Genomic DNA, 72,089 nt, shown 5'->3' with positions numbered 1-72,089 from the left:
ACACTCCACAATTTGTTGCTTCTCAGCAGCCGACACATCCTTTTTCTTTCCCATTTTGGCAGAAAATGTAGGCTGCTTAATAATGTGAGACAGCCTTCTTAAGTAGTCTTGCCTTTCATTGGACACACCTGCCAAACTAATTAGCACAGGTGTCTGCAATTGCTTACAGTGATATAAAGAGCCCTGACACACATCACCATCAATGAGTTTAACTGACAAACAAACAAATTCTTCCCTTATCACTCCTAAACACTTTTTGCATAATAATTTGGAACACAGTGTACATGTGCTTTTCCACAAAACACCAGTGGTTCACGTAGTGAATCTTACAGTTCTAACTTGCCAACCGTGGTCTGTATGGAGTTGTTCAATAAAGGGCCCAAAATTAAGATAACATAGATGGGAGAGGTCTCTATGAATAGGAATTTCTAAGTAATTGATACCCTGTGAGGGCCAGGCAAAGGGAAAGTTGGACTGGATGGAATCCTATATGGATTTGGGGAGGGAGACATCGAGGGCCTCAGACTTCGCTGCATTGATTTTAAAATTTGACCATGTAACAAAGTGATCTATTTCAGCCATAACAGCATGGATGGATATATGTGATTGAGTGATATATACTAGTACATCATCAGCAAACAGAGAGCACTTGTACTCGGTGCCTCCCACCTCAATCCACCTAATATTGGGGTTATGGCGAATTGATGAGAGCAGGTGCTCCGTCACTAGGATGTATAAGAGAGGGGACAGAGGACATCCCTGCCTTGTCCCATTGGTGATTGTGAAAGGTGATGAAAATGTTCTGATGCACCCCCTGGGCCTTGGGACACCCGGACCCTTTTTGGTGGATGCTGGTGGTTGTAGTCTTCGTGGCGGCGACCCGGTTCCGTGGCTCAGGGTGGTCAAACCAGTGGCGGAACTATTTATGTGGTTTTGATGTTTAAATGTCCGACTACGCCACCCGTGGATTGCGGTCAGAGTGAACCGCCGCTGCAGGGCAGACCGCTGAAGCTGGTGTTGTGGGTGCAGCAGAGCGTAGCATAACTCCCCACGTGAGGAGTATAGCCTCAGGGCAGTGTATGCGGAGGATGGAGGTGATGGTGCAGGGCAGCAGCAGTAACGACACGGAGTCAGTGATGCAGTCCAGGGCCTTTACTCACAGTTCTTATTATCCAGACCACGTCTGCAGGTAACGGCTGCCCACGTCATACTGTGCTCACCAGGTGAGGGGCTCAGACAACTCCCAGATAACTTTGGAGCGCTTCACAGGACCCCCTTTGTGTGTCCTTTGTCTGGCCTTTCTTACCAACCCTTCTGTCCGGCTGCCTCGGGCCTCCTCTTGGTAAACTTGGCGCCAGTTTCCCTGACCCTATGTGCTGCCCTCCTAGCGGGTGTAGCGAGGGGCTGCGCCACATAAAATGTCACAGCCTCCGGTTTCTAGCTGAGGGTCGTTTCCTGCCTCCACTAGTTTCGGGCAACTCCCAGATAACTTTGGAGCGCTTCACAGGACCCCCTTTGTGTGTCCTTTGTCTGGCCTTTCTTACCAACCCTTCTGTCCGGCTGCCTCGGGCCTCCTCTTGGTAAACTTGGCGCCAGTTTCCCTGACCCTATGTGCTGCCCTCCTAGCGGGTGTAGCGAGGGGCTGCGCCACATAAAATGTCACAGCCTCCGGTTTCTAGCTGAGGGTCGTTTCCTGCCTCCACTAGTTTCGGGGACTGGTCTCCCCCTTTGGCCTGACCCCTCCCTGCAGGTGGATTCGGGCGTGCGGTGACGACTCGCCCGTCCGCACCCCTGGGATCCCTTCGTTCCTCGTTCCTGGAGCCTTCTCCGCTCCTCTTCCTTCCTTCTCCCTCTTCCAGGCCTGGGCCTCTGTTACTAGGCCCGCCTCCGGAGCAGAGCTCATGCAGAGCCCCTGCTCCCTGCCACTTCTGCTCAGACTTCTCTGCACTGAACTAAGATGGTGCCCACCTTTTATACTCCCTTCTCAATGCACCCAGGAACTGCTTCCTCCCTGCTCCTGCACTACAGGGTTCCCCTTCCTCAGTGTTCCCTCCCCCCACTCCAGCCAGGGACAGGGACTGTCGTGCCCATCTCAGGGGCATATTGGTCGCCCTGCCCCACGGCAATGTGGTGTAATGCATGCAGGTGTCGGGTCCTGATCCACACTCCATCCTTACCTGAGAGTGAGATATCACACCTCTGGGTGAGGTGCAATACCTCTGTAGCAACCGAGCCCTCAGGGTGCTACAGTTCCATTTATCTTCAGCCTAGGTGACGTATTGCGATACAGGGCCGTGATTTGGGCTATAAAAGGGTCCCCTAGACCCCTACCCCAAGCTTTTTAAGAGAATCATATATGGCGTGCCAGGAGACTCTATGGAATGCTTTCTCAGCATCCAACGAGAGTATCTAATTACAAATTTTTAACCGCATCTAGCCCAGGAAATACTTTGTGCCTAGTAGCAGTGTCTGCTAGTCAGCGGATTATCCCACCTGTTAAGCAAGCTACACCACCTGTAGTTTGGACACTTAATTTTTTCAAAGGAAATGCTTCGGGACCACGGGATACTCAGTGAAGAGCATCAGGAGGCACCCCAAGGCATAGGGGCTGGGACTGGCAGTAGGATGCCTTGCGGTGGACAGCCGAGCTCGATCCTTATAAAAGCTTTTTAACTGCAGCAGCTTTAGTGGACGCTACTGGAGCTGGAATTACGCGGCTGCTGGCATGAGACTTGCCCTCCAATAGATCCTTGTAAATGGATTTAAAGTGTATTCATTCAAATTAGAGAGACAATTTAAATTAAAAAGCTTAGAGCTGCCTCCACCACAGGGGGGCTCGCTCGACCCACCAGCAGACAGGCACCAGTATTGGGAGAGGGGGGCTGGCCGTCAGGGTTCACCGCGGCTCTGGCACAAACCCGGCGACACGGAGTTGGCACGGGCAGGAGCGGACTGAACATGTCGGCTTCTCACTTTTTGGATTTTAGAAGGGCATGACATGCCTATATCTGTGTCTCCCCCTCCTTTTACTCCTCCACCTCTTTTCTTTTCTCATGACTATATGTACTTGTCACTTTTCCATGTGTTAGTTGTGTCTTCTGAGCAGTTTGTCAGCTTTTGGACACCTTTGAAGGTGTTTTCTATGTGTTTCTATGTGTTTTTGTTTGCCTGCCATTGGTTTTAACGGTGTTCGAAGGTGTTCGACGAACAGTTCGACGAACAGTTCGGCGAACACACGGGTGTTCGACGAACCGAACCGAACTCGAACACTACGGGGGTGGCTCAACACTAGTTGCTACTTGAGAGTGCGCAACGACAGGTGCAGGGCAGGAGGCATCTTCGCATGCACCATGGACAGGGGATTAGCTTACATGCACAACAGCGGAAGAAGCAATGGTGCCAACTGCAGATACTGTTTCTGGACCTTGGGGTTCGGCCCACAAAGTTGGGTGCTTTGCTGCCATGTGCCTGATCATGCTGGTGGTGGTCAGGCTGGTTGTTTTGCCACCCCTGCTGATGCTGGCCTGGCAGGTGGTGCAAATGTCCTTTTTGGGGTTATCGGCACAGTCTTTAAAAAACAACCAGACTCGGGAAGACCTAACAGTTGTACTGGCAACTTCCTTCGTGTTGGTGTTACGGGGAACGGTTGCCTGCCTTCTGTCTGCGGCCACCACACTGCTTCTTCCTGCCTGTTTGGGTGCTATGCCTCCCTCCCCCTGTGTGCTGCTGTCCTCGCTCTGCATGTCCTCCTGCCAGGTTGGGTCAGTTACTATATCATCCACCACCTCGTCTTCCACTTCCGCACCCTTCTCCTCCTCCTGACTTTCTGCCAATTGTGTCTCATCATCGTCCACCTCTTGTAACACTTTCCCACCGTCGCCTTCGTGTGACCGTGGCTGCTCAAATATTTGGGCATTGCTACACGCGATCTCCTCTTGCCCTGTTTCAAGTGGACCGGGCGAGTGGCCCGAATGTATAAATGGAAAAGTGAACAGCTCTTCAGAGTGTCCAAGTGTGGGATCAGTTGTCTCCGGGCACTCGGCATGGTGGGAGGACGGAGGATCAGGGTGAGCAATATGTGGTCCAGACTCACGGCTACTGAGACTTGACCGTGTGGAAGACAGGGTGGTGGCTAAGTGATTGGAAGCATTATCCGCTATCCAACCAACAACCTTTTGACACTGCTCTGGGTTCAATAGTGGTGTGCTGCGGTCCCTGAGGAATTGGGACAGGAAGGTCAGGCGAGAAGATGTGGGTGTTTGTTGTGGCACAATTTCAGCTTGCTCACAGCCTTGTCCTCGGCCTCTGCATGCACCATCACCATCACGTCCAGTTCCCCGTCCCTTGCCACGTGCCTTGCCCATTTTAAATGGAGGACAGTATCTTCCATGCTCACTACAAATGACTGAGTTTGGAGCTAACTTATATGTGATCCGTGTGATGGAGAAAACACAGTTTTAAATACCTGGCCTGTAGGTAAGTAGTTTGAACAGCAAACTGGTGTTAATTGCTTCACTGACACACTAAAGGAAATTTTTAATGGAGGCCAGAAATGGCAGTATTTTCTGACAACGTATATGTGATCCGTGTGACGGAGAAAACAGAGTTTTAAATATCTGGCCTGTAAGTAAGTAGTTTGAACAGCAAACTGGTGTGAATTGCTTCACTGACACACTTAACGAAATTTTTAATGGAGGCCAGAAATGGCAGTATTTTCTGACAACGTACATGTGATCCGTGTGATTGAGAAAACAGAGTTTTAAATACCTGACCTGTAGGTAAGTAGTTTCAACAGCAAACTGGTGTGAATTGCTTCACTGACACACTAAAGGAAATTTTTAATGGAGGCCAGAAATGGCAGTATTTTCTGACAACGTACATGTGATCCGTTTGACGGAGAAAACACAGTTTTAAATAGCTGGATTTCTAGCGCTGTAATATGGAAAGGACCTGGCTGTATTCTGCAGTGCCAACAAACAATAGCGCAGAAAAACGGTGTTCTCTGGATTGCTTTTTAAGCAAATAATGAGGATTAAGATCCAAAAAAAAGTATTTTTTGTATAGAAATATCTAACAACAGCAGAAGGCAGAATTGGAATGGAGCCTCTTGTGCTATATGCACTGCAGTCTGCTATATACACTGCCTGCCTATATACACTGCCTGCCTGATATCTCTGCAGATGGATTAGTCCTCAAAAGGACTGTTTGTTAAGATGGATATGTGTAATGTACGGTTTTTCTCCCTACACTACCTAATGCACAAGCAAATCTCTCCCTGATTCAGCAGCACCTCTCCCTACTCTGCCTGATTCCGGAGTGACTGTGACGAACATGGCGGCGCTAGGTCTGATATAGACCTGATGACGCTGTGCGGCCAGCCAATCACTGTAATGCCACAACCAACATGGCTACGGTATTACAGTGAGTGGCAGGCAATCCCTGCATGTTGATTGGTGCTCTAAAGAGTGCCAAACACGCAGGGAGGGGAATCGAGCTCCCACTGAGCAACCCTGAAATACTCGGCGAGCACCGAGCATCTTGAGCAGTGAGATGCTCGGGCGAGCACCGAGCAGTAGCGAGCATGCTCGTTCATCACTAATCACTATGTCTTTCTTGATTAGTGGAATCGTTGATCTTATTGACTTCAGTTTGTATTTTATGTATACCACCCACTTGCTTATTGATTTTAAGTTTTGAATTGTGCGATAGTCGCCCCCTTTTTTTTTAAATTTAATATAGATTTGAATAATATCTCAGATGCCAATATGTTTCTGGTACTGGTATCACCACTCCTGACCTCATCAGCTGTCTTACGTCTTTCAGTAGTCTTTTTGAGATCTGAGGAGACTGGGTAGTTGTGAGGTGGAATCTTTCCTGAGGGATCTGCACAAACTCTATCCTGTATCCTTCCGCTATTGTTTTGATTATCCATGGGTTTTTGGATACTTCCGTCCAGGCACTGTGAAAGTATTGGAGTCTTCCTCCCACTTTCTTGGAGTCATTGTCTTCTCAAGCTACTTGTTGGATTGGAAAAGGTATTTCTTCCTTTGCCTCCCTTTGGGTTGCTCCATCTACCCGTTTTCCCTTTACCTGTGTAATCTGATCTCTAATGGGAATGACGCCTCCGAGAGGATGATACGTTTTTAGGTTTCTCTTCTGGATATCCTTTCTTGTCGTCTGAGGCCTTTTCTAGTATGTCGTCCAGCACTGGACCAAATACTTAGACTGGAAGAGGGAATGGAACACAGCTTGTTTTTGAAGTGACAATCCCCCCCCCCCGATCATGTCTTAAGCCATATAGCTCGCCCTACGGTGTTAGAGAGTGCCCCATTCCTTGCGGAAAATTAAATTGATTCTGATGAGGCATCAACCATAAATTCTGTCGCCATTTTGAGTAAAGGAATGGATTCCAGAATATCTTCTCTGTATGTCCTCTATCCATAATTTTATGGATCTTGCCACCTAAGTAGCTTCTTCTTCTGTTAGCATTAATTAATGCGGCAGAAGTCTCCCAAGTTCTCTTGAGGAGACCATCTGCTTTCCTATCCATAGGGTATTTTAACAATGATGAGTCCTCAAATGGAATAGACATTTTTTGCCCACTCTGGCTATAGACATATCAATTTTAGAGATTTCTTTCCAGAACTTTATCTTCTCTAGCTCGAACGGTAGATGTGATTTGAAACTTCTCGGTATATCCAGCTTCTTTTCTATGTCTTCGCACTCTTCTAAAATCATTTATTAACAGGGAATACCCTGTTCATGCAGCTACTCAACCCTCTAAACATCTCATCCTGTACTGAGGGGGTTGATGTGTATCCTCTATTTTCATTGTATTCCTCAAAGCTGATAAGAGCATATCAGTATCTTCCCAGAAAAAAATATATCTTTTTCTCTTCTGGAAGAGTTGGAATAAACCCTTCTCCTTTTTGTTCAGGGTCAGTGTAATATGACAATTCCTCCTCTTCTGAACCAGATTTCGTGTCCCATCGTGGCCTTTTTTGCCTAGCATCCATCTGGGAAGAGTGTGGGGAAACTAGCTCCGTGATGGAATTCAGGACCTCTTCTCTTATCAAGGCCCTCATGTCGGTCATGAAGGAGGAATGTTCCTCCTTAACCACCTTAGTAATACATTCCGGGCATAACTGTTTCCCATATGTATCAGGCAGTTTCGTGTTGCATGTGGCACATCTTTTCCCCTTTTTCTTAGGTACTGAAGGTGTCATAGATCTCTTACGAATATCCTTGTCCTTGTCCTGTAAGGGACAAAGGTTTGTATAATATAATATACTTTTTAGTGAATGAGTGTGTGAGAAAAAAGCCCCGATAACTCACTTGTACCATTGGGTCAGCAGGGGTATCAAAATGGGCAGGCCAGTGGATTGTACCTCCATAGCTGGCTATCTAATGCACTAACCTCTGCTACCCTCTGGAAATACTTTAAATAGTATTATCTCACCTATATTCCATCTGAATCATCAAAAGGCATTTCTGCTTTAATTAGGACTTGGCGCCTTTTTTTCAAATCCTGGAAGTGCAATCCATGTCTGAACGAAGACCTATAGAATAAAGGAAGGAGTCCCTAAAAGAACTAAGGACTGGAACAAAATGGGACACCTCCTGAACAGAGAAAGTTGTTGCAGAACACAAAAAGACAAACTGATAAAAATATACTAGAGGTCCCAGAAGGACCAAGCGAACTGACAGAGCTAGCCACCAAAGCACCTGGCTAGCAAGACAGTCAAACAACACTGAAGTCCAGCACAGCCAAAAGGGCGGAGCTGGAATATAAAAGCAGATAGTCACGTGACCGCAAAACACAATGTGGAAAAAATGAACAGGAGGGTTCTAACAGTACCCCCACTTTTATGAGGATCCTCCAGATCCTCCAGGCCCAGGCCTATCCGGAAACCTCTTGTGGAGAGCGCTAACAAGCCTAGGAGCAGAGAAATCATCCGTCCTTACCCAGGAGTTATCTTCGGGACTGAAATCCTTCCAGGAGAAATCTCATATTCGCCGTCTTCCACCACAGGAGGAACTGTGACAGTGGCATCCCTATCTGATACATCAGCCTTTTTCAACAAGGAAACATGAAACACAGGATTAGTCTTCCAGGAAGTAGGGACATCCAACCTAACCGCAGACAGATTAACAACCTGAAGCACTTTAAATGGACCCACAAACTTAGGACACAGTTTTCTAGAGGGAATCCTCAACCGCAGGTTCTTTGAGGACAACCAAACCATGTCACACACAGTAAACAAAACCTCCTTACCTTTCTTGTCAAAATACTTATTGGACTTCTCCTTAGCCTCTTGAAGGTTGCAACGTACATTAGTCCAAACTCTCTCCAAATCACCGGAAAAATTCTCCTCCTCCAGCACCGCCGACCCCAATTTGGAGAACAAACCAAAAGACAGATGTCTCCCAGTACAGCAAAAAAAAGGAGAACACCCAGCAGAGGAGGATGTATGATTGTTAAGAGCAAATTGCACGAGAGGCAGAAACTCAGACCACACCTCTTGATTGTCCGCCACAAAACAATTCAAAAACTGTTCTACATCCTGGTTCTTTTTTTCAGTCTGTCCATTAGACTCAGGATGATACCCAGATGAAAATGACAAATAGACTCCCAACGAGTCACAAAAAGCATGCCAAAAGCAGCCAAAAACTGAGGTCCTCTATCAGAAACAATATCTGTGGGAACGCCATGAATCTTGACAATCTCCTTAACAAACGCCTTAGCGAGTGTCTTGGCGCAGGGCAACTTAATGAATGGAACCAAATGACACATCTTACTAAAACGGTCCACGACCACCCACATGACAGTAAAACCTTCGGACACAGGCAGATCAGTAATAAAATCCATTGTGAGATGCTTCCAAGGCGCACTAGGAACCTCCAGAGGACAAAGCAACACCGCAGCAGGAGTATGTGAAGCCTTTGACCTAGCACACACCGTACATTGATTCACCCACTTGATGACTTCATTCTGCCATCCAGGCCACCAAAAACCGCGACTAAGTCTCTTAGTCTCAGAAATTCCTGGATGACCTGCCAACCAAGACTCATGACACTCCACAAACAAATCTCTCCTAAAGGTTCTATGCACGAACAACCTCCCATGGGGAGTGTTAGATGGAGCATCATCTTGAGCTTTAAGAATCCCATTCTCCAAAAACCGAGTCCAATGCCGGCACCACAACTCCTTTCTGTAAAATGCTCTCCTCCTCCTCTGCACCGACCGCAGGAGAAAAGCTGCGAGATAAAGCATCGGCTTTAACATTCTTAGTACCAGGGATATAGGTAACAGAAAAATTAAACCGAGAAAAAAAAAGTGCCCACCTAGCTTGACAGGCATTCAAGTGCTTGGCAGCATCCAGATAGATCAAATTCTTATGATCTGTGAAAATCTGAATAGGAAATCTAGCGCCTTCCAAAAAATGACGCCAATGTTCAAACGCAAGTTTAATAGCCAGGAACTCCCGATTTCCAACATCATAATTCAGTTCGGGTTCTGAAATTTTTTTCAAAAAGAAGGTACAAGGATGTACTCCATCACTGTTCTCCTGGTACAAAACTGCTCCGACCCCCACCGATGAAGCATCGACCTCGACCAAAAAAGGCTTGGTCTCATCAGGCTGCATAAGGATAGGGGCAGAACTGAACCTCTCTTTGAGATACTTAAACGCTTCAATGGCCTCAGTAGTCCACTGGATCTTATTCGCACCTTTCCTGGTGAGATCAGATAGAGGCTTAACAATTACAGAAAAATTCTTAATGAATTTTCTGTAATAATTGGCAAAACCCAAAAATCTCAGTATAGACTTCAAACCAATAGGCCTGGGCCATTCCTGCACAGCCTTTCACCAGGTCCATCTCACAGCCCTTGCTAGAGACAATGTAGCCCAAAAACTAATTTTCTGCACAGCGAACTCACATTTCTCCAGCTTAGCAAAGAGTGAATTATCACTCAATAACTGCAAAACTTCACGTACACTCTGCCAATGGGACTCTAGATCTGGTGAATAAATCAAAATGTCATGCAAATACACAACCACATTCTTACCAATCAAAGGTCTCAAGATGTCATTAATAAGGTTCTGAAAAAATGCAGGTGCATTTGTGTCACCCTGGCCTGGATGCCACAAATGTATAATAAAGCTGTGTCTGAGAGCAAGGGGGAGGTTCTCTGGTCAAGGACCATTAGCATGCAGTACCTCCTGTCCCAGGCCAGTAGGGGGAGCAGGTTGCCCCTATAAAAGCTGGAACTGGGGGCAGGGTTAGAGAGAACTGGACAACCTGTCTCTGAAGAAAGAGGTGTCCCAGAGCAGGGACAGACAGTTGTGTTGCAGCCTAAGAGGCTGTGTGGCAGTAGGAGAGCCATGAGCCAGGGACAAGAGGCGAAGCGAGCCTGTCCTGGCATATAGAGAAACTAATCTACCAGACTTTGGTGTCTGAGGCTGTGAGGATTCCAAGTCCTACAGCAAATAACCAGTCCGCAGGGGATTGTATGTTCCTTGGCCTAAGAAGCCCGGAGGTTCCGCCACAGCAGAAGGGACCAGCAAGGCCGTGCAAGGCCGGGAGTAGAAAGGGACCCAAGTTGCAAGCCATATGGGCGAGAAGACACGGCGAGCTCAGGAACGTGGGCTATTACACCACGAGGAGGGAAATAGCCAGAAGGAGCGCAGAGAGCATGGTAGGGCTACACCCTCACCCTGACCAGGGCCAGCTTCCCACTTGTTCTCAGACATCCAGGCCCCCTCCTAGCCGGGACTGTTTTTGGGTCGTCTCACCTGTGCTAATAAAGACCCTGAACTGTTTAAGAGGCCTCCGTTTCCTGGCTATTGTGGTCGGAATCATCCCCTCCATCATCCATCTATAAACTGCCCTGGGGCCATACTCCTCCCGTGGGGAGTTGTACTATTCAGTGCTGCACATTTACATCTGTCCCAGCGGACTGCACTGCAGCGGCGGTTAGCCCTGACAGCAATCCACGGGTGGCGTAGTCGGACATTGCAAAACATATAGAAGACTGCCACTGGTCTGATCACCCTGAGCCACGGACCGGGTTGCCACTACTACCCCCATCATTGCCCTGTTGCCCAGCTCCGAGTGCCCCACGGCCCAGGGGGCGAGTCAGCTTTGTCGTAGTCGTCAGGATTCTGACCAACCCGCCACAAACGGGTATTGCGTGCCTGAAAAAGACTGTACACGTACCTTAAAAAGAGGTTTCCCACCATCCGGAGCCATTTCCCGCCATTTTCAGCCGTCTCCCGCCATCTTTAGCAGTTTCCCGCCATCTTCAGCCGTTTTCCCGACATCGGACGCCATCTGCAGGACGCCGCGCGGGAAGAAGAGGGGCGTGGACGTCCAAACCGTGCGAGACCCGAAGCCCCGCCCTACACACCGACGCTGCGCAAGGTCCTGGAAGGAGTGAGAGCGACGCTGACGTCACCAGGACGCGACGCAAGGTCCTCGCCCGGAGCAGCACCAGCGGAGCCGCGGCCTACGGAAGAGGATCAACGGAAGGTAGGCCACGGTTGACTAGGGGGGAAGAAGATGTCGGACGCGGAGGTGCCCACTACCACCAGCGCAGCTGCAGCAACGGTGATGCCATTCTCCCTGCCTTACATCCCTGGAGCGGCCTGACTGCCCAAGTATTCAGGGGAGCCCCATGCACTAACTGACTTTAAGGAAAGGCTGTACAGTTTATTCCAAGTTTACCCCCTGACAGAGGAACAGAAGATTAGCATACTGACAGGGCAGTTAACTGGCGCAGCCCAGCGGGAGGTAAAGTCATGGCCCGCTGAGGAGAAAAGGACTGTAAAGGACATTCTGTCCCGGCTGCGGGGTACCTTTGATACACGTACCTCCGCTGAAATTAAAATGCGGTTCTACGGATGTAAGCAGCCGGCACAGGACAGCATCAGAGACTATGCCCTAAATTTGCAGGAAGCCTTGAGAGCCATCAAACAAGCTGACTCTGGCAGCGTGCAGGATACAGACAGGCTATTATTAGAACAGTTCATAGAAGGTCTGCTGTCTAGCGGCCACAGGACCCAGCTGCGCCTCATGTTCTTTCAGAACCCTGATCTGACCTTTGCCCAATTCAAGGACAGGGCCATAAGGGTACTCCATGAACCCGCAACAAGTGGCGCTATAAACCCCCGGCGCCCTGCTCTCACCTACCACCAGGAGGCGGCGCCCTCCTGTATGGACTCTGTGGGGGCTGATGCACAAGCCCTGAACCAAGCCCCGTCGAAAGATCTGCACCACCAAGTCCAGAAGCTGACCAGGAGCGTCGCGGCGTTGACCAGGACCGTCCAGGCGTTACAAGTGGACCCGTCAAGACCCATCGAGTTGGCTTCAAGTCCGGAGGATGTCCCGTGGCGTCGACAGAGGAGGACCCCATCGTTCCGAGGGAGGACCACCGACCGCTACACAGAGGATGGACAGCCCATTTGCCGTCGATGCTGCCAGCCCAGACACATTTCCAGGTACTGTAATTTAAACGGGTCCAACCTGGGGCAGAGGGCCAACCCCCAGGCATAAGATCACCAGGCCCTTACAATTGGCGTGATAAGTACATCGGGGGGCGCCCGGTTTTACCCGTGGTGCTGGACGGTATCCCTATGAGTGCCTTCCTGGATACTGGGTCGCAAGTAACTACTATCCCTTATGTACTTTTTAAGCAGTATTGGACTGATGCTGATATAACATGGTATCCAGACAATGACTTGAGCATCATTGCCAGTAATGGCTTGCCCGTGCCGCAGATGGGGTTCAAAGAGATGACCATTAAGATTGGTAAAGTGAACTGTCGGCACAGGGGGTGATTATTGTGGACATTGATCGTCGTGAAAGTCACCCTAAAATAACTGTGGGTACTAACGTGATTGAAAATTGTCTTTTAGAGATAATTGTAATTTTACAGCAGGTGGCGGTGAATGCTAGATCCAGCCAAAAGAGAGTCCTCAACAAAGAGATAAAGGCTCTGATGAGACGGCAGCAGGTAGAACTGTCTGGTGGTGAGATCGGTAGCGTAAGAATGAGTGACCCATTCCCCATTTCTATGCCTCCCAAAAGTGAAGTGATGATCTGGTGTCGGACTGCAATCGGGTTGAGAGGCAGAGACTACCAAGCCATGGTAGAACCCGTGTACTCAGACAGTAGGCCCACCATTTTGACAGCCCGGGGGGTGGTTGATGTCCGTCATGGGAGGGTGCCCGTTCGCATCCTCAACATTGGAGAGAAGGAGGTACACTTACCCAGGTACGCTACATTTGCCAAACTGTTTGCTGTTGAACAAAAAGCTATCAGGGCCGTGGAGCCTTTGCCTCCATCTCCTCAGGCGGAGGGTAATGGCTCCCAGAAACAAAAGGAGGACTGGTGCCAGAAACTCCACGTGGGTGCTGACTACACCCCTCTGCACCAAAAACAAGGAGTCTACCGGGTGGTTCAGGAGTACGAGAGAATTTTTAGTAAACACTCGCTAGACTTCGGCCGAATAAAGGGAGTGGAACACCACATCCCCACGGGGAGCCACCCACCAATAAAAGAGAGGCACAGACCTGTACCCCCTGCACATTATCAGAACGCAAAGGGCATGCTAAGAGAAATGAAAGAAGCTGGGGTCATTAGAGATAGCTGTAGCCCCTGGGCAGCCCCCTTGGTTCTGGTAAAAAAGAAAGACGGTACCATGAGAATGTGCGTGGACTATAGACAAATCAACCGTATCACCCATAAAGACGCGAATCCGTTACCTAGGATAGAGGAGTCCTTGGCCGCCCTAAAATCAGCTAACTTCTTCTCTACTTTGGACCTTACTAGCAGGTACTGGCAGGTTCCTGTGGCAGAGGCTGACAAAGAGAAGACCGCCTTCACCACCCCGATGGGATTGAGCGAATTCAACTGTATGCCCTTTGGGCTCTGCAACGCACCAGGGACCTTCCAGAGGCTGATGGAATGCTGTCAAGGGCACCGAAACTTCGAGACGGTCCTACTTTACCTGGACGATGTGATCGTCTATTCAAAGACCTACGAGGACCATCTAAAACACTTGGCAGAGGTGTTCGAAGCCCTGGCAGGCTATGGCCTGAAGGTGAAACCATCGAAGTGTCACCTGTTGAAACCGAAGGTCCAGTACCTAGGGCATGTGGTAAGTGCAGAAGGAGTAGCCTCCGACCCTGACAAGGTCACAGTAATTAAGAGCTGGCCAAGCCCCTCAAACATCAAAGAAGTGAGGCAGTTCCTCGGGTTGGTAGGCTACTACTGAAGGTTCATCCCCGGGTTCACCAAGATGGCAGCTCGAATGCAGGACCTCCTGATAGGTCAATCCAAATCCAGAAGTCAAAAGCCACCCTTCAGGTGGGACAAGCCGGAAGAGGAGTCCTTCCGCCAGTTGAAGATGGCCCTCACAGGGGATGAGATCCTGGCCTACCCCAATTATGGCCAGCCTTTTATCCTTCACACAGACGCCAGTAATGTGGGGCTGGGAGCCGTACTGTCACAAAACCAACAGGGCAGAGAAATGGTGATCGCGTATGCCAGCCGGAAGCTGAGGCCCACTGAGAGAAACCTGGAGAATTACAGCTCCTTCAAGCTAGAATTCTTGGCAGTGGTGTGGGCCGTCACAGAACGGTTTAAGCATTACCTGGCCTCCGCAAAGTTCACCGTGTACACGGACAACAACCCGTTGACACACCTGGACAATGCAAGACTAGGTGCCCTAGAGCAGCAGTGGATGGCGTGACTCTAGAATTATGATTTCACGATCAAGTACCGGGCAGGCAGAACCAATGCCAACGCTGACGCTCTATCAAGAATGCCTCACTTACCTGACGGAGGCGAAGACCGAGAAGAGCTGGAGGAGGTAGAACTCCCTGCGTTTCACCGGTATGGAGCCACCCAATACTCCCACCGCGTTAAGGAGGAAGACTTAACAACCATCATGATCAATCCCCTATCTCACCACAGCTGGGCCGAGACCCAAGATAGTGACCCTGCAATCCGCATGGTGAAAGACCTGCTGACCCGAGAAGACGCCCGTCTAGATCCGGATGCTCCAGAGGAAGCCAAGCAACTATGGAAAGAGAAGAGCAGGCTGTTCCTCTATGAAGGTAAGCTGTGCAGAAGACTCGTCAACCACCGGACGCACGAGCTGACCTAGCAAGTCATGGTCCCAAGACGAGATGCAGCTATGGTCCTGGAGGCTTACCATGACAGAGCGGGGCACTTCGGCTGGAAGAAACTGGAGTTCCTGCTAAGAGGACGGTTCTTCTGGATCGGCATGAGAGGGGCTGTAGAGAAGTGGTGCTGGGACTGTGGCCCTTGTAATCTAAGGAAAAAGGACCGCACCAGCCAGAAGACACCCTTGAGGCCCATCGTCACCCAGCAGCCTCTTGAGCTGGTAGCTCTGGACCACGTCAAATTGGCTCCAAGCCGGTCAGGATACATTTATGCCCTGACAATCGTGGACCACTATTCCCGATTTTTACTGGTGGTCCCCGTAAAAAACTTGACAGCTCAAACGGCGGCCAGAGCCTTCCAGCAATACTTCTGCCATCCACACGGGTATCCGGAACAGGTCCTGACAGACCAGGGTCCAGCGTTCGAGGCTGAAATCTTCCAAGAGTTCTGCAACCTCTATGGCTGTAAGAAGATTTGGACAACGCCTTACCACCCACAAACCAACGGGATGTGTGAGAAAATGAACAATATAGTCATTGATCTCCTGAAGACGTTGCCCCTGGAGGAACGCAGCCTGTGGCCAAAAAAACTGCCGGACCTGATAGACTTATACAACCATATCCCGGTGAATGCTACAAACTGCACTCCGGCTTACCTGATGTGAGCCAGACCAGGTAAGCTGCCCATAGACCTGGAGATGGGAGTCCTAACACCCGAGGACACCTCCCCAGATGCGGACTGGGATACGGAAAGGCGACTGCAGTACAAGAAGGTACAGGAGAGTGTGGAGAAGAGCCTGGCCCAGGTGAGAGAAAGGCAAGAAAGACTCTTCAACTAACACGCCCCTGCTGGTCCCCTAGAACCTGGTGAGCAGGTCCTGAAGTGAAAGAGAAGGCTACACAAGCTGGACGACCAGTGGGAAAGGGAACTCTACACCGTACTGCAGTCTGATCACGACAACCCGAAGGTCTGCGTGATCACCAAGGATGGAGGAGAGACCACTAGTACCGTCTCCAGAGACCACCTAAAAAGGTGCCCCGAGCAACTACAAAGTGCAGAAGAGGATCAAAGTGACCTTGAACCCACAGAGGACAAGGAAGAAATGATCAGCACCGTTCTCGGAGAGTTCCCTCAGTCCTGGACTCGGATAAACGATGCCATAGTGGTACCTGTCCTGCATTTCTTGCAACCAATTCAGCAACAATCTACACCAGAGCAGGAAGGTGAAGAAGAACAAGCGGCCCCAGAGGCAGAAGAGCCTGTACCAGCAGCCCAGGAGAATCAACCCTCTGCTGACAGTGAGCCTGCCATGCCTGCGGTAAGCCAAAGGACCCGCAGACAGCTGCCCGCCCTGCCTGTAAGTCTAGCCAGTGACTGCACCCCGAGCGTTAGTGAGAAAAACCAGGTTAGACCGCCACCAGACAGTGGGTTACGTAGGTCAACCCGAAGCACTAAGGGGCAAACACCCGCTCGCTGGAAAGTGTAGAGTGTAATAGCAAATGTAACTATCCTGTAAAATGTTGAATTATTTGAAACGTAATTGCATGACCAGTAACTACGCATTTTCTCAGTTTCTTTCAGTTAATGGACTAACAGGTTATGAACTGTGAGTAACCGGACTCCCCATTAAATATGTTTGGAGCTTAACCAGTGGAATGAACAAGGACTGTCAAGGACTTGGGGCTACGGCAGACCCCCCCCACCTGGTTAGAGCTCCCCATTGTTGTTGGTGAAATGGACACCCGGTCACAGACCACACTGTGACCTTAAGAACTCAACCTGTGCGTCGTTTGTTTCTACCTGCCTTATAATGTTTTTTTTTTTTTATGGTCATGCATGCTACTCTTGTTTCTTGTTTAGTCCCGGAGTACTAAATTTTACTAGGGGGGAATGTGTCACCCTGGCCTGGATGCCACAAATGTATAATAAAGCTGTGTCTGAGAGCAAGGGGAGGTTCTCTGGTCAAGGACCATTAGCATGCAGTACCTCCTGTCCCAGGCCAGTAGGGGGAGCAGGCTGCCCCTATAAAAGCTGGAACTGGGGGCAGGGTTAGAGAGAACTGGACAACCTGTCTCTGAAGAAAGAGGTGTCCCAGAGCAGGGACAGACAGTTGTGTTGCAGCCTAAGAGGCCATGTGGCAGTAGGAGAGCCATGAGCCAGGGACAAGAGGCGAAGCGAGCCTGTCCTGGCCGATAGAGAAACTAATCTACCAGACTTTGGTGTCTGAGGCTGTGAGGATTCCAAGTCCTACAGCAAATAACCAGTCCGCAGGGGATTGTATGTTCCTTGGCCTAAGAAGCCCGGAGGTTCCGCCACAGCAGAAGGGACCAGCAAGGCCGTACCAGGCCGGGAGTAGAAAGGGACCCAAGTTGCAAGCCATACGGGCGAGAAGACATGGCGAGCTCAGGAAAGTGGGCTATTAAACCACGAGGAGGGAAATAGCCAGAAGGAGCGCAGAGAGCACGGTAGGCCTACACCCTCACCCTGACCAGGGCCAGCTTCCCACTTATTCTCAGACATCCAGGCCCCCTCCTAGCGGGGACTGTTTTTGGGTCATCTCACCTGTTCTAATAAAGACCCTGAACTGTTTAAGAGGCCTCCGTTTCCTGGCTATTGTGGTCGGAATCATCCCCTCCATCATCCATCTATAAACTGCCCTGGGGCCATACTCCTCCCGTGGGGAGTTGTACTATTCAGTGCTGCACATTTACATCTGCCCCAGCGGACTGCACTGCAGCGGCGGTTAGCCCTGACAGCAATCCACGGGTGGCGTAGTCGGACATTGCAAAACATATAGAAGACTGCCACTGGTCTGATCACCCTGAGCCACGGACCGGGTTGCCACTACTACCCCCATCATTGCCCTGTTGCCCGGCTCCGAGTGCCCCACGGCCCAGGGGGCGAGTCACATTGGTAAGACCAAAAGGCATCACCAGATTCTCAAAATGACCTACCGGAGTGTTAAAAGCAGTTTTCCATTCATCACCCTCCTTCACTCGTAACAAATTGTATGCCCCCCGGAGATCAATTTTAGAGAACCACTTTGCCCCCACTAACTGGTTAAACAAGTCAGGAATTAACGGCAATGGGTAGGAATTGCGTACGTAATCTTATTAATTTCACGAAAATCCAGACATGGATGTAAACCCCTGTCCTTTATTTTAACAAAGAAAAATCCAACTGCCACAGGTGACTTAGAAGGTCTAATGTGACCAGCAGCCAGGCTAGTCTGTATGTACTCCTCCAAGGCCTTTCTTTCAGGGATAGTCAGATTAAACAAGCGACTCTTGGGAAGAGTAGCACCCGGAACAAACTCAATGGCGCAATCATAATCCCTATGAGGAGGTAAAACTTGCGACTCCTCCCCCGAAAAAACCCTCCAAAAATCTTGAATAGGTACCGGTAATTCCTCTTTTTCCACAGCCGCAATGCGACCATTACAATATTTATCATAGCACTTCGGACTCCAAGACTTAATCACATTAGCAGACCAGTCCAGTAAAGGATTGAGCAGTTTTAACCAAGGCAAACCTAGAACGACCGGAGAGGGTAAATTATTTAAGACAACCAAGTCCAAAATTTCTTGGTGAAGTCCATTGATGGTGAGGGGAAATGCAGCAACCTTGTGAGTAATACATTTCAAGGGAATGTTATCAATTGCAATCACAGAAATAGGTGATGACAAAGGTTTGGATTTCAATTTAAGTTTTTCCAAAAACCCTTTATCAATCACATTAAGTGTTGAACCACAATCCACAAATATCCAAAATTCAATCAATTTTCCTGCAAAGTAGTACTCCCTGAAAGAAATATTCCGGCAGAGCGTAAACAAGCAACACGGGCGTACCTGACCTCTTTTTTTTTTCTTTACTTAAACGAAGCTCACAATATTTAATCAAATGGTCAGCTTTACCACAATAAAGACACAATCCCTCGACAAACCTCCGATCTCTTTCCTGAGAGCGGAGTGCCATCGCCCCAATCTCCATCGGTTCTCCGCCGTCTGAGAAGATTTTCTGGGTACTAGGACCTGGCATTACAGGAGTCTTTACCTCATTCTGCCTGCACCTCAGCCTCCTATCCACACAAACAGCTAATTGCATGGCATCCTGCAGAGTCTCAGGTGCAGGGAATGCAATTAGCAAATCCTTAACCCTTTCACTCAGACCAGCAAGAAATAGACATTTCAGAGCAGGATCATTCCATTTAACTTCAGAAGCCCACCTTCTAAAGCGTGTGCAATAATTTTCAACATCACCTGACCCCTGATTCAAACGCCTGAGTTCTGCCTCAGCAGATGAGATTCGATCAGGATCGTCATATAATAGACCCATAGCAGAAAAAAAATCTTCTACCGACCTTAAGCATGAATCATTAGGTTGGAGATAAAAGGCCCACCCCTGTGGTTCATTGCACAAAAGTGACATAATAAAACCAATGCGCTGTGATTCATTCCCAGAGGACCTTGGTCTCAAACAAAAATATAACAAACAAGCATTTTTAAAGGGAAAAAAATCTTGCTGTTTACCATAAAAAACATCAGGCAGTCCTACCTTGGGTTCCACAAAATGCGCTCCAGAACAGCTACTCACGTGTTGCTGGAGCTCGGCCACCTCCAGAGACAATCCCTGCAAGCGTTGAGCCAAATCCTGGACGGAAACCATACTGATCCCCAAATTTCTTTCCTTTTAGTTTTTTGGGCTGGACTTGCTGTTATGATCTGCAACAAGTACTAAGGAAAGAAGGGGAAAGCTGTCCCTACAGTAAGACTAAGCTGAATCCCTACGATGTAGCGGGCTGCCTGTTCCTTGCGAACGGATCCGCTTTAGTTCTCGGCTAGTCTGAACGAAGACCTATAGAATAAAGGAAGGAGTCCCTAAAAGAACTAAGGACTGGAACAAAAATGGGACACCTCCTGAACAGAGAAAGTTGTTGCAGAACACAAAAAGACAAACTGACAAAAAGGTACTAGAGGTCCCAGAAGGACCAAGCGAACTGACAGAGATAGGCACCGAAGCACCTGGCTAGCAAAACAGTCAAACAACACTGAAGTCCAGCACAGCCAAAAGGGCAGAGCTGGAATATAAAGGCAGATGGTCACGTGATCGCAAAACACAAGATGGCAAAAACAAACAGGAGGGTTCTAACATCTACATCTTCTCGCTCGACCTTCCTGTCCCAATTAATTGGGGACTGCAGAACACCACTATTGAACACAGAGCAGTGTGAAAAGGTTATTGGTTGGATAGCAGATAATGCTTCCACTTAGCCACCACCACCACCATCCTGTCTTCCACACGGTCAAGTCTCAGTAGCCGTGAGTCTGGACCGCATATTCCTCACCCTGAACCTCCTTCATTCCACCATGCTGAGTGCCCAGAGACAACTGATCCCACACTTGGACACTCCGAAGAGCTGTTCACTTATCCATTCATAGATTTGGGCCTCTCGACCAGTACACTTGAAGCAGGGCAAGAGGAGATTGCATGTAGCGATGCCCAAATATTTGAGCAACCAAGGTCACATGAGGGCGATGGTGGGAAAGTGTCACAAGAGGTGGACAATGATGAGACACAATTGCGAGAAAGTCAGGAGGAGGACCAGGGAGCGGAAATGGAAGACGAGGTGGTGGATAAGGCAGGAGGACATGCAGAGCGAGGACAGCAGCACACAGGGGGAGGGAGGCAGAGCACCCCAACAGGCAGGAAGACGCAGTGTCGTGGCCACAGACAGCAGGCAAGCAACCATTCCCCGTAACACCAACATGAAGGAAGTTGACAGTACAACTGTTAGGTCTTCCCGAGTCTGGTTGTTTTTTAAAGACTCTGCAGATAACCCCAAAAAGGCCATTTGCACCACCTGCCAGGCCAGCATCAGCAGGGGTAGCAAAACTACCAGCCTGACCACCACCAGCATGATCAGTCACATGACAGCAAAGCACCCGACTTTGTGGGCCAAACCCTAGGGTGCAGGAACAGTGTCTGCGGGTGGAACCACTGCTTCTTCCGCTGTTGTGCATGCAAGCCAATCCCCTGTCCATGGTGCATGCAAAGATGCCTCCTGCCCTGCACCTGTCATTGCACACTCTCAAGTAGCAGAATCAGGAAGCACGTCCACGTCCTTGGCCCAGCGCAGCGTTCAGTTGTCCATACCCCTGTTCTTGGAATGCAAGCGAAAATACGCAGCCAACGCCCCACAGGCCACACTACTAAATTCCCACATTTCACGACTGCTTGCGCTCAAAATGTTGCCTCTTAGGCTCGTGGAGATGGAAGCATTCTGCAACCTGATGGCGGCGGCCATCCCTTGGTACTTGGTCCCCAGCCGCCACTATTTCTCCCAGTGCGCCGTCTCTGCATTACACAAGCACGTGTCCCAAAACATTTTCCCTACCCTTAACAACTCAGTTACCGGGAAAGTCCACTGAACCACGGACACGTGGACAAGTGCTTGTGGGCAGTGACGGTACATCTCCCTGACTGCACACTAGGTTAACATAATGGAAGCCGGGACCAAGTCAGACATTGGGACTGAACACACCCTCCCAATGCCAAGGATTGTGGTTCCTAGATCAATCAGGGTTGCCCCCCCAGACTACAGCTCATGCACCTCATCCGCCTCAGCCTCATCCTCTTCAGCCTCCATCTCCGAAATAACCATATCAATCACAAGCTGGAAGCACTGCAGCACTGCCTCGGCCAAGCGGCAACAGGCGGTGTTGAAGCTAATATGCTTAGGTGACAAACTGCACAATGCTGAAGAGTTGTGGACAGCTCTGAAAGAGCAGGCAGATCTGTGGCTCACACCGCTGAAGCTACAGCCAGGCATGGTCATGTGTGACAATGGCCGGAACCTGGTGGCGGCTCTGAGCCGAGGCGACCTCACACACGTACCACGCCTGGCCCATGTGCTTAAACTTGTAGTTCAGCGGTTTCTCAAATCTTACTCGGAGCTGCCGGATCTGCTTTTTAAAGTACGCCGCCTGTGTGACCATTTTAGAAAGTCACCTACAGCTTCCGCCGCCCTTGCCATGTTTCAGCAGCGTTTGCAGCTTCCGGCTCACAGACTGGTGTGTGATGTCCCCACGTGTAGGAACTCTATACTGCAGATGTAGGGAAGGATTTGTGAGCCATCCAGGGTGATTTCACACAGCCCAGCCTCATCTCAGGCCACCATGGATTAGGTGACAATGAGGAAGAGGAGGAGGAGGAAGAAGAACAGGAGCTAGTTTCATGCGCTATAGACGGTACTACCTGCACAACTGTCATACTGTATGTTCAGCGTGGATGGCCTGAGGACAGAGAGGAGGAGGAGAGCATGGTCAGTCATCCTCTTGGTGAGGACACGGAAGTCTTGCCTGTTAACAGTCTGGCACGCATGGCTGAGTTTATGTTACGCTGCCTTTCCCATGACCCTCGCGTTCTCAAAATTTGGGGTGGCAGTCACTACTGGTTGGTGACACTTCTAGACCCATGCTACAAGGAGAACTTTATATCTCTTATTCCTGAGGCGGACAGGTCTACAAAAATTGGCCAGTACCAGAAGGCCCTTGTTGTGAAACTATTAAAAAAATTCCCATCTGAAAACGCTGGTGGCAGATATAACAGTTTTTGGACAACCAAAGACTACAGGCGAGAGAGACACAACTCCAATCTAGTAGAGGCAGGGGAACACTGTCAAAGTTCTGGGAGAATTTTCTCATCCCCTCCCTTCGCACAGGCCATGAGGCACCTCCCAGGGGTAAATGTTTGTCAGCCCATACACTTAGTGCATGGGCATTACAAGTATAGGAGACCTGCTCCTTTATAATGGGAACATTTTTTTATGATTACCTCCTCCCCGTCTCTAAGGGTCATTGGAGTGCCTCCCAATTTTTGGCAGCCCTTGCATTCACTGCATAGGCAAACACTATGGGAGACAAACTTCCTAATAATGAGAACATTGTTTTTAGGAGGCTCTCCGACCTCTAAGTCTCTTCCAAAGGGATTTGGAGTGCCTCCAAATTTTTGCCAGCTTATCCATTCACTGCATAGGCAAACACTATGGGAGACCCACTTCCTAATAATGGGAACATTGTTTTTAGGAGGCTCTCCGACCTCTATGTCTCTTGCAAGGGGCATTGGATATCCTCCAAATTTTTGGCAGCCGTTGTTTTACTGCATAGGCAAATAGTACGTAAGACCCACTCCTTTCTAATGGGAATTTGTTTTTACTGTGGCCCTGCTCTATGTGTCTTTAAATTGTTAGTGGGGTTTTTCCCAAATTTTGGCAGCCCTTGCAGTGACAGCATGGGCATTACCACTATAGGATGTTACAGGACCTGGTGGTGGAACCTATGTGCTTTGGTACAAGGAGGGACCAGAGGGGCATGACTAAGTGCCTACTCGGCCTGACCAAGGTCGCACGGCGGCTCAATCGACTCCGTGAACCATGGAGGGACCGAGCAGGGGGACCAGATACCACTCTGGGACTGACCTTGTGTGAGAGCAGGTGACTCCCATGGGTCAGATGGCAGGAACTGACCAATACAGCGGATGAGCACAGCTGGAAGGCTGATGGGTGGTCCGGGCAGATAAGCAGGCTGGTTCGGCAGATAGCCAGACGGGTGCTCAGGGTAGGCAAGCTAGCGGGCATGACAGGTAACAAGCAGGTGCTCCAGGTAGGCAGGCTAGCGGGCACAACAGGTAACAGACAGGTGCTTCCAGGTAAGCAGGCTGGTGAGCACGGCAGGTAACTGGCAGGCAGACTGGCGAGCAGGACTGACAGGCAGTATTGCGGGCAGGACTGACAGGTAGCGAGACCTGAGGGCTGAAGCAAGTGTTAGCACACGGAACAACAACCTTGCACAGGCACCTCCATTTTGGAGGAGGTGCCTTATATAGGGGTAGTCCTTCGGCCATTGGCTGGGGACTCTATAGGACGGCGCGCGCAGCCCCTTTAAGAGGGAGGAAGCACGCACGCGCCCTAAGCACAGAGCCCGGGAAGCTGCGCGCAGTGCGCGCCACAGCAGCAGGGCAGCGGGAGGGCGCCGGACGTGGGCCGCGGCGGTGAGGGGAACGGCGTCTCTGCCTGGCAGGAGGCAGAGACGCCAATGCTACAGTACCCCCCCCCTTTACGCCCCCTCTTCTTAAGGCCCGCAATAAATTTTTTAAGAAGATGAGGGGCATGAATGTTCTTCCTGGGTTGCCAAGACCTCTCCTCAGGGCCAAACCCCTTCCAATCCACAAGAAAGAAAGTCTTTCCTCTTACCCTCTTGGTGGCCAAAATGTTTTCTACCTCAAAGACGTCCTCAGCAGAGACTGGAGTTGGAGCGGTACCTGGATCGTCAGAGAAACAATTAAGGACAACAGGTTTGAGGAGGGATACATGAAAGGAGTTAGGAATCCGTAAGGTGACCGGGAGTTTCAGCTTGTAAGCCACGGGATTGATTTGGTTCAGAACCTCGAACGGACCGATGAACCGCGGACCCAACTTATAGAAAGATATCTTGAGACGAACATATTTGGAGGAAAGCCAGACCTTGTCTCCCGGACGCAATTGAGGCGGATCCAGACGTCTCTTATCAGCATATTTCTTCATCCGCTCGGAGGACTGAAGAAGTGCAGATCTAGTGTCTTCCCAAATAGCTGAAAATTCGCTGACCACAGACTCCGCGGCAGGATTGTCCACAGAAGAGGAGACGGGAAACGGAATCCGGGGGTGTTGACCATAGACCACAAAGAACGGATATTTAGAAAAAGACTCGCTCTCATGTGTAGTATCGGCGTCTCTGCCCCCTGACAGGCAGAGACGCCGTCCCACTTACCGCCGCGCTCCCTGCACGGCGTCCTCCGGCGCTCCTGCCTCTGTTGCTGCCGGCACGCGCAGCTTCCCGGGCACTGTGCTTAGGGTGCACGCGCGCTCCCTCCCTCTTAAAGGGGCCACGAGCGCCATCCTAAGGAGTCCCCGGCCAATGGCCGGAGGACCTCTCATATAAAAGGCACCTCCTCCAAAATGGAGGTGCCCGTGCAAGGTTGTAGCTTTGTGTTTTATACTCTGTTTCAGCCCTCAGGTCCTGCTGCTAGCCTGTCTACCAGTCCAGCCAGCCAGCCTGACTACCAGTCCAGCCCGCCAGCCTGACTATCAGTCCAGCCCGCCAGCCTGATTACCAGTCCAGCCCGCCAGCCAGACTACAAATCCAGCCCGCCAGCGTGACTACAAGTCCAGTCCGCCGGTCTGACTACAAGTCCAGTCCGCCAGCCTGACTACAAGTCCAGTCCACCAGCCAAGTGTACTCTCCAGCCCGCCTGTCTGTCTATAGGCTCTGGCCGCCTGCTTACCTGCCTGTTACCTGCCCGCTTACCTGGAAGCACCTGCCCGTTACCTGCCGTGCCTGCCAGCCCGCTTACCTGGAAGTGACTCGCCCCCTGGGCCGTGGGGCACTCGGGATCGGGCTTCAGGGCAATGCTGGGAGTAGTAGTGGCGACCCGGTCCCGTGGCTCAGGGTGGTCAGACCAGTGGCAGCCTTTTATATGTTTTAGGTAATGTGTGACTACGCCACCCGTGGATTGCGGCTATCATGAACCGCCGCTGCAAGGCAGTCCCCTGAGGCTGATGGTGTGTGCAGCTGAGTTAGTATAACTCCCCACGGGAAGAGTGTAGCCTCAGGGCAATGTAGTAGATGGTGGGGGTGATGGTGCAGGGAGTCCCAGTACCGTTAGCGCTGGCGAAGTAAGAAGCACAAAGACAACATGTTGCAGTCCAGGGTCTTTTACTCACAGTTCGTATACTCCAAGTCACTTCTGTACAGGTAATGACTGCCCGAGCCGTGCTGCCTCCACCTGGTGAGGGGCTCGGTCAACCCCCAGACACTTCAGGAGTATGGCACAGGACTCCCTTCTATTCTTCCTCTGGCTCGTGCCCCACCATTGACCAAGCTTTTTTCCAGCTGCCGCGGATCTATGCGGGTAAACGTGGGCCCCGTTTCCCGCTATCCTATATGGTGCCTTCCTAGCAAGGTTTAGCAGGGGGTCGCACCAAGTGATGATCGCGACCTCCGGTTCTTGGCTGAGTGATAATTTACCTCCACCAAATTGGGATCCGGTACCCTTTTCTTGCCTGACCCGTCACCCGATTTCATGTTGTACCTTAGGGTCCCTTCTGCCTTCTTGTTTCTGAGCCCTTCTACACTTTGGGTACTTCTCTTCCTTTTCCGTTCCTTTCTGTTTCCGTTCTTTTCTGTTCCTGTTCCCCTCTCCACTCTGGCTCCGGCCTTCACTCTAGGCCTGCCGAGTGGAGCTGAGCTCAGGCTGAGCCGCAGCTCCCTGTCAGCTCTCTACTCCTTCACTTTGCTTCTTCTCTGACTGACTGCCAGAACTAAGATGGTGCCCACCTTATATACCTCCCCCTAGTGTGTGAGCTCAGGTGACCAGCTACCAATGAGCTCCTACCTATGCTACAGAAACCGTCCCCTACTGCTCCTACATCACTGGGTAATCCTCCCCACTCCAGCCAGGGACATGGTCTGTCGTGCCTGCATTACTGTATAAATGGGAGCACCGTTGAGCTGTCCCCCGGAAATGGGGTGTGTGTGATGCATGCAGCTAACTGAGTCCCGGTCCATACTCCATCCTTACCCGGGAGTGGAATATCACACCTCTGGCAGAGGTGCAATACCCCTGTAGCGGCCGAACCCTCGGGGCGCTACAGAAGCACCTGCCTGTTGCCTGCCATGCCTGCCAGCCCGCTTCCCTAGAAGCACCTGCCTGTTACCTGCCATGCCTACCAGCCAGCCTACCTGGAGGCTCCTGCTTGTTACCTGCCGTTCCTGCCAATCCGTCTGCCTGGATCACCCGTCAGCCTGCCTGCCGTGCTCATCTGCTGTACCAGTCAGTCCCTGCCTTCTGACCCGTGGGAGTCACCTCTTCTCATACAAGGTCGGTCCCAGAGTAGCACCTGGTCCCTCTGCTCGGTCCTTCCCTGGTCACGGAGTCGATTGAGCCGCCGTACGACCTTGGTCGGTCCGAGTTGATACCTTGTTACGCCCCTCTGGTCCCTCCTTGCACTGCAGTACAGAGGTTCCACCACCCGGATCCGTAACATCATGGTTATTATAGGAGAACTCGGCCTAGGGCAGGAGCTCAACCCAATCGTTATGGTGAGCACTGACAAAGTGCCGAAGAAAGCTGGTAAGGACCTGGTTGATACGTTCCACTTGACCATTGGACTGAGGATGATAAGCAGAGGAGAAATCCAAGGAGACATCCAGCAGCTTACACGTAGCTCTCCAGAAGCGCGAAGTGAACTGAACCCCGCGATCAGACACAATGTGGAGGGGTAGGCCGTGGAGATGAAAAATGTGATGGATGAAGTCCTTAGCCAGCACAGATGCAGACGGGAGACCAGGCAGAGGGATGAAATGGGCCATTTTAGAAAAGCGGTCAGCGACCACCCAAATGACAGTGCAACCGGCCCTTTCTTTGGAGGGGTCGATGATATGTAGAGGCTCCTCCTCTTAGTCGGAAGACAGAAATGAGCGGGATAGAGCGTCAGCTTTAATGTTCTTGTCCGCCGGGCGGTAATGCACAGTGAAGCAGAATCGGGCAAAGAATAGAGACCACCAGGCCTGACGCGGATTTAATCTTTGGGCGTTCTGCAAATAAGCCAGGTTTTTGTGGTCAGTGTAGATGACCACTGGGTGCAGAGCCCCATCCAGCAAGTAGCGCTACTCCTCAAGCGCTAATTTGATGGCCAGGAGCTCACAATCTCCTATGGAGTAATTGCGCTCGAATGAGGAGAAGAGCTTGGAGAAGAAGCCGCAGGTTACCATGCTCCCGGACTAGGATTTTTGGGTGAGCACCGCTCCGGCTCCGGAGGAGGATGCATCAACATCCAGGAAGAACTGCCTGTTGCAATCCGGACAGTGTAGCACAGGAACGGAGGGGAAGGCTTGTTTTAGGGAGACGAAGGCCTTCTCCGCTTCGGTGGTCAATTCCCTGGGATTTGCTCCTTTACGGGTGAGCGCGGAGATGGGAGCAGTCCGGAAGGAGAAATGAGGAATGAAGAGGCAGTAATAATTTGCGAAGCCCAGGAAACGCTGAATCACCTTCAACCCCTCCGGTCGGGGCCACTTTTAGACGGCAGAGACCTGCTCGGGATCCATCCGCAGACCATTCTCGGAGATAATACACTGTGTTCCAAATTATTATGCAAATAATATTTTCTCAGATTTTCCCAAATTACCTATATGAATTGCAGTCATTGTAATTTTCCAGTCAAATAACTATTAGAGTACAATTGAAAGGTTTTTGTACAAACTGCCTATGATAACAGTATATTTTTAAAAAAATAAAAAACTCAAACTGCACTCAAAATGCATGTTCCAAATTATTATGCACAGCAGAGTTTTCAACCTTTCATTTTAATAAAGAACAAAAAATGGTCATTTTTGAAATTATAAGCATTAGCAGGTTATTACAAACTGAAATCAAACAGTTTTCAACTCAAAACTTTATTCTAGGTGATGTTACATTTGCACATAGGACCGCTTGTTCGAAAGGAGCTTCTGAACTCTCTCGTCCATTGAATTTGTCAGGTTTTGGATGGTTTCTGCTTCAATTGCTTTGCATGAGGACAGAATACCCTCCCAGAGCTGTTGCTTAGATATGAACTGCCTCCCGCCATCATAGACACTCCTTTTGATGATGCTCCAGAGGTTCTCAATGGGGTTGAGGTCAGGGGAGCATGGGTGCCACACCATAAGTTTGTCCCCTTTTATGCCCATAGCAGCCAGAGATGCAGATGTGTTATGTGCAGCATGAGACGGGGCATTATCATGCATGAAAATGATCTTGCTGCGGAATACACGGTTCTTCTTCTTGAACCATGGAAGGAAGTGCTGTTTGAGAAACTCCACATACATTATGGAGTTCATCTTTACCCCTCCAGGGATCCTAAAGGGGCCGAAAATCTCTCTCCCCATGATTCCAGCCCAAAACATTACTCCACCTCCTCCTTGTTAGCGCCGTAGCCGTGTTTGCATGGGGTGTCCATCAACCAGCCATCCTCTACTCCATCCATCTGGACCATCGAGATCATTTCATGCAGGGTGGAAGGAATGTCACGACCGGCTAGCTCATCCTTGATCCGACCGGAAAGACCCTCCCGGAAGGAGGACTCCAGGGCCTTGTTGTTCCAGGCAAGCTCAGATTCGAGGGTACGGAAACGTATGGCATACTGGCCCACGGAGGGACTCCCTTGACGGAGACAGAGAAGTGAGGAGGCAGTAGAAGATTTTCGTCCGGGCTCATCGAAGACCTTCCGGAAGGCAGCGAAGAAAGCCAGAAGATCGGACAGCAGGGGATCCCCTCTCTCCCACAGAGGGTTTAGCCATGCCAATGCCTCCCCGGTGAGGTCAGACATGATGAACGCCACCTTGGCCCGGTCGGAGGGGAACTGATGTACCAGGAGTTCAAAGTGCAGCGTGCACTGATTTAAGAAGCCCCTACACAAGACGGGGTTACCACCAAAATGTGGAGGTGCAGATAGCCGTGGTCCAGAGCCGGGTGCCATAGCGCCAGCAGGCTGAGGTGCCGCCGGAGCGGATGCTCCTCAGCTAGAGAAGGACACAGGCGGGGTGGACAGCGTGTCCAGGCAGGAGTTGACAGTCCGCAGATAGGACAGGATATTGTTCGGCTGGGATCTCTGACGTGAGACCTCCTGGTACAGGTCAGAGAGCAAAAGAGCCTGGGGGCAACCAGGTTCCATGGCCTGTGAAAACTGTTACAGGACCGGGTGGTGGAACCTCTGTGCTTCAGTGCAAGGAGGGACCAGAGGGGCGTGACTAAGTGCCTACTCGGCCTGACTACGGTCGCACGGCGGCTCAATCGACTCCGTGAACCAGGGAGGGACCGACCTTGTGTGAGAGCAGGTGACTCCCACGGGTAAGATGGCAGGAACTGACCGGTACAGCGGATGAGCACAGCTGGAAGGCTGATGGGTGGTCCGGATAGATAAGCAGGCTGGTTCGGCAGATAGCCAGACGGGTGCTCCGGGTAGGCAAGCTAGCGGGCACGACAGGTAACAGGCAGGTGCTCCAGGTAGGCAGGCTAGTGGGCACAAAAGGTAACAGACAGGTGCTTCCAGGTAAGCAGGCTGGTGAGCACGGCAGATAACTGGCAGGCAGACTGGCGAGCAGGACTGACAGGCAGACTGGCGGGCAGGACTGACAGGCAGCGGGACTTGAGGGCTGAAGCAAGTGTTAGCACACGCAACAACAACCTTGAACAGGCACCTCCATTTTGGAGGAGGTGCCTTATATAGGGGTAGTCCTCCGGCCATTGGCCGGGGACTCTATAGGACGGCGCGGCCCCTTTAAGAGGGAGGGAGCACATGCGCACCCTAAGCACATAGCCCGGGAAGCTGCGCGCAGTGTGCACCACAGCAGCAGGGGAGCGGGAGGACGCTGGACCTGGACCGCGGGCAGAGATGCCGATGCTACATAGTAGACCCACTCGTTAATAATGGGAACAACAAAGCATAGCCGGCTGATGACTCTTTAACAATAGCAAGGGCTCACTGCTGGCCTTTTAAGAATACTAAGGACTGCCTGATAGCCTTATAAAAATAGGCTTTGTGACTTTAAGAGTCCCTCCATCATAAATGAAACAGGATGTGTCTGATGATGTGTCACCGCATGGCCAGATAAGGTTGTAAAATGTTAAAATGACATTTTCCGGTGAATGCATTTGTCTTAAAAAATAACGTAAAAAAAACAGTAGGATCTTTCTTTAGTATAAAAAACAGCATTGCCAATGTAACCTCAATGTAATCACATTGTTCAGCTCCTTTACGTCCTCCTCCATCTCCGAAATGACCACATCAGTCACCAGCTGAAAGCATTGTAGCACTGTCTTGGCCAAGCGGCAACAGGCTGTGCTGAAGATAACATGCTCAATGCTTAGGTGACCAACCGCCCAGCGCTGCAGAGTTGTTGAAAGCTGTAACACAGCAGCCTGATCTGTGGCTCTCACCGCTGAACATACAGCCAGGCATGGTCGTGTGTGACAATGGGCGGAACCTGGTGACGGAGAAATGACAGCCGGAATAGATACGGTTTCCCTCTATGCCAGTCCTTTCACCGAGCTAAAAAATATGGCTGTGGTGAAATACAACTTCCACTGAGAAGTAGTTTCAAATTGAAAAACATTGGGCCAGCCCCGCTCAAGAGCCCCATAGCTGCCGCAAAGTTTGCGCTATCATGAACTCTCCTGATGTAGAAGCCAGGGCCCACCCGAGGAATCTCTGGTGGAACTGTCCAACCCTGCTGAGAAGCAGTCCTGGCTAAGAAAAGTGTGTGGGAAGGTTCCCAGACACTCTATGGCTCCTTTTTTACTGAGGTGGAAACCCACGCAAACACGGGGAGAACATACAAAATCCTTACAGATGTTGTCCTTTCCGGGATTTGAACCCAGGATCCCAGCGCTGCAAGGCTTCAGTGCTAACCACTGATCCAATGTGCTGCTATTCACCCTGTGATATCTATCAGGTTGGAGAAACTTGCATCTACTGCCACTCGATCTTCAGCTCCTTTGTGAGAAGCTAATGTATTTGGTCAGCCACTCAGTCTACCAAATAGAATTCCTGAGAAAGAAATTGGCGATGGCTTCGCTACTGGTACTCGAGGCAGTGCTAATACCATGGTGTCGTACAATAGTTCACTGGAAATATTACAGGCTGGTAGGAGGCAAGCAGATTCCCACAGAAAAGTACCAGCAGTAATGTTCAGGGACCCTTGCTTGTGGAAGGCGGAGACGACACTGGGACAAATAGTGGCGGCTGGGGACCGAATATGGACACCGGCCACCTTCGGCATTAGGTTGAGGACAGCTTCCACCTCCACAAGCCTAAAAAGCCACATTTCCAGTGCAAGAAGCTTTAGAGGACTTCCTAGTAGAAATGACAGCTGGAGTAGATACGGTTTCCCAAGTGCTTTCATCACCAAGCTAAAGAATATGGCTGTGGTGAAATAAAACTCACCGACAAGCTGTGGACTGGCTCCGTACTGTCCCTGGCCACATTCACTTGACCATGTGTTTGTGGATAGGCGGTCCTTCCCAGTAAGTCCACTAGGGAGGACATGGGTAATGTTGTGGGACCCGTGCTTGTGGAAGGCGGAGACGATACCGGGAGAAAGAGTGGCGGCTGGGGACGGAGTATGGACACCCGGCCGCCGGCATGAGGTTGTGAAAATGTTCCGCCTCCACGAGCCTAAAAGGCTACATTTCAAATGCAAGCAGCTTTAGAGGACATCCTGGGAGAAATGACAGCTAGAGTAGATACGGTTTCCCAAAAGTCAGTCCTTTCACCGAGCTAAAAAATATGGCTGTGGTGAAATAAAACTCACCGACAAGCTGTGGACTGGCTCCGTACCGTCCCAGGCCACATTCACTTGACCATGTGTTTGTGGTTAGGTAGTCCTTCCCAGTGAGTGCACAGAAGAGGGCACGGGTAATGTTGTGGGACCAGTGCTTGTGGAAGGAGGAGATGACACCGGGACAAATAGTGGCGGCTGGGGACCGAGTATGGACACCCGGTTGCCGTCGGCATGAGGTTGTGGACAGCTTCCACCTCCACGAGACTAAAATGCCACATTTCAAGCGCAAGCAGCTTTAGAGGACTTCCTGGGAGAAATGACAGCTGGAGTAGATACAGTTTCCCAAAAGTCAGTCCTTTCACCGAGCTAAAAAATATGGCTGTGGTGAAATACAACTTACCGACAAGCTCTGGATTGGCTCCGTATCATCCCTGGCCACATTCACTTGACCATGTGTTTGTGATTAGGCGGTCCTTCCCAGTGAGTGCCTGCTTGTTGAAGGAGGAGATGACATCGTGACAAATAGTGGCAGCTGGGGACCGAGTATGGATACCCGGTCGCCGCCGCCATAAGGCTGTGGACAGCTTCCACTTCCATGAGCCTAAAAGGCCACATTTCAAGCGCAAGCAGCTGTCAAAAATTTGGCAGTATAGTATTGCAGCCTGTGGGTGGCTGACTGCATACTTGCGCTTGCATTCCAAGGAATTCCAACTGAACGCTGCACTGGGACGTTGATTGTTGCAAGTCTGCAACGACAGGTGCATGGCGGGAGGCATCTTTGCATGCGCCAAGGATTACTTATGATTGGCACACTTTTAGGCAGTGACCTGGGAGTCAGAGATGCTTCCAGGGGTCTTCCCCATGCTGTTCCCATGTCTTTTCAGGACTGTATGCATGTGTCTGATGATGTGTCACACACCACATGGCCAGATAAGGTTGTAAAATGTTAAAATGACATTTCCCAGTGAATGCATTTGCCTTAGTTGTGTGAGAACCCTCCTGTTAGTTTTTTCTATTTTGCTGGTCACATGACTTTTTGCCTATATAATCCAGCTCCGCCCTCCTGGCCTTGCTGGACTTCAGTGTTACATTTACTCTTAAGCTAGCCAGGTGCCTGGTACCTTACTCTGTAGTTTGCTTGGTCTTTTGACCACTAGTTCTTCTGTTTGTTTGTTTGTTTGTTTGTCTTTGCTCTGCTACAATTTCTGCTAGGAGGTGTCCAACTATATCCCAGTCCTTAGTTCTTGTAGGGACCCCTCCCTTATATCTATAGGTCTACGTTCAGACTAGCCGAGGACTTAGGCGGGTCTGTTCACAAGGAACAGGTCCCCCGCTGCATCATAGGGAATCAGCTTAGTCTTACTGTAGGGACAGTTTTCCTTTCTTTCCTTAGTGTTTGTAGCAGTTCATAACAGTAAGTCCAGCCTAAAAATAAAACACTTTAAGGAAAGAAATCCTGATTTCAGCATGGTGTCGGTTCAGGAGTTGGCTCAACGCCTGCAGGGACTGTCTTTGGAGGTGGCCGAGCTCCAGCAACACGTGAGTAGCTGTCCTGGAGCGCATTTTGTCGAACCGAAGGTAGGACTGCCAGATTTTTTTTATGGTAAACAGCAAGATTTTTTTTCCTTTAAAAACGCTTGGTTATTATATTTTCGTTTAAGACCCAGATCCTCGGGGAATGAATCACAGCGCATTGGGTTTATAATGTCACTTTTGCGCAAAGAACCACAGGGATGGGCCTTTTCTCTACAACCTAATGATCCGTGTTTTAGATCTGTGGAAGATTTTTTTTCTGCTATGGGGTTGTTGTATGATGATCCTGATCGAGTCTCATCTGCTGAAACTGAATTAAGACGTTTGAAGCAGGGATCAGGTGATGTGGAAAATTATTGTACACACTTCAGAAGATGGTCGGCTGAAGTGGAATGGAATGACTCAGCATTAAAATGTTTGCTTCTTGATGGTCTAGGTGAAAGGGTTAAGGATCTGCTGATTGCCTTCCCAAAACCTGGAACCTTGCAAGAGGCAATGCAATTAGCCATACATGTGGACAGGAGACTGCGTGCTAGGAGTAATGATGAGAAATCTACTGCTATGGCAGCTCCTAGTTTTCAGAGGGTCTGTTCGGAGGGTGGAGAACCAATGTAGATTGGGGCGATGTCACCCCACTCTCAGGAAAAAGACCGCAGGTTTGCTAAAGGATTGTGTTTTTATTGCTGTAAATCTGACCACTTTATTAAGAACTGTGTGCTTCGTTTGAACAAAGAAAAAAAAAAAGAGGTCAGTTACACCCGCATAGCTTGTTTAAACTTAAAAGGAGTATTTATTTCTGGATGCACCTCATTCCAGGAGGAGTTGATTGAATTTCGGGTATTTGTGGATTGTGGTTCTACACTCAATGTGATTGATGAGGGTTTTTTGGAAAAATTTAAATTAGAATCCAAACTTTTGTCATCTCCTATTTTGTGGTTGCTGTTGATGGCTCTCCCTTGAAAGGTATTACTCACAAGGTTTTTGAATTTCCCCTCATTATTAATGGTATCCACCAAGAGAATTTGGATTTGGCGGTATTAAATAATTTGCCTGCTCCAGTGGTTTTGGGGTTACCTTGGTTAAAATTGCACAATCCTGTACTGGACTGGTCTACCAATGAAATTAAGTCTTGGAGTCCTAAGTGTTATGATAAATGTTGCAACGGTCACATTGCTGCTGTGGAAAGAGGGGAATTACCTGTACCTATTCAGGATTTTTGTAAGTTTTTTTCTGAGGAGGAGTCGCAAGTTTTGCCTCCTCATAGGGACTATGATTGTACTATTGAGATTGTTCCTGGAGCAACTCTTCCCAAGAGTCGTTTATTTAATCTTACTATCCCTGAGAGAAAGGCCTTGGAGGAATACATACAGACAAGCTTGGCCGCCGGTCACATTAGACCTTCTAAGTCACCTGTGGCTGTTGGATTCTTTTTTGTAAAAAAAAAAAAAAAAAGGACGGTGGTTTACGTCCATGTCTGGACTTTCGCGAAATTAATAAAATTACAGTAAGCAATTCCTACCCACTGCCATAAATTCCTGACTTGTTCAATCAGTTAGTCGGGGCCAAGTGGTTCTCTAAGATTGATCTCCGGGGGGCATACAATTTGTTACGTATGAAGGAAGGTGATGAGTGGAAAACTGCTTTTAACAATCCAGTGGGTCATTTTGAAAATCTGGTTATGCCCCTTTGGTCTTACCAACGCACCAGCGTTTTTTCAGAACCTTATTAATGACATCCTAAGACCGTTGATCGGTAAGAATGTGGTGGTGTATTTGGATGACCTTTTGATTTTTGCGCCGGATCTGGAGTCTCATTGGCAGAACGTACGTGAGGTATTGCAGTTGTTAAGTGACAATTCACTTTTTGCTAAGCTGGAGAAATGTGAGTTTGCTGTGCAGAGAATTAATTTTTTGGGCTACATTATCTCCAGCGAGGGTTTTGAGATGGACCCTGTGAAGGTTCAGGCGGTTCAGGAATGGCCTAGGCCTATTGGTTTGAAACCAATACAGAGATTTTTTGGTTTTGCCAATTATTACAGAAAATTCATTAAGAATTTTTCTATAATTGTTAAGCCGCTGACCGATCTCACCAGGAAAGGTGCGAATACGGTCCAGTGGACTACTGAGGCCATTGAAGCTTTTGTGTATCTCAAGGAGAGGTTCAGTTCTGCCCCCATCTTTATGCAGCCTGATGAGACCAAGCCTTTTTTGGTCAAGGTTGATGCTTCTTCAGTGGGGGTCGGTGCTGTTTTGTCTCAGGAAAACAAGGATGGAGTACATCCCTGTGCTTTGTCTTCAAAAAAAATTTCTGAGACCGAACTTAATTACGATGTCGGTAATCGGGAATTGCTGGCGATTAAACTCGCATTTGAACATTGGAAGGTGCTAAATTTCCCATTCAGGTTTTTACTGATCATAAGAATCTGATCTATCTTGATGCTGCCAAGCGCTTGAATGCCCGTCAAGCTAGGTGGGCACTTTTTTTTTCGCGGTTTTATTTTTCTGTTACTTACATTCCGGGTACCAAGAATGTAAAAGCCGATGCTTTATCTCGCAGTTTTTCTCCCATTGTTGGTACCGAGGAGGAGGAGAGCATTTTACAGGAAGGTGTTGTGATAGCAGCATTGGACTCCGTTTTGGAAGATGGGATTCTGAAAGCCCAGGAGGATGCCCCATCTAACACTACCCATGGGAGGTTGTTTGTGCCTAGGAACTTTAGGAGAGATTTGATTGTGGAGTGTCATGAGTCTCGGTTGGCAGGTCATCCAGGAATTTCGGAGACTAAGAGACTTGTAGGTCGCAGTTTTTGGTGGCCTGGGTGGCAGAAGGAAGTCATTAAGTGGGTGCGTCAATGTACTGTGTGTGCTAGATCTAAGTCTTCACATGCTCCTGCTGCGGGGTTGCTTTGCCCTCTGGATTTTATTACTGACCTTCCTGCCTCTGAGGGTTTCACTGTTATCTGGGTGGTCGTGGACCGTTTTAGCAAGATGTGTCACTTGGTTCCCTTCATCAAACTGCCCTGCGCCAAGACACTCGCTAAGGCTTTTGTTAAAGAAATTGTCAGGCTCCATGGCGTACCTACCGACATTGTTTCCGATAGGGGACCTCAGTTCGTGGCTCGTTTTTGGCGTGCCTTTTGTGACAGGTTGGGAGTGCATTTGTCATTTTCATCTGGTTATAATCCTGAGTCTAATGGACAGACAGAAAGAAAGAACCAGGATGTTGAACAGTTTTTGCGTTGTTTTGTGGCTGACAATCAAGAGGGGTGGTCTGAGTTTCTGCCACTGGCTGAATTTGCTCTTAACAACTATACATCCTCTTCTGCTGGGTGTTCCCCTTTTTTTTGTTGTACTGGGAGACATCCGTTTGGGTCATTCTCAAAATTGGTATCGGCTGTGCCGGAGGAGGAGAATTTTTCCGGTGATTTGGAGAGAGTTTGGACTGATGTACGTCGTAACCTTCAAGAGGCTAACAAAAAATCCAAGAGGTACTTTGACAGGAAACGTCAAGAGGTTTTGTTTACTGTTGGTGACATGGTTTGGTTGTCCTCTAGGAATCTGCGGTTGAGGATTCCTTCTAAGAAATTGGGCCTGAAGTTTGTGGGTCCGTTTAAGGTGCTACAGGTAGTTAACCAATCTGCTGTTAGGTTGGAGGTTCCTACCTCCTTATTGAAAAAAGCTGATGTTTCTGATAGGGACGCCACTGTCTCTGTTCCTCTGGTGGAGGAAGACGGTGAATATGAAATTTCTCGCATTTTTAATTCTAGATGGCATAGAGGGAGATTGCAGTATCTCGTCGCTTGGAAAGGTTTCGGTCCCGAGGATAACTCCTGGGTAAGGGCGAATGATGTCTCTGCTCCTAGACTTGTCGAAGCATTTCACAGGAGGTTTCGTGATAGACCTGGGCCTGGAGGATCCGGAGGATCCTCATAGAAGAGGGGGTACTGTTAGAACCCTCCTGTTAGTTTTTTCTATTTTGCTGGTCACATGACTTTTTGCCTATATAATCCAGCTCCGCCCTCCTGGCCTTGCTGGACTTCAGTGTTACATTTACTCTTAAGCTAGCCAGGTGCCTTGTACCTTACTCTGTAGTTTGCTTGGTCTTTTGACCACTAGTTCTTCTGTTTGTTTGTTTGTCTTTGCTCTGCTACAATTTCTGCTAGGAGGTGTCCAACTATATCCCAGTCCTTAGTTCTTGTAGGGACCCCTCCCTTATATCTATAGGTCTGCGTTCAGACTAGCCGAGGACTTAGGCGGGTCTGTTCACAAGGAACAGGTCCCCCGCTGCATCGTAGGGAATCAGCTTAGTCTTATTGTAGGGACAGTTTTCCTTTCTTTCCTTAGTGTTTGTAGCAGTTCATAACAGGTTGAAAGCAATGCAGACGTGCAAAAACGCATCAAAAACACTACATGTGAACATAGCCCAAGGTGTGGAGGAGCTTTTTTGTTTTCGGTTATTTATTTTGCCTTATATACAAGTCATTACCCTGGAAAGGATATTTCTTAACATATTTCCCAGGAAAATCCATTTTGGTTTTGTTTTTGTATGTTTTATTGTGAGTCTGTAAAAGTGGCGCAATACCTCTGACAACGTTGTTGACAGCAGTGACCTGGGAGTCAGAAATGCTTCCAGGGGTCTTCCTCATGTCATTTGAGCACTGTTCCCATCGATTTGGGCAATTTTTAGGCCCTCGGCAGACGGCCGGGGGGAGCCGCCTGAAAAATGCTTGAGTTTACCATAGACTTACATTGGGCTCATTGCTCGGGTCGAGCACTCGAGCATTCCAATTTGCTAGACCCGAGCAACGAGCACCCAAGCATTTTAGTGCTCGCCCATCACTAGCCATAACCCTAGCAGGCTAATTAAGGTCTGAAACCTTGGTCAAAGTTATCTGAGCACACAAATCTCAAAGGGTGCCCTAACTTTTGCATCTGACCATTTTCCTTTTTGTAATTTTTAAAACGTAAAAAATTAAAATATATATATTTACAAAGTAAATGTGTAATCTTTAACTTTAGACCTTTTACGGATCATTTTATCTTCAACTTGCTTAAATGTTCACAATAACAGTAATTTTTACCAGGAGTGCCCAAACTTTTACATGCCACTGTATGATGGCTTCTCCCCCAGCACCCCTATGCATAGCATATTGCCAGTACAGCTTTCCTCCCTTTCTCCCCATACACAGTATGATGGCATCGCACAGGCCACCTATGTACAGTATGATGTCAGCACAGCCCTCTTTTCCTATACACAGTATGATAGTGACGCGCCCCCTGGGTCGTGGGGTACTCGGTAGCCGGGCCGGTCGGTGCTGGGGATGTCACGGTGGCAGTGACCCGGTCCGTTACCCAGGGCGGTCAATTAAAGGGCAAAATAAAAGGGGAACAAAGTTTTTATAAAGATAATGTTCGTGACGCCACCTGTGGTATGCAGCTATATGGAGCCGCCGCTGCCATGCAAATCCACTGGAGCTGATGGTGACGCAGCAGAGTTGGTTCAGCTCTCCACAGGCAGAGCTAAGCTCCAGAGCACTGTAAGATGATGTTATGAGGTAGATGTTGTTGGTGCTTTGTAGTGCAGGGCTGGTGATGGCGCAGCAATAATTCCAGGACACAGTAGGGTGCAGTCTTCAAGGTTTACTCACAGTTGTTCAAGACTCCAGGTTACCAGGGCCAGTGTGTAACCTCCCACGTCGTCCTGTGTTCACCAGGGAAGGGGTTCAGCAACTCTCAAGTCTCTCAGGAGTACTTAAACGGGACCCCGTTCTATGTTCCTTTCTCGGTCATCTTCCCTGCGCTGGCTCTCGCCCTCCAGCCCTGCGCTTCACAATCAGTGTCCCAAACCCTATGCGGCCACCTTTTTTGGCGATGTAATTGTGGTGGTTGGCAGCTGCACCTTGCAAGTACAGCAGCCTCCGGTTATCTAGCTGAGCCTGATTGTTCTCTACTAGTTTAGGGGCCGGTCCCCTCTGCGGCCTGATCCCTCCACGTCCGTGTAGATTCGGGCGCACGGGTGGCTTCCTGCACTCACCGTGCCCCTGGGATCCCCTCAGTCTCTGGAGCCTTCCCTCTGCTCCCGTCCTCTCTCACTCTCTCTCCTGAGCGGAGCTCCTTCTGAACTCCCACTCCCGACTGTCTCTCCTCTGTACTTTCACTGCACTCCTGCTCCCAGCACTGGAGCAGGAGACAGGCCTGTTCTAGATCCGTCTACCTTCTTTTTATACTCTTCCTGATGGTGCTCCACTGAGCTACTTCCTCCACCCACACCCATTACATGGTTCCCCCTCTCTTGGTTCCTCCCCCTTCCAACCAGGGACAGGGCTCAGCAGTGGATTAGTGCATCTTGCCCCTCCTGCTGGTCTGGAATGGTGTAGTGTTGGATGTAGGTGGGTGGATCCCGGGTAGTACTCCCTCCTTACCTGAGAGTGGGGTACCACACCTCTGGCTGAGATGCAGTACCTCTGTGGTGACTGAACCCGCAGGGGAGCCACAATATCCTCCCATATTCACCCTATGCACAGTATGATGCCAGCAATGTTCCCTCTCCCTGCTCCTTATGCACAGCATAATGGCCTTCATGTTGCACCTTATGTACAATATGATGCTAGCACAACAACCTCCTCATCCCTATACACAGTATAATGGACTCCAACAGGTCTCTTATACCCAGGATGATGCCTTCAAAACCCTCCCTCCCTATTCACAGTATGATAGCCTCCCGCAGGGCCCGTATGTACAGTATGGCAACACAACACCGCCCCCCAACTCTTGGGCCTCATAACAATCATAATTTTAAAAAATGATACTCACCCAATCTTGGTTACCAATGCGTCCATTGCAGCCTGTCTCCTCTCCTAAGTAGTTTGCGAACTGGTGCATGAGACGTTGCAAGCACAATCCCCTCTACACATTGTATAATGGCCTGGGACAGGCCCCCCTATGCACAGTATGCCAGCCCAACCTAACCCTTCAAATCTTGCGCCCCATAATACTAATTTAAGAAAAATAATTATACCCAGTTTTAGCTCACAATGCGTCTAACGCAGCATGTCTCCTCTTCAAGGTCTTCTGTAGGTTGGTGAAAAAAACAGAGAGGGGAGAAAGGAAAATATTCAGCTCATTAAGTGCAGTTGGTTTGAAGCCTCCATATGAAGAATGCGGTGCACGGACTCCAGACAGTAGAAGATGAAAAAATGAAAAAACGAGAGGATTCCAGCATCTGCCAATAATTAGAAGTTTAAAACATGACTTTTACTGAAAAAATAAATATATTTTTTTTTTTACAAAAACATGTCAAGGACTAAGAGCTTCACAGCTTGAAACGCGTAGACCCGTGTCCTTTTTATCCACCTCCCCATTTCACCCCTTGCCCTTCTCCCACTTCATTTAGATGTTTTTGTAAAACTGCTGCGGCCCATGGCTGGACAGGCCCATCTGGCATTTGCCAGATTGGACCGATGGCCAGTAGGACCCTGACTGGTATATCGATTTGTTATAGTTAGAGGTGTTTGTCATTTAGTTATGATGAACTAATAATTTGCATGGATACTATTTGATTTGTCATCAAATATTAAGACTCTATTCCAAGATTTTAGCACTTGTGCAATATCTATTTCCTCATAGTTTGTAAACTCTTGCAAGCAGGGCACCAACTCCACTTGTTACTTTTTAGAGATTTTCTGTGTACATATACCATCTGAAACATAAAGCTAGTCTGAATATGTTGATGCTATCAATATTAGTATTATGCTCAGAAATATGATTTATCATGTATAGATTCCATTAGAGGAGTCAATTGTAACCAAAAGGCAATGAATAACTGGCTGTGTAAAAGTGTTTTGGAAAGTTGCACAAAGGTGTCATTATGACTGTGGGAATTTACCTACCCAAATATACATGTCTATACTTGCAAGTACAACAGGAAGTAAATGTGAGTAAATCCCTGGATATCACAAGAACATAAGAATACTATCAGCTATACATGTTTTTTTTTTTAAACAACACGATATTTAATTGATAGAAAAGCATATGCATATATATATATTTGTTTCTCAGCAAAAAAAAAGAAAAGTACATGTTAATGCTGTGTTTGAATTAGAAATGCTATTGTCATTGTATTTGGCATAAGAAACAACAACGCAGGTATATAATGATTCTAGTGTGCCCCTTTCTCTCCTTTGTATGTCACTGTGTATACCTTTAAATCTGATGGATTTTTTCATCCTTCTAGGGTAGGGTTGGGGAACCTTTTTTTTCTGCCAGGGGCCATTTGGATATTATGCCATTTGGATATTTATACCATCATATGGGGGCCATAAAAATTATCAACTTGAAACTTATCCTTCAATATTTGGTCATTGGACATGGACATTTAATTAACTCACCACTAATGTGATGGCTGGAACTGCTTTTCTTTGGTGCGACATGTGAGGTTAGGTGGTATTGCTGATACTACTTGCAACTGCTTTCCAGATTTACGTTGGTCTGTTGCATAGTTGACTTTTTGCAATGAAATTTGAAGTTACTGCAGTAAGTTGTTCATCACTACTCTAGTTACATTTATAGAACTCAAGCAGTGTACATCACATAGGCACTGACATTGCTGTTTTTACATCACATAGAAGACACTGAGACTGTTATATATACATAACATAGAAGACACGGGGGCTAAAGCATATACATCACATATGAGATGCTGTGGTTGCAGCATATTCATCACAGGAGATGCTGGGGCTAAAAAATATACACCACATAGGAGACACTGGGTCATATACATCACATAGGCAATGCTGGGGCTGGAGCATATGTCCCATAGTAGATGCTAGGGTTGGATAATATAAATCACATAGGAGACACCGGAGATTACACATCACGTAGGTTATGCTGGTGCTGAAGCATAAACATCACATAGCATACACTAGGGCTGGAGCATATGCATCACACAGAGAACATGCTGAGGCTGGAGCATATACATCACAAGAGATGCTGCGGCTTCTGTCTTTATCGGTGGGACAGGAGTGCAGAGCACGCTGACTCCGCTCACAAAGTACGTCCTAACGCTGACTCTGGCCATCAAGACGTAATCCTTCATTGCATGTGCAGTAGCATTGAGTAGTGATCTCTGCTAGCACGTGCTCACATATAAGGAGGAAATAAAGGGTCAATGACTGATAAAACAGGGCCGCCGGCCGAGCAATGCAGTCCCCCGGAATCTATTTGGAGAAAAAAGACATTGTGGGCTGTAAACGACCCATGGATTGGAGGTTCCCCATCCCTAGTCTAGGGTGAGATGACAGATGCCTGATCAATCAATAGTGCTTATTCAATGCTTCATTTTCAAAATCATGTACTGCTGTCAAGAACTGTTGTCTGATAAAAGCAAACAGACACAAAAAAGAGACAATTTTCAATTGGACACAAAGTGTCTTCTAGAGTAAGCTTTTATGCAAAGGTAAGGCAAATTCTAAGATCAATAGGAGGTACTATGTATGCTTCCAAACAGAGCCACTTCCAACCTTATTTGCCACCTAACACAAAAACAGCTAGGTAACCCCCGAAAAGGGAATGGTTTAGCAGATGATGACCATAGAGTTTTTTGTTTTGCTTGTGTCCTCATCACTACTGGTAGCACAAGGAAGTAGTCCAGGTGCTCCAGGATGGAGCATGTACACATGCTGTCACAAGAAGCAGGTCGCAGCGGTCGCCACCGCAACCGGGCCTTGCAGGTCAGGGGATCGCCGATGCCAGCAGAGACTTCAACTGGATGAGCATCCTGAGACGCACATCCAGCTGAAGTGCATTGCATTGCAATCCATTGGGTACGTGCGCGACAATACATGCTGCTGGCCAATTAGAGGCCAGCAGCTGACGTCGGTATGCACATAACAGGGTGCATGGCAGTGACATCATGCACTTCCATTGTATGTCAATGTCAGCTGCTGGCTTCTCAAGAGAATGTTGTGCGGTGGCCATACTACTACATTGATGACTAAGGGGTGCATTATACTTTATGGATGACTACAATGGGGTGTATTATACTTTATGGATGACTATGAGGGATTCCTTATACTTTAGGAATGACCATGAGGGTGCATTATACTTTACAGATGACTGTGGGGTGCATGATACTTTATGGATGACTATGTGATGCATTATACTTTATGGATGACTATGGGGTGCATTATAGTACATGGAGGACTATGGGTTGTGCATTATACTACATGGATGACTGTGGGCTGTGCAATATATTATATGGATGACTATGGGATGTGCAGTATATTATTATATGGAGGACTACGGGATGCATTATGCTATATGGAGGACTGGGGAGGGACATTATACTTTTTCTATGGAGCCCCATGACTTCTATGTATGCCCTGGGTTAGCATAATGGTTTATTTTCTTCTATACATTAAAGAACAGCGACACATATACCAAGATGGGGGACATATATACCAGGATGAGGGACATATATATTATATATTGATTCCGAGTGGGGGCGGGTGGGGGAGCATCTAGGGCCCATCAGACTCTAGCTATGCCACTGTCAAGAAGGTTTGTTTTGTCTCTCTCAAGAGCATGCAGCAGACACCAGGTGTCACGAGTGTGTCAGATGTGACAGTCGCCCTGCAGTTGGTTGCAGAAGATCTCTTCATTTGGCATTACAGACACCTTCTTAGCTGTTTCACTCTAGGACCCAGCGGCTACCTCCTTCCTGCTAATTGACACCCTGGCCTCGGTGTTTAAATAATTTCACTTTGCAGCAAAAAGGTGCCGGTGATACTCACATGTTTTTTTGTGAATGCTTGGAGCTCACAGACTGCTATCTCCCTCTGTGGTGCTAGGAGGACGCTTGGAGTTATCTCTCTGAAGTCGGCTAAAGCTAAGCTATTTTCCCCCATGTTTGTCTCCCTTGTTGTCTTTAGCCGTTAGTGGGGATCATCCCCTCCTTCCCTATATAGGGCCAAGAGCTAGGGAAATACAGGGTTTAGGTTCGCATGCGGCGATTGGTGAGGAACCAATATAGGGACATTAGTGGAGACAGAGTGATATCAGATCAGCATAGGAGGTCTCCACTTCCTCCTTTCCCTAGAGTCTGGGCTCCCTTTCCCCCTTCCCTTCGTGTTGCACTTAGTCTTTCACAGACCTTGCGTGACATTATCACCGGCCGTGCACATTTAGGGAAAAAAAACTGACACTTGAGTTTAATTGTGGTTTTTTTGGGGGGCGTGTTTTTTTTCCTTTCTCCTTGGTATGGGTTCAGTTCCAGAGCTCGCAGAGCAGCTGCGCAGTCTGTCTCTGGAGATGAAAGACCTCCGCTGTGAGGTTCAGCAACAGCATCAGCGGCTACAGGTTGCTAATGTAGGGGGCATCGGAAGGTATGCCTGTCCAGCCTAAACCCAAGGTTGCCCTCCCGGACAGGTTTTCAGGAGATAGGGATACGTTTTTTTTTATTCAAGGACGCCTGCAAACTGTATTTTAAACTTCGTCCTTACTCCTCCGGAAATGAAGAGCAATGATTAGGAATTGTGATCTCTCTACTGCAGGGAGATCCTCAGTCCTGGGCATTTTACCGCAGGATTTGGTTTGTCTCCAGTCTGTAGAGGGTTTTTTTGGGGCTCTGGCCCTCATCTATGATGACCCTGACCGAGTTGGCTTGGCTGAGTCTAGGTTACGTCACCTTCAGCAGGGGAATCGGTCAGTGGAAACGTACAGTTCTGAATTCCGTAGATGGGCAACGGATTCTAAATGGAATGATTCAGCCCTTAGAAGCCAATTTTGTGAGGGTCTTTCTGAAAGGTTGAAAGATGCCTTGGTAGTATATGAAACACCTCAGACCTTTGAGGCTGCCATGTCATTGGCCATACGTCTTCGGGATAGACGGGTGAAACCACCTTCTCCAGGGCCTTCTTGTCGGGGCTTTGTACCTCTGCCGGGGAAGCGGTCTAATGATGAACCAGTACTGGAGGAGGTGGAGGAACCCATGCAGTTAGGGGGTGCCTTTACATCATACATTTCCCCGGAGATTCGCAAGAAAAAAGGCATTTTTTTTTGTGGGAAAAAGGGACATTTTATTTGGACCTGTCCTTCAATTCCTAAAAAAAAGAGACTCGATTAAGTCTTGGTAGTCTGGATAAGCAAGAGGTGCATTTGTTGCCAACCTGCAGTTCCCGGTTTGTCCTGACAGCAGAGATGGTGCTAGAGAGCAAAACCGAGAAAATTTCTGTGTTTGTTGACAGTGGAGCTGGAGTCAGCATGATTGATGCTGAGTTTGTGAAAAATCCATGGTCTTGATTGCTGTACCTTAGCTAAGCCTATTTACATGTTTGTTATTGACTCTGCGCCACTTTCATAGAAAGCATTTACTGAAGGTGGGGTCAGTTCATTGTGAAATAATCCCTTGCTATGTCCTGGACAGTCTTCCCACCCCAATTGTTTTTGGCCTTCCCTGGCTGGTGAAACATAATCCATTGGTAGATTGGCAAGCCGGGGAGATTATTGAATGGGGAGATTACTGCCATGAGAACTGTTTAGATACTTCCCTTGCTACAGTCTCTATGGAAATATTACCTGCTTTTCTGTCTGGTTTTGAGGACGTTTTTTCCGAGAGGGGGTGTCAGGATTTACCTCCTCATCGTGCGTATGACTGTCTTGTTAACCGGACCCCCGGAGCTAAACTACCGAAGTCCAGACTGTATATTCTTTCTGGCCCTGAGAGACAAGCCATGAAGGATTTCATAGCGGAAATTCTGGAGAAGGGACACATTAGGCTTTCATCTTCGCTTGTGGCGGCAGGGTTCTTCTTTTTGAAGAAAAAAGATGACAGTCTACATCCCTGTTTAGATTTCCAGGAATTAAATAAAATTACCATCCGAGATCCATACACTCTTCCTCTGATTCCTGATTTGTTCAGTCAGGTTGCAGGAGCTTAGGTATTCTCCAAGTTGGATTAAAGGGGAGCCTACAATCTGGTTAGAATCAGAGAAGGGGACGAATGGAAAACAGCATTCAATACCCCTGAAGGGCATTTTGAGAGCCTAGTTATGCCTTTCGGTTTGACCAATGCACCTGCGGTATTCCAGCATTTCATAAATTATATTTTTCATCATTTGGTGGGGAGGTTTGCGGTGGTCTATCTGGACGATATTTTGATCTACTCACCTGATTTTGAGACACATAGGGGGCATGTTAAGCAGGTGCTCTAGATATTAAGGGATAACAAACTACGCCAAAGTAGAAAAATGTGTTTTTGCTGTTCAGGAGGTGCAGTTTTTGGGGTTCTTGTTGTCATCTTTGGGTTTTCAGATGGATCCGGAGAAGATCCGTGCAGTCCTTGACTGGGACCGTCCCGAGAACCTGAAGGTTCTACAACGTTTTCTGGACTTTACTAATTTTTACCAGAAATTCATCCAAAATTACTCAGTAATTGTATAACCCCTTACTGACATGACTAAGAAGGGGTCTGATTTTTCCAAATGGTCGGATGCCTCCTTCCAGGCATTTTCTTCCTTAAAGGGAAGGGGATACAGGTGATAGAAATGTCGCAGGTGCTGGGAAGGTAGAATGACTCACCGGCGCCTGCGCACAAGTTCCCTGCTGCACAACACTACACTGACAGCAGGGAGAAGAGTGCCATCTGTACAGAGGAAACAGCGCAGCCCCGGCATCCGGCCAGAAACTGCACGTCACAGGGCCCTGTGACGTGCAGGGGAGGTGGGGTGAGTATGGAAATAGGGCTAGTAGGCGGGCATTTCTTGGCATACGGGGGACGCGAAGCTTAGCAGAAATAATTTAATAAAAAAGCTATTACACAGCAACCAGATGGCTAATATGGGCCATACAGGTAACTATAGATTCACATTTCTATCACCTGTATGCCCATATTAGCGGTCTGAAAAGTCCCAGGGGTGACAGATTCCCTCTGCCACTGCACCTTTACTCAGTCAACCCGATGTTTCCCAAAGCTTTATTGTGGAAATTCATGCTTCGGATGTGGGGGTTGGGGCTGTGTTGTCTCAGGGTCTGTCACCTCGTAAATGGCGTCCATGCGCCTTCTTTTCTAAAAAATTGTCTTCGGCTGACAGAAATTATGACGTGGGTAATAGGGAACTTTTGGCAAAATTAGCATTCGAATAATGGCGACATTGGTTGGAGGGGGCTGTCCATCCTATTACTGTTATTACTGACCATAAGAACCTGTCATATCTCCAGTCAGCTAAACGTCTCAAACCTAGGCAAGCCAGATGGTCCCTGTTTTTTACTAGGTTCAATTTTGTTGTCACTTTTCGTCTAGGGGTCAAAAATGTCAAGGGTGATGCTTTGTCCTGGAGCTTCCCTGGTGGCGGTGACCATGAGAACCCTGCCCCGATATTACAGAAGGGGGTAGTCATTACGGCGTTATATCCTGAACTGGAGGGTGAGGTGTTGGAAGCTCATGGGGACACTCCTGCCTCATGCCCTCCAGGAAGGATATTTGTACCATCTAATCTGCGCCGCAAAGTAATTAAGGAACATCATAACTCTGTGCTTGCTGGTCATCCAGGTGGTAAGGCAACCACGGACCTCCTCTCTCCTCGTTTTTGGTGGCCAGGGTTGCATCGGGATGTGATTGACCCCGTATCTGCTTGTAGTATTTGCGCGCGTTCTAAGGTTTCGCATACCCGTCCGTCTGGTACTCTTCTTCTACTATCTATCCCTAGTAGGCCATGGACACACTTGTCCATGGATTTTATTACTGACCTACCGGTTTCTGCAGGCAAAACGGTGGTTTTGGTGGTTGCAGATAGGTTCATTAAAATGGTTCACTTCGTCGCATTACCTGCACTTCCAAATGCCAAAACACTTGCTCAGGTGTTCATAAATGAGATCGTGAAGTTTCACGGGGTTCCCTCCAATGTGGTGTCAGATCCGGGGACCCAGTTTGTTTTCAAGTTCTGGAAGGCATTATGTTCTCGACTGGGGGTGCTGCTGTCCTTTTCCTCTGCCTTCCACCCTCAGTCAAATGGACAGACCAAGTGCGTCAGTCAGAATTTGGAGACATACTTCAGGTGTTTCGTCTCTGAAAATCAGGAGGATTGGGCATCTTACTTACCGCTGGCAGAATTTGCCATTAATAATCATCGTCAAGAATCCACTGGCAGGTCACCGTTCTTTGGTGCATACGGTTACCATCCACAGTTTGGTACCTTTAGTGGGGGAGGAGCTTCGGGAGTTCCTGAGGAGGAACGTTTTGCTTTGTCACTCTCCTCGGTGTTGCAGGGGATCATGGGACACAGGTATAAACGTATGGCTGACAGAAAACGCTTGCCAGGTTCGGACCTGAATGTGAATGACTTTGTGTCGTTGTCTACCAGGAATATAAGATAGAAAGTTCCTTCTTGGAAGTTGGGACCTAGGTTTATTGGTCCCTATAAAATAACCGCAGTCATTAACCCAGCAGCGTTTCGTCTTGAGCTTCCTAAGGCCCTTAAGGTCCACAATGTTTTCCACAGGTCCTTACTCAAGAAGTATGTGGAACCTCTTGAGCCCTCACCTCTACCGCAGCCCCCAGTAATGATTGATGGTAATCTGAAGTTTCAGATTTCGAAGATTTTAGATTCTCGTCCCCAATGTCGTTCTCTACAATACTTGGTGCACTGGAAGGGTTATGGTCCAAAGGAGAGGATGTGGGTTTCAGCATCAAAGGTGAAAGCACCCAGTTTGGTTGGTTCATTTCACACCCCTTATCCTGAGAAACCTGGTCCTGAGTGTCCGCAGGCCACTCGTAGAGGGGGGGTACTGTCCAGGGTGTGTTAGATGTGACAGATGGTTTATTTTCTTCTATACATTAAAGAACAGCGACACATATACCAAGATGGGGGACATATATACCAGGATGAGGGACATATATATTATATATTGATTCCAAGTGGGGGAGCATCCAGGGCCCATCAGACTCTAGCTATGCCACTGTCAAGAAGGTTTGTTTTGTCTCTCTCAAGAGCATGCAGCAGACACCAGGTGTCACGAGTGTGTCAGATGTGACAGACAGTTGCTCTGCAGTTGGTTGCAGAAGATCTCTTCGTTTGAGATTACAGGCACCTTCTTAGCTGTTCCACTCTAGGACCCAGCGGCTACCTCCTTCCTGCTAATTGACACCCTGGCTTGGATGTTTAAATAGTTTCACTTTGCAGCAGGAAGGTGCCGGTGATACTCACATGTTTTCTTGTGAATGCTTGGAGCTCTCAGACTGCTATCTCCCTCTTTGGTGCTAGGATGACGCTAGGAGTTATCTCTTTGAAGTTGGCTAAATCTAAGCTACTTTCCCCCATGTTTGTTTCCCTTGTTGTCTTTAGTCATTAGAGGGGATCGACTAGTGCTCATCCCCTCCTTCCCTATACATGGCCAAGAGCTAGGGAAATACAGGGTTTAGGTTCACGTGCGGCTATTGATGAGGAACCAATATAGGGACGTTAGTGGAGACAGGGTGATATCAGATCAGCCTAGGAGGTCTCCACTTCCCCCTTTCCCTAGAGTCTGGGCTCCCTTTCCCCCTTCCCTTCGTGTTGCACTTAGTCTTTCACACATTTTGCGCGACATCAGGATACTGGCCCTTATAGTAGGAGAGGTGTACAGGGTTGCGTATGGAAGTGAGGATGCACCCACTAAATGGGCCCTGGCTGGGAATATGTATACATATGCATACATACCCTCCGGTCCCGGCTGAGGGGATTCATAAGTCTTCGGTCACACAGAGTGACTGCAGACTTAATGATTTGGGCTAGACAACCCCTTTAAGGAGTCTGTTTCTGGCTGGTCAGAAATATACACATCAGTAGCCCACTGGAGATCATTTGGTAGGACTGCAGCTGTCCTCTTCTTCCTCCTTACACAAAGGAATAGCCATACTGTCTACTTGATGTGCTTTTACAGCCCTGTCCACCTCTCTTAGTATAAATAAATTATCGATTTGGACCGAACAACCCCTTTAAGTGTGGCATGAGAGCTCAATTCCTGCAGTGGGACTGGTGTCACCTCCCAGCAATATGCAGCTTGATTGGTATTTGCCAGAGTACCCCAGAATTGGAGGTCTGCCAATGGGGCTTTAATCTCTTAAAATATGAAAGCAGGTTCACACTTCGGCACACCTGACAGGCATGAAAGAGTCTGGAGACACTTTGGTGAATATTATTATGCCTGCAAGATCATCCGGCATGACAGGTTTGGTGGTGAATCAGTGAGAGTCGGGGGTGACACAAATGTGGAGTCAGAAAAACCTCCATGTGATAACCAATGTTACAAAGTCATGCTGTTAGGTATCTGTATTAAATCCTCAGAGCCCTTGTCAGGCCTCACAGTGGTGCAGTGAGTCCTGTGTTCCTGGTTCAAGACAATGCCAGGTCTCATGTGGCATGAGTGCATAGGCAGTTTATGACAAAGACATTGACTGGCACTCACATTCCCCAGACCTAAACCAACTGAGAACCTCTGGGACATTATCTATGACCTCATCAGGACCATACCTAGATGATGGTAAGAGTGAGTACATGCATGTGAGGCCATACACACAACTGAATCACATAATGAGTCACAGTAATGAAATTCATGGAAAATTGGATCACCAGTTATTACAAATTTTTACTTCAATATTCTGGGCAATTTGGAATTCTGCCTTCAATTGGTTGATGACATTGGTTTCGATTGGCCGTTGATGTGTTTATTCTCAATGATTTTAACAATTTATATTAGTAAATATTTTCAACTTTTGTATCATGTGTTTCAAATCTTTCTTTCATCAACATCTGAAGTGTGATTTAAGTATTCCCATTCCCAATTTTTTAAGCAGTGTATTAGACAATATGATGTTATATTTAATTGTTTGCAAACGTTTTTACACTACTTTTTCTGTTGAAAAAAAATGGGTCAGAATTATCTAAAAAAAAAAAAATAATACAATATAATCTCACCTCCTGATCTCTTGCTGTTCCTCCAGTACCTCGGCACGGGTCCTCCACTAGTCTCCTTGCTTTCTGTTCCTGCAAGAATGTCACTGTAGTGATTGGCTGCAGCAGTTACATGTTTGAAGGACTGGAATGCTGCTGTCTGTTAGGCAACATCATACATTTTTCATTACTATAATTGAGATAATGAGATACATTGAGAAATATATCATGGTAGCATTATCTATTGAGATATCTAGTCTGATTCTTAAAAAAATTAAATAAAAATTACTTTTTCCGGTAAATTGGTTTACATGAATCTACCATGGCAATATCACCAGGATATTGACCTTTGGCCTTCATAAGGACAGAAACAGAGAGGTTAAAAGGACCCTGTGACGGAGTGTGTGACAGAGCATGAAGAGATGGCAGACCGTTGATCAAACAAATCGTCTTGTGACACCGGGAGAATAATTCACAAAACTTTGACAGAATTCCCCAGAGTCTGTAACCCAGCAACACCAAAAGGAACAAATCTGGGGGCACCACCAAGTAATCCGGACACCAACGAATATAATCCACTCTGGTCCTTTGAACAACTCCCTAAATCCAGCAGGGAAGACAAAGCATGTGTACAATAATAAGTGGCAGATGACCCCAGTCTCTAATAGTTCAAGCTTTGGTACCAGGATCTGGCCACAGCAGCAGATGCTCATCTGTCCAAGACACAACACACAACCTCAGACCTGTCTTTTTCCTTTTTCCCTCTCTCCTCTAGATGCTTTCTTTGATGAACAAAAACTGCACCCCATAAACCTCTTTTGGTGGAACAGACAAGTCATTTGGCAAGTCATCTTGGAGTGATGCCTGGTTTCCTCTGCTGATTTGTTGCAGGGTCACTCCTCCATCGACTAGCTGGGGACATGGCTTCCAGAGGTCCACGCTGCCCACATGTATAAAAATCTTTGCTGGGTCACTCTTCCTCCCATCTCCATTGTGAGGGAGGAGTTAAGGGAACCAGGAGACTGATACTCACAAAGAGGTGCATTAGAAGGGCGTTCGTTTTGAGGACAACTTTTCCACTGGTTAGCTGGGCTTGTGGCTTACAGATGCCAAGAATTCCCACAGTCATAACATCTGCACTCTACTACTTTCCTCCCCAGTTACATTCCAGCGGAAATGGTAGGAGTAGCTGGAAGAGGAATCACATGAGTAGAAACATGAGGTAGTGGTATAGTTGGAGGGTGAATATAGGGGACTGTATAATGATACCAGTGGTGATGGGGTGCTGACTGTTCTCCCTCCATCCACGAGCAGCTTCGTCCACTAAGGCTAAGGCTGCCAATTGCCCTACTGAGGCTGGTTTCCCCTTACACACCCATACCATGATCTCAGTGGGGCATTTAGCATAGAACTGCTCTTTTAAGATGACTTATAGGACCTTCCAAAATTTTTCCTCCAAATCTGGTCCCTCGTAGCACCTGTTTACAGATACTGGCTGGTGACTGGTACATGCAGCATTATGTGAATACCCTCTATATTATATTGATGGCTGGGCCATACAATACAAGCATTATTATTTCCACATAGATTGTGTAGGGTGTGTATCAGGGAAGAACCCTGCAGAGCAGAACAAAGGCACACACCTCCCTCCCCCCACCAGATGCAGGAGAGGAAATGCCAATGAAGGGCCTGATTACTTTATAGACCATGAAGATAGACTATGGATGATAGCCTGTTACAGACCACCTCAGCAACCTCCCATTAGTGTCTATCAAATAACTAATCTGGTTTTAGACTACAATTTACTTTTATTGGTTATATCGAGAGATGTTATGTTCCAATAACAAAAAAACATATAGAAAAAGAAAACTATATTTGCCACCATGGCGGACTCATGGATACTGAATTATCAGTTTATCTGATTCTTATTTTTCATTTCCCCTCCTTTGATGGCACCGCCTAGAGGCTGCAAAACTTTGTGAAGATAAATCAGTAGTATGCGTTATATAAGTATGAACACTGGACTAGGTTGCTGTCTAGCAAATTTGTTCGTAAGACGCTGTTTTTGTCACCCAGTATAACGCCATAGCCCTTATTGAATGATCTTTAGTTTTTTTTTTTAGGTTCTTAAAGACAACGAAAATTGTGCAACAGTTAGCAATTGTCAACCTGATCCATCTTGCAATCATAATGCTTTTGTGTTTTGTTCTTTCCAAAGTACTTGATTAAGAGATTTTAACACTTCATAAAATGCTTAAAGCTCCTTTAGTTTCAGTATTTGGACTTGTAAAAACGATAATATTATTTCTTGACTCCAGTAGAAATATGTCACCACTTTTGTTAGGAAAGCAGGACCAAGTTGACCAAGTTGAAAAATATTCTGTACTGACTAACACATCAGAATCTAGTCTAGTACATTCCAGATATTGAAGTATTGTTCCCTGTATATGATACACTTAAAATTCCACTTCAGTTTTTATTATTCCAATCTGTAAATTGGTAAATGGTAAAATAGTTTCTTAATTTACTTAACAATCTGTCACCATTTTTGGTGAGAAAGCTGGATCAATTTTAACACAATTAACGCAAAAAATAGTGGCACTCGTAGAATCTTTAGTCTTTCATTCATAAAATAAAAAATACAAAAGCAGTATTTGTACTTTTGCCTCTATGAAGACTAAAAATTCTGTGAGTGCCACTATTTTTTTCTACATTTTTTTGCAGTCCTCACTCTTGCAATGCATAGATTGAAATTGAAAGCAAAATCCACAATACAATTTACATGTAACACATGTGGATTTTGATCGGGAAACGCAGCAGAAATGCTGTGGGAACACTGCAGATATACAACAGAAAATCTTTATCAAATCCACAACATCTACAGTCGGCTTAAAGCTGTGTTTCTCGGCTCCAGTCTTCAAGAACACCAAACAGGTTATGACTTGAGGAAAGCTAATAGAGAGAACCTGTCACGACTTTTGAGGACTTGACAGTAATTCAGTAATTACAGTATATCATATCTGCAGTACTAAGGAAATTTTGAAAACATGACATCTGGTCGGATTACTCAAGTCTGGAGTTGAGAAATACTGTTTTAGTAGAAAGAACATGAATCCCCTACCCTCCAAGATGTCTTGCTGAAGTGATGGTTATTAAAAAGGCAGTATGGTAGGTCGATTATTTTACACTAATTGATTCTAATGGTATAATGGATCTCCAGAGAGGTACTGAAGAACCTTAGAACCATTGAGAAGCAAGACATCTGATAGATGGCATCAATATTGATGCAGCACTCTAGACTCTTTTGATCATTCTATGGCCAGCCAGATTTGTGTCTAATAAAGTATCTAAAGCTAAAAGAAATGAAAGCTTTTTTTAGGGGTTAGCTTGTGAGATTTAAGACCCATGCCCTATTTATTATAATGATGGCTGGACCATACATGACAAGCACTTTTTGCCTATTGTGTTCACCCCATTTCCTTATAGATTGTAAGCTTGTGAGCAGGGCCTTCACTCCTCCTGTAACTGCCGCAGTCGTGCTACTCGGTAACTGGGCAGGCTGTCCGACGGGGGGTATCACGGTGGCGATTGCTCAGTTCCGTGGCCTTGACCTGGCAAGTGAAAGGGTGGTTTATTAATAGGGGATGAAAGTTTATGGATGGTCCATGACGCCAGCGGAGGTATCTGACCAGGGATGGCCAGCGCTGCATATGACGTCCCCCAGGGGATAGATGGCAGTGCAGCAAGGTATATCGCTCCCCTCAGCCAGAGTGGGCCCCTGGGGTGATGATGGGGGTGATGATGAGCAGTGCAGCAGAAAGAAGCAAAGAGGCAGATTAATTCAGTCTTTTCCTTTACTGATGTTGAATGGAAAGTTGAATCCAGGTGTACTGGTCACTAGGTCCAGGGTGCGGCCAGCCTGGAAGCAGCTGGAGTCCACTCCGCCGGGTGAGATCAGTATGCCTTCCTTCTGCGCTTTATATTTAGATTCTCAGATGCTTGTGAGCTGATCTGTTCCTCTTTGTGCTTTCTTCTCTCTGTAGTTTTCCCAATCAGAAGGAAGTGCAAGCCTATCAGGGGAGTTGTCCTGTTCCTTACAGCTCCAGGCTTTCTATACTGCCGTGCTTTTGAGTCTACACGTATGACCAGCAGATTTGTAATCCTCTGGTCTCCAGACTTGGCTCCTGGGGCTTGCAGTTCCCTGAATAGCCCAGGACTCTGGTGTCCTCCTCTCAGCATGAGCATGGGGTCAGCCTTCCAAAAACCCCCGACCCCCCAGAGCTCTTGTCTCCTCTGCCTCTTCTCCCTTCCCTTCCTCACACTACTGCTACTCTTCCCTCCCCCCAGCCAGAAGAGGTTATCACTCCCCTAAACTAGGTGCTTGTGTTCCCCCTTCTGGTCAGGGATCAGGCCTATGTGTGGATGCGTGGTTACCTGATGCAGGGAGCTCCATTTATCTCCAGACAGGATACCATCCCCCGTTAGGGAGGCGATACCATTGTGGCTGCCGGACCGCAGGGGTGCCACATTCCCCCCTAGTGAATCACAGTAAGTCCCAGACTGTAAAGACATAAAATACAGGGTATTGGAAAATAGCATAAACATTTTCATATTAACAAATAACACTTTTCCTTCTGGAAGCCACTCTAATTGAACAAATAACGTGGCATGAAATCATAAAAGCATTGTAAAAACGTCGAACAGTGCGTTGTAGTGCATTGGTGGATTGCCGCCCCAAACCACCTTTTAATTTGAAGTATCATCCCTGGGCATGGCTACAGGGCACACAGACCGTATTTGCATATTTTCTTCGGCCACGCCGACGGTTTTTGAAGTCTCCCTGGAAGTGCGAAGGCGCGACGTGCCTCTCGCCACGACACGTTAAGGCAAAAGGAAAGAAAAGAGCAATAGTCCCCGAAAGGTGCATTGAGTCCAGTGCTCAGCAAGTACCTTAGTCCAACTTGGGGTACACTTAGTTTAGCTTATAAGTCCCTACAATAGTCTTTGTGGGCAACTTAAGCGTATTGGTTACTGGGTCTCACATTAGTCAATGTGGGCGCAAACCTTTTCAACATTTCTAAACAACGTTACAATGAAGCACACTTTAACATGCGTACAGGTTTATAGAGTGTTTTGTGTGTCCTGTCTATAGCAACTAGGGATTTGTCCCAGTGTTCTATGCTGTGACCTGCACACTATGGGGATACTTGGCAGCTTTCTGCACTCTTTGAGTTTACCTTAGGTACGACAGGCTCACTGCCGACAGGAGGCAAATTCTCTTGATCCGAAGCAGCTAAAGTGTCTGTTGCTAGGGTTAACTGCTCTTCTTCTTGAGGATTTGTTGTCTCCGAAGTGTCTGGCGTGGTCAACTGCGGGAATGTTAGTACTGGCACTACTACTGAATTGTTTACTTGTGTCCAGGACTGGGGAAATTCACCTAGGATTGTGTGAACCTTAGCTTCAGTCTCTTCTATTTGCTGAGGAACCTTCTGGAATCTTCCATCTTTCTTTCGCAATTGGACTGGGCACACTTTCAGGTGATCTCTGGATACAGTAGCAGCGGTTTTTCCTCTGTCCTTGGTGATGAAGCACACTTTGCTGTTGTCAAAGTTGGATGGTAGGACTGTGTAGGGTTCAGCTTACCACTGATCATCTAGCTTATGTGTTCTTCTTTTACTTTTCAACACTTGCTCTCCTGGTAACAAAGGAGTGGCAGGGGCATGTTGATTGTAGTCTTTCACTTGTTTTTTCCAGGCCTGCGACAGGCTTTCTTCTATGTACACACTGCTGGACTTTGCGGTAATGTAGTTGTCTCTCAGTATCCCAGTTTTCCTGGTCTTGCTCGCATCAAGTAAGCCGGAGTGAAGTTAGTCGATTTTGTAGGAATGTGGTTATACATCTCGACTAGGTCTGGTAACTTCTCAGGCCATTGGTTGCGCTCTTCTAGCGGTATTATCTTTAGTAAGTCGATCATCACCTGGTTCATTTTCTCGCACAGGCCGTTACCTTGCAGATGGTAAGGTGTTGTCCGGATCTTCTTACAGCCGTACAGGGTGCAGAATTCTTGGAAAACCTCTGCTTCGAAAGCCGGACCTCTGTCTGTCAAGACTTGATTGGGGTAACCGTGGGGTCTGCAGAAGTACTCTTGAAAGGCCTTGGCAGTTGTTCTTGCCGTCTGATTTTTTACTGGCACCACCACTAGGAAGCGTAAGTAGTGGTCCACTATCGTCAAGGCATAGGTGTATCCCGACCGACTCGGGGACAATTTCACGTGGTCTAGAGTCACTATTTTGAGTGGTTGCTTGGTGATGATGGGCTGCAAGGGGGCCCTCTGGCTGTTGTGATCTTTTCTTCTGAGGTTACATGGGCCGCGTTCTCTACACCACTTTTCAATGGACCGTCCAGAAGAAGCGAGCATGGATGACAACTTCTAACTTCTTCCATCCGAAGTGTCCTGCCTGGTTGTGGTAGGCTTCAAGGACCATCAGTATATCCTTTCTTGCCACACCAGCTCAAGCATATGGGAGTTGATAGTCCTTCGGCACAGTTTGCCTTTATAGAAGAACAACTTCTTCCTTTGCTTCCACAGCTGTAAGACTTCTGGTCGTGCATCAGGAGTGGGAGATGAATCAGCTGTCCCAAGAAGTTCCTTCACCATGTGGACGGCTGGATCGCTGTTCTGTATCTCTGCGCAACCATGATGAGGTAGTGGATTGAGAGAGAATTCTCAGACTGCTTAGTGCTTGTTATTCACGCAATGGGAGCATTTGGAAGCTCCCTGGCGATGGAATGCTGGCATCTCGATCTCTTTCAGGCCTGCCGGGTCTTCTTCCGAGTCTGGAGGGTTCGGCATGCGGGATAAGGCATCGGCATTGGCGTTTTTGTTACCAGCTCGATACTTAATGATGAATTCATAGTTGGACAACCCCGCCATCCACTGTTGCTCTAAGGCACCGAGCTTTGCTGTCTCCAGATGCGTCAGCGGGTTGTTGTCGATGTAGATGATGAACTTGGAAGAGGCGAGGTAGCCAGGAACTTTAACTTGAAGGAACTGTAATTGGCAGGATTTCTCTCAGTAGGACAAAGCTTCCTACTGGCATAGGAGATGACTTTCTCTTTGGCCTGCTGTACTTGAGAGAGGACAGCTCCCAGACCAATGTTGCAGGCATCAGTGTAGAGGGTGAATGGCTGACCATAGTCTGGGAAAGCCAGGATCACTTCTCCGGTGAGAGCCTGCTTAAGGTTGTTGTGGGACTCTTTCAATTTGGCGTTCCACTCAATTGGGGGAGTTTTTGTCCTGGCCTTTTTGGAGTGGCCCACTAGGAAGTCTTGAAGGGGAGCTGCCATTTTCGTGAAGGCTTTAATGAAGCGTCTGTAATAGCCGACTAACCCCAAGAATTGTCGAACCTCATGGACGGTAGTGGGTACTTGCCGGTCTTGGATAACAGTCACCTTGTCTGGATCCAGTGCCACTCCTTCTGCACTCACGACATGGCCTAAGTACTGCACCTTGGGCTTCAGGAGGTGACACTTCGATGGTTTCACCTTCAAGCCAAAGTTGGACAGAGCTTCAAAGACTTCTGCCAGGTGTTTCAGGTGGTCCTCATACGTCCTAGAATAAACTATGACATCGTCCAGATACAGCAGCACAGTCTCAAAGTTCCTGTGCCCAAGGCAGCACTCCATTAATCTCTGGAAGGTTCCAGGTGCGTTACACAACCCGAATGGCATACAGTTGAATTCACATAGCCCCATTGGTGTGGTGGAAGCAGTCTTCTCTTTGTCGGCCTCTGCTACAGGAACCTGCCAATACCCACTGGTTAAGTCTAGAGTCGAGAAATACTTGGCTGATTTTAATGCTGCTAGGGACTCCTCTATGTGTGGCAAGGGGTTGGCGTCTTTGTGAGTGATTTTATTTATTTGCCTATAATCTACACACATGCGCATGGTACCATCTTTCTTTTTGACCAATACCAAGGGAGCTGCCCAAGGGCTGCCGCTGTCCCTTATGACCCCAGCCTCCTTCATCTCTTTTAGCATACTTTTGGCACACTGGTAATGAGCAGGAAGGACAGGACGATACCTCTCTTTGATAGGTGGGTGATCTCCTGTAGGGATGTGATGTTGGATCCCCTTGACCTGCCCAAAATCCAGGGGGTTGTTGCTGAAAACCCTCTCGCACTCCTGGACTACTCGATAGACCCCATTTTTCTGGTGTGAAGGAGTGGAGTCAATGCCAATGTGCATTTTCTGACACCAGTCCTCCAACTGACCTGAGGAGCCGTCGTCCTCCGTCGACTCAGACGGGTACAAGGATTCTACTGCCTGGATAGAATTGTTACTGACAGTAAAGAGTTTGGCTACAGTAGCATACCTGGGCAGGTTAGCTTCTTTCTCCCCCAAATTCAGCACTCGTACTGGCACTCTTCCCTTTCTGACATCCACCACCCCTCTAGCGGTCATGACAGTGGGCCTGCTGTCGGAGTAGACTGGCTCCACTAAGGCCTAGTAGTCTCGGCCTTTAATACCTATGGTTTCTCTGCACCATATGATAGTCTCACTCCTGGGGGGAAGCACAATGGGGTAGGGATCACTCACCCTTATGCTGCCTATCTCTCCACCGGTCGACTCTACCTGCTGTCGTTGCATGAGGACTCTAATCTCCTTGTGAAGGGTCCACTGTTGCCTGGAGTTGGCGGTCTCAACTACTTGTTGCAGGAGTACAATGATCTCACTAAGACAGTTTTCAATTACATTGGTACCCAGGGTGACCATAGGGTTACATTCATGTTTGTCAATATTAACCACTATCAAACCCTGAGATTTAAGTTCCACCCTCCCCACCTTAATGGTAACCTCATTGTACCCCACCTGAGGCAAGGGCTGACCATTACTCGCTATCACCATTAAGTCTCCATCAGGGCAGTGAGTAAAGTCAGTATCAGCCCAATATCGTTTATACAGTATAGTGGTTACCTGAGAACCGGTGTCCAAGAGGGCGTTTAAAGGGATGCCATTGATCACAATGGGTAGAATCGGCTCTCCTCCAACATACTTGTCGCTCCAGTTGTTTGGACCAGGCAGCCTTACTCCTGGAGGTTGGTACACTGCCCCAGGGGTCACTCGTTTAAAGGACATCCTGTTTCAATGTGACCAACCTTGTCACAGCATCGGCAAATGGGTCTTCCGGATGGGTCGAAGCAGTCTGTGGGCCTTCTCCTGGCGTGGGTCGGTGGTCTCCTCCTCTGTTGTCGCCATGGCAGATCATCCGGGCTCGATGCTAGCTGGATCCTCTCTGTAGGGGAAGATGCCTGTAGAGACTGGACAGTTTTAAGCAATGTAGTCATACCCTTAGTCAGCTCCTGGACTTGCAAGAGCAAATCTGCATTGGAGTCATCACCCTGTGTCTGAACATATGGTTCAACAGGTGTTTGAGGCAAAGATGCTGCCCCCTGGTGGTACAGAATTGCTGGGCATTTAGTGGGCTAAGTGTCAGCATAGGTTGGCTCCCGCAGTGCACGGATTGCTCCGTCTTTGAACTGAGCGAAGTCCATATCAGGGTTTTGCAAGGACATTATGCGCAATTGAGTCTTATGGAAGTCAGACAGAAGGCCCTCTATGAATTGCTCTGCCAGCATCTTGTCCTCATTCTGCACACTGCCTGGGTCTATTTGTTTGATGGCTCGCAGCGCCTCCTGTAGAGCAAGGGCATAGTCTCTGACACTGTCCTACGCCCTCTGGCGGCACCCGAAGAGCCGCATCTTTATCTCAGACGCAGTACGTGTATCAAAAGTATCTTGTAATTTAGCAAAAACATGCATTACAGTCTGTTTATCAGCATCTGGCCAGGATTTGACTTCCCTCTCGGCGGCACCAGTAAGCTGTCCGGTCAGTATGCTGACTTTCTGTCCTTCGGTCAGTGGGTAAACATCAAATAGGCTGCGTAGTCTTTCCTTAAAGTAACTCAGAGTATGAGATTCCCCCGAATATTGTGGCAACCAGGCTGCACCCGGTATATAAGGCATGGACAGCGGCAGTATGGGGGCTGCAGCAGCCGCTACTGGAAGCTCACCGGAGTTGGGCATCTTCCCCCCAGTTAACCCTTTCTGGGGTATGACTCACTGCTCCGGATGCTGTAGGTCGTCGCTCCTTGCACAGCCGGTCACCGAGACTGCTCTGCGGGTCACTGTACAGCTGCACTCTTGCTGCAAAGCTTCTCACACTTGTATTGCATTCACAGGGATGCAGCAGCTTGGATGGTCAGTTGGATGGATCACACAGCACACACTGCCCTTTGCAGGGGGAGGCGACAATCTCCCCACCCAGTCTGATGCAAAGGGGAAGGCTGGCACCTTTCAGCTCGAGAGACAGACAACTCAAGGTACAGTCTATGCAAGGGGGAGGGGCCTCTTTTCCTCTTTTGGTGCCATTTCTGAGGCTCCGCCCATGATGGGACATCCCACATATAATTAACTCCACATGTGCTAAAGTAATGGCTGCTCTCACAGTTCCAATGCACCACACAGCATGCAGCGCTTTACTCAGTTCACAATAGTTCAGAAGCAGGGATTAGGCACACAGCACTCTGCTTGGCGGCGGTTCTTTATCCTGTTCGTGACGCCAAGCGATTGTTGCGGTCATGTCGGCCGGGGTACTCGGTAACTGGGCAGGCTGTTCGACGGGAGTATCACGGTGGCGATTGCCCAGTTCCGTGGCCTTGACTGGGAAAGTGAAAGGGGGGATTATTTATAGGGGATGATAGTTTATGGATGGTCCGTGACGCCAGCGGTGGTATCTGGCCAGGGATGGCCAGCACTGCATATGGGGCCGCCCAGGGGATAGATGGCAGTGCAGCAAGGTAGATCACTCCCCTCAGCCAGAGAGGGCCCCTGGGGTGATGGGGTGTTAATGAGCAGTGCAGCAGAAAGAAGCAAAGAGGCAGATTAATTCAGTCTTTACCTTTACTGATGCTGGATGTTAAGTTGAATCCAGGGGTACTGGTCACTAGGTTCAAGGTCCGGCCAGCCTGGAAGCAGCTGGAGTCCACTCCACCAGGTGGGATCAGTATGCCTTCCTTCTGCGCTTCATACTTAGATTCTCAGATGCTTGTGAGCTGAGCTGTTCCTCTTTGTGCTCCCTTCTCTCTGTTTTCCCAATCAGCAGGCAGTGCGAACCTATCAGGGGAGTTGTCCTGTTTCTTACAGCTCCAGGCTCTCTATACTACCGTGCTTTTGAGTCAACACCTGTGACCAGCAGATTTGTAATCCTCTGGTCTCCAGACTTGGCTCCCAGGGCTAGCAGTTCCATGAATAGCCCAGGACTCTGGTGTCCTCCTCTCAGCATGAGCCTGGAGTGAGTCTTTCGAAAAACCCTGACCCCCCCAAGAGCTCTTGTCTCCTCTGCCTCTTGTTCCTTCCCTTCCTCACACTACTGGTACTCTTCCCTCACCCCAGCCAGAAGAGGATGTCACTTCCCAAAACTAGGTGTTTGTGCTCCCCCTTGTGGTCAGGGATCAGGCCTGTGTGTGGATATGTGGTTATCTAATGCAGGGAGCTCCATTTACCTCCAGACAGGATACCACCCCCCCCGTTAGGGAAGCGATACCATTGTGGCTGCTGGACCGCAGGGACACCACATAACTGTTGAACTATGTGTTACTGTGTAATGTCTTTATTGTACATGTTCCTGCCTAATTATAAAGTGCTGCGGAATATATTGGTGCTATATAAATAAAATTATTATTATTTTTATTTTTAGACCCTGTTGTTAAATATCAATGTTTTGCTGAAAGAAATGTATTGTTTGATCTAGTGAATTATCTCCACACTCTGAGTAGTTTTATTTTCAGATTTTCATGTAGATATAGCTAAAGTAATCTTTTTTTCTACGCGTTTAAAGAGTATATAGAAGTGTTAGTTTGATGAAAACTGGGCAACTTTTTTTTAAAAAAAGAGATAATGTGGTGGTCTTTATGGCAGATCATGTAAACGCACTCTTGACTCACGAAAAAGCCTCTATGGCTAGTAAAATTGAACCCAATTCAAATGAATTTGGTTAAATGGTTGATTTAGTAACTAAGAAGGAACATATTTTTCCACTCAGGGGCAAGTAGGGCGATTCATTGTTCCCTTCAATAAATGAAATAATCATCTAAAAACAGGTTTTTATGCTTACGTCTAATATTAAATGCTAATATTAAATGCAAAAAATTGAGAACAGCGCAAACACTATTTCATAGCACTATATATAACATTGCATGACTTGTAACAGCATCAATATTACATTTACATGCCAAATAGATAACAAAGGTAACCATGTGGTTTCTCCATCGCAACTGGGTAAATGGTAATCAAAAGCCAACAGCAAAAGATACTAGTTTTGGACAAGCCAGCAAAGCAGTAAGATTCAGGTGGCAGCAGTCCTTATATTTTTAAGAAGGTGACAGACTCACTTTCAACCCTCTTACATTCCCCCACCTGTTAATGAATGGCATCATCGGTATTCCCTTTTACAACAGGTTAATTGGTAACAATCAGAGCTCACCACTGCACCATTGTCCTCCAGGCAGGGGCTGCAGCTTCTCCCATCTGGGATGTTCCATCTCCACTGCTAGCATAACTTTTGGGTGGTTAGGAAGTGGGAAAGACAAAATTGTATTCTGTGGCCATACTAAATAATATCCAACACCCATTTGTTAGGGTTTCCCGCTTCCCAGTTTGTAGAGGGGTCCCCATCACTGCTCTGGAATCATTGTTTACTATTGGATTTTTATTGTTCGGATTGAGAATGAATACATGCCTTGGCCCCCTTTCAGATTGCTCCAGCAGCAGGAAAGGAAAGCTTTTATTCTTACCTGCTACTTTTTCAAATATTTTATATATGACTGGGCCAAACGTGTATTTTGCTGCCAATAACTCTGTAACTGATCTTAGGAAGGAAATGGATTCAATAACAATAATAATTTCATTTCTAGGAGTCTTATGGTTTGAATGATTTTTTAGCTTCTTTATCCAAGTAAACAATGACCTGGCAACTAATGTGACAGCAACATTAGTTTATAATACAAAATATTTATCCCAGAAGTTTTCCACTTTCTTTTCCAGTGGGTTTATTTATCTACTTTTGCTAGATGAATGTAAATGTTTCAAGACATTGGGGTTGATTCAGTAAGGTATTTACCGGTATGCCATAAAATACCTTAATAAGTCTCATCCAGATACACCAACATCCTTACATTCAGACAAAAACCAAAGTGGAGAAACCATAAACCACCAAGTATAATAAAAGCCAAATTTTATTTGCAAATATCATTCAATTTTAGATAACAGTAAACAAGAGGTCTTGAATATAGGAGAAACAAAAAGAAAAGGGGCCCATGCATATACAATATTAATCAGGGGGACATATCAAGTACAGCAGATGAAATGTCAGCATAGCCACAGAGAAATAAATGGCTGATTCAATACCACTCAGTCAAATGAATATGCACAACCACACTGTTAAAACCAGAAGAGAGTAAATGTAAGAGCCATCAATGTCACCAACCATGGATGTGCAGATGTGAATAGAAACCGCAAGTGGCAAATATAAAGTACAACTTACCCATGTTGCATAGAGATGGGAATACCCCACACTGCCCCGACGCACGCTTCGCTTCCGCTTTATCAAGGAGGCGCCTTTACTTTCTATCTAGGATGTATATATACACTATCTTTCAAAAGTTTGGGGTCATTTAGAAATTTCATTATTTTTGAAAGAAAAGCACATTTTTTTTCAATGAAGCTAACATTAAATGAATCAGAAATACACTCTATACATTGTTAATGTGGTAAATGACTATTCTAGCTGCAAATGTCTTGTTTTTATTGCAATATCTACATAGGTGTATAGAGGCCCATTTCTAACAACCAACACTCCAGTGTTTTAATGGTACATTGTGTTTGCTAACTGTGTGAGAAGGCTAAAGGATGTTTAGAAAACCCTAGAAAACCCTTGCACAAGTATGTTAGCCCAGCTGAAAACGGTTTGGCTGATTTGAGAAGCTATAAAATTGACCTTCCTTTGAGCTAGTTGAGAATCTGGAGCATTACATTTGTTTGTTTTATGAAACTCTCGAAATGGCCAGAAAAAGAGAACTTTCATGTGAAACTCGACTGTCTATTCTTTTTCTTAGAAATGAAGGCTATTCCATGCGAGACATTGCCAAGAAATTGAAGATTTCCTATAACGGTGTTGTAGCGCTGGCGTCCCTGCCCTCTGCTAGGCAGGGACGCTGCTCCCCTCACCGCTCTGCTCCGTGCCCGGCGTCCTCTCCCCGCTCTGCTGTCAGCGCGCGCTCCTGCCCGGCGTCCTCTCCCCGCTCTGCTGTCAGCGCGCGCTCCGTCCCGGCGTCCTCCTCCTGCTCTGCTCTCGGCGCGCGCTCCTTCCCGGCCCCTGTGCTTAGGGCGCGCGCGCGCGCGCTCCCCTCCTCTTAAAGGGGCCGCGCGCGCCGCCCTAAAGAGTCCCCGGCCAATGGCCGGAGGACTTGATCATATATAAGGCACCTCCTCCAAAATGGAGGTGCCCGAGCAATGTTGTTTGCACCTGTGTCTCACCTGTGCTTCAGCCCTCAGGTCCCGTTGCCAGTTACCTGCCTGATTCCTGCCAGTTACCTGCCTGTTTCCTGCCTGAATACTTGTTACCTGTCTGCCAGTCTGAGGTCCGACGGTCTGCCTTACTACTCCTGTCAGTCTGTCTAAGGACCAGCCTGCCCGCTCACCTGGGAGCGCATATCAGCTACCTGCCTGCTTGTCTGAGGTCCGACGGTCTGCTTTACTACTCCGGTCAGTCTGTCTTTGGACCAGCTTGCCCGCTCACCTGGGAGCGCTTCTCCGTTACCTGCCTGCTTGCCAGCCCGGAGGCTCCGTTGTCACGTGCTGTGACCACCAGCTATCTCAGAGACTCTTGCCCGCTCACCTGGGAGCGCATCTCCGTTACCTGCCTGCTTGCCAGCCCGGAGGTCCCGTTGTCACGTGCGGTGACCACCAGCTATTCCAGAGACTCTTGCCCGCTCACCTGGGAGCGCTTCTCCGTTACCTGCCTGCCTGCCAGCCCTGAGGCTCCGCCGTCTCGTGCCGTGACCACCTGCTATTCCAGAGACTCTCGCTTGCTCACCTGGGAGCACCCATCTACCATCTGCCTGCTAGCCTACCCGGAGGCTCTGCCATCACAGGTCGTACCTACCCCTTACCCAGAGACTGCCCTGATCACTTGCCGTATCTCCCTGTCCGTTCACCCAGAGACTGCCCTGATCACTTGCCGTATCTCCCTGTCCGTTCATCCAGAGACTGCCACCCGCTCCCTTACAAGGGCCGCCCCCTTGTATAGTAGCTCAGAGGTTCCGCCTCCCAGACCCGTTACAGTTTGCTCGGGCCATGGAACCCGGTGGCACCCAAGCTCCCTCGCTCTCGGACCTCTGTCTTGAACTGTCCCGTCAGAGGTCCCAACAGGAGACCATCCTGGGTCACCTGCGGAATGTTAATACTCGCCTGAACACTCTGTCTGATCCACCAACAACCTCCGCCAGTACCATGGTATCCTTTTCCGGACCCCGGCTCTCTGCACCTCCTCGCTTCGGAGGCGACTCCGTCCTGGCTCGGGGCTTCATAAATCAGTGCACCCTGCATTTTGAACTATTATCCCACCAGTTTAACTCCGACCGAGCCAAAATTGCCTTTATCATGTCCCATCTCACCGGGGAGGCCCTGGCCTGGCTAAATCCTCTATGGGAGAGAGGAGATCCCCTGGTGTCCGACTTGCCTGCCTTTCTCATGGCTTTCCGGAAAGCCTTCGACGAACCCGGACGGAGGACCTCATCCGCATCTTCTCTGCTTCGCCTCCGTCAGGGAAGCCTCACCGTGGGCCAATATGCCATACGGTTCCGTACCCTTGCCTCGGAGCTGGCCTGGGATAACGAAGCCCTGGTATCCGTCTTCTGGGAGGGTCTGTCCGGCCGTATTAAAGATGAACTTGCTGGTCGGGACATTCCTACCACTCTCGATGATCTAATAACCCTTGCCACCCGGATTGACCTACGGTTCCAGGAGCGTGCCAAAGAGGTCACCCGTGAGAGAAGGATTCCACGTCTAGCTCCTACTTTCCAGGAACCCGTCATTCCTTCCGTTTCTCCACAGGTACACTCTCCTGAGCCTATGCAGGTCGACCAGACCAAGATGGTCAAATCCCGTCAGGATTTCCGCCGTGCCGAGGGGAGCTGCTTCTACTGTGGCAGTAAGGAGCATCTGATCCGTGCCTGCCCGGAGAGGTCGGGAGAACGCCTGTATCTAGGTTCACTCAGAGGGGTCGATCTAGACAAAAATAAATCCTCTCCATCCCTGCTGTTGTCAGTCTCAATCATCTGCGGGGAGAATCGTTATTCCGAACTAGCCCAACTTGACTCTGGAGCAGCCGGAAATCTTATTTCACAGTCCCTGGTGGAGAAATTCCGCATCCCCACCAAACCTCTGGCTGTACCCTTGTCTGTTGTTGCCGTGGATGGGGGCCTCTTACCTCGCCCCATCCAATTCATCACCGAATCCATTACTCTGCAGGTGGGAATGCTGCATTCAGAGAGTATCTCCTTTCACGTTCTGCCTGGTCTCCCTCACGCCCTCTTGCTAGGTCTGCCTTGGCTCCAGAGACATGCACCCGTGCTTGACTGGCAAACCGGAGAAGTCCTTCACTGGGGACAGGCCTGTCATAAAACCTGCCTGGTTCCCGTCCATTCCGTCCGTCCCTCTCCTATCCCAGCTAATCTACCTGGACTTCCGATTCCTTATTGGTCTAGTGCTGATGTCTTTGTTAAGGAGGAGGCAGAGACATCACCACCTCATAAACCATGTGACTGCCCCATCGATCCCGCCAGAGTAATGCAGGTGGCTCCCGTGAGTCTAAATTGTCTCCCTCCTGGTAAGACGTTCGTATCGGTACCTGATCGGGAGAGAATCCTACACTGGGGTCATTCGTCTAAACTAGCTGACCACGCCGGTCGGAAAAAGACCCTCCAGCTTATTACCCGACACTACTGGTGGCCTAACCTGCACAAGGATGTTATGGACTTTGTTTCTGCCTGTGTGTCCTGCGCCCGCAACAAAGTTCCGAGACACCTGTCGGCCGGCCGCCTTCTTCCTCTGCCAGTACCTGCTGCCCCCTGGCAGCATTTAGCGATGGACCCTCCTCAATTCCGTCCTGGGGATAAAGTCTGGCTCTCGTCCAAATATGTCCGACTCAAGATCCCTTCCTATAAGTTAGGGTCTCGGTTCATCGGCCCACTGGTGGTCATCGGTCAGATCAACCCGGTAGCCTATAAATTGAAACTCCCGGCCAACTTACGGATCCCTAACTCCTTCCATGTATCTCTCCTCAAACCTGTGGTACTTAACTCTTTTTCTAAGTCTACAGGTACGCCTCCTGCTCTGGTTTCTGCTGAGGACAAGTTTGAGGTAGAGAACATTCTTGCCAGCAAAAGGGTAAAAGGAAAGACCTTTTTTCTGGTAGATTGGAGGGGGTTTGGTCCTGAGGAGAGAACGTGGGAGCCCCGGGAGAACATCCATGCCCCTCTCATCCTAGCTAAATTTCTGTCTGGCCTAAAAAAGGGGGGGCCTAAAGGGGGGGGTACTGTAGCGCTGGCGTCCCTGCCCTCTGCTAGGCAGGGACGCTGCTCCCCTCACCGCTCTGCTCCGTGCCCGGCGTCCTCTCCCCGCTCTGCTGTCAGCGCGCGCTCCTGCCCGGCGTCCTCTCCCCGCTCTGCTGTCAGCGCGCGCTCCGTCCCGGCGTCCTCCTCCTGCTCTGCTCTCGGCGCGCGCTCCTTCCCGGCCCCTGTGCTTAGGGCGCGCGCGCGCGCGCTCCCCTCCTCTTAAAGGGGCCGCGCGCGCCGCCCTAAAGAGTCCCCGGCCAATGGCCGGAGGACTTGATCATATATAAGGCACCTCCTCCAAAATGGAGGTGCCCGAGCAATGTTGTTTGCACCTGTGTCTCACCTGTGCTTCAGCCCTCAGGTCCCGTTGCCAGTTACCTGCCAGTTACCTGCCTGATTCCTGCCAGTTACCTGCCTGTTTCCTGCCTGAATACTTGTTACCTGTCTGCCAGTCTGAGGTCCGACGGTCTGCCTTACTACTCCTGTCAGTCTGTCTAAGGACCAGCCTGCCCGCTCACCTGGGAGCGCATATCAGCTACCTGCCTGCTTGTCTGAGGTCCGACGGTCTGCTTTACTACTCCGGTCAGTCTGTCTTTGGACCAGCTTGCCCGCTCACCTGGGAGCGCTTCTCCGTTACCTGCCTGCTTGCCAGCCCGGAGGCTCCGTTGTCACGTGCTGTGACCACCAGCTATCTCAGAGACTCTTGCCCGCTCACCTGGGAGCGCATCTCCGTTACCTGCCTGCTTGCCAGCCCGGAGGTCCCGTTGTCACGTGCGGTGACCACCAGCTATTCCAGAGACTCTTGCCCGCTCACCTGGGAGCGCTTCTCCGTTACCTGCCTGCCTGCCAGCCCTGAGGCTCCGCCGTCTCGTGCCGTGACCACCTGCTATTCCAGAGACTCTCGCTTGCTCACCTGGGAGCACCCATCTACCATCTGCCTGCTAGCCTACCCGGAGGCTCTGCCATCACAGGTCGTACCTACCCCTTACCCAGAGACTGCCCTGATCACTTGCCGTATCTCCCTGTCCGTTCACCCAGAGACTGCCCTGATCACTTGCCGTATCTCCCTGTCCGTTCATCCAGAGACTGCCACCCGCTCCCTTACAAGGGCCGCCCCCTTGTATAGTAGCTCAGAGGTTCCGCCTCCCAGACCCGTTACAGGTGTGTACTAGTCCCTTCAGAGGAGAGCACAAACAGGCTTTAACCAGAGTAGAAAGAGAAGTGGGAGGCCCCGATACACAACTGAGCAACAAGACAAGTACATTAGAGTCTCTAGTTTGAGAAATCGACGCCTCACAGCTCCTCAACTGGCAGCTTCATTAAATAGTACATGCAAAATGCCAGTGTCAACGTCTACAGTGAAGAGGTGACTCTGGGATGCTGTCCTTCAGGGCAAAGTGGCAAAGAAAAAGCCATATCCGAGACTGGCTAATAAAAGTAAAAGATTAATATGGGCAAAAGAACACAGACATTGGACCGAAGAAGATTGGAAAAAAGTTTTATGGACAGGCGAATCAAAGTTTGAGGTGTTTGGATCACACAGAAGAACATTTGTGAGACACAGAACAACTGAAAAGATGCTGGAAGAGTACCTGACGCCATCTGTCAAGCATGGTGGAGGTAATGTGATGGTCTGGGGTTGCTTTGGTGCTGGTAAAGTGGGAAATTTGTACAAGGTAAATGGGATTTTGAATAAGGAAGGCTATCACTCCATTTTGCAACGCCATGCCATACCCTGTGGACAGCGCTTGATTGGAGCCAATTTCACCCTACAACAGGACAATGACCCAAAGCACACCTCCAAATTATGCATGAACTATTTAGGGAAGAAGCAGGCAGCTGGTATTCTATCTGTAATGAAGTGGCCTGGGCAGTCACCAGATCTCAACCCCATTGAGCTGTTGTGGGAGCAGCTTGACCGTATGGTACGGAAAAAGTGCCCATCAAGCCAATTCAACTTGTGGGAGGGGCTTCAGGAAGCATGGGGGAAATTTCTCAAGATTACCTCAGCAAATTAACAGCTAGAATGCCAAAGGTCTGCAATACTGTAATTGCTGCAAAGGGAGCATTCTTTGATGAAAGCAAAATTTGAAGGAGAAAATTATTCTTTCAAATAAAAATCATTATTTCTAACCTTGTCAATGTCTGAACTATATTTTCTATTCATTTTGCAACTCATTTGATAAATAAAAGTATGAGTTTTCATGGAAAACACAAAATTGTCTGGGTGACCCCAAACTTTTGAACGGTAGTGTATGTGTACCTGCCGGTGAAGAAAATTAAGCTGCAGACAAGGGTGGAAATGTGGTTATTTGGCCAACTGATAAATACGAGAGGGAAGCATTCTGGCAACTCAGGAGAAAGGACACCAACCAACTTTTGCCCAATAATCCTACCCAAATATTCTTTCAATCC

This window comes from Phyllobates terribilis, unplaced genomic scaffold, assembly GCF_046119375.1.
Source record: "Phyllobates terribilis strain yellow unplaced genomic scaffold, ASM4611937v1 Scaffold_1__5_contigs__length_1240528914, whole genome shotgun sequence".
Taxonomy (NCBI): domain Eukaryota; kingdom Metazoa; phylum Chordata; class Amphibia; order Anura; family Dendrobatidae; genus Phyllobates; species Phyllobates terribilis.
This window is presented reverse-complemented; position numbering follows the sequence as displayed.